At 44.4% G+C, this 71,388-nt stretch overlaps 4 protein-coding genes across 5 annotated transcripts in view; 3 read left to right on the top strand and 1 right to left on the bottom strand.

Annotated features, from left to right (window-relative positions):
* rnf38 (ring finger protein 38) overlaps positions 1–19,135 on the bottom strand; it is a 25,074-nt gene extending 5,939 nt beyond the window's left edge. Inside the window, exons 1-3 of the mRNA XM_015971635.3 lie at positions 18,994–19,135; positions 17,433–18,054; positions 4,647–4,708 (exon numbers count right to left, since the gene is read on the bottom strand). Of these exons, the coding sequence (XP_015827121.3) occupies positions 4,647–4,708; positions 17,433–17,961 (591 nt within the window). The 5' untranslated portion in view covers positions 17,962–18,054; positions 18,994–19,135. The remainder of the gene's footprint in view (positions 1–4,646; positions 4,709–17,432; positions 18,055–18,993) is intronic.
* Positions 19,136–34,302: 15,167 nt separating this feature from the next.
* zgc:195282 (cysteine-rich protein 1) lies at positions 34,303–37,691 on the top strand. The gene is made up of 4 exons (XM_054743939.2): positions 34,303–34,492; positions 36,841–36,935; positions 37,012–37,066; positions 37,149–37,691. Exons 1-4 carry the CDS (start codon positions 34,450–34,452, stop codon positions 37,157–37,159), a joined length of 204 nt encoding a protein of 67 aa, XP_054599914.1. The 5' UTR covers positions 34,303–34,449; the 3' UTR covers positions 37,160–37,691.
* Positions 37,692–40,837: 3,146 nt separating this feature from the next.
* On the top strand, positions 40,838–57,106 carry pi4k2b (phosphatidylinositol 4-kinase type 2 beta). Its single transcript, XM_015971622.3, has 11 exons — positions 40,838–41,358; positions 50,590–50,741; positions 50,825–50,905; positions 51,335–51,454; positions 51,549–51,680; positions 53,789–53,942; positions 54,053–54,117; positions 54,590–54,692; positions 55,946–56,079; positions 56,159–56,218; positions 56,336–57,106. Exons 1-11 carry the CDS (start codon positions 41,010–41,012, stop codon positions 56,507–56,509), a joined length of 1,524 nt encoding a protein of 507 aa, XP_015827108.1. The 5' UTR covers positions 40,838–41,009; the 3' UTR covers positions 56,510–57,106.
* Positions 57,107–61,855: 4,749 nt separating this feature from the next.
* On the top strand, positions 61,856–71,037 carry htra3a (HtrA serine peptidase 3a). Of its 2 annotated transcripts, none has more exons than XM_015971611.3 (11): positions 61,856–62,412; positions 63,311–63,416; positions 63,501–63,723; positions 63,963–64,157; positions 64,255–64,287; positions 64,392–64,506; positions 64,611–64,661; positions 67,115–67,172; positions 67,657–67,752; positions 70,553–70,758; positions 70,874–71,011. In XM_015971611.3, the coding sequence occupies exons 1-10, from the start codon at positions 61,974–61,976 to the stop codon at positions 70,719–70,721; spliced, it is 1,485 nt and encodes a 494-aa protein (XP_015827097.3). In that variant the 5' UTR covers positions 61,856–61,973; the 3' UTR covers positions 70,722–70,758; positions 70,874–71,011. The 2 variants fall into 2 exon arrangements, with proteins under 2 accessions (XP_015827097.3, XP_015827088.3); XM_015971602.3 differs by having other exon boundaries at positions 61,857–62,412; positions 70,877–71,037.
* The last annotated feature ends 351 nt before the right edge of the window (positions 71,038–71,388 follow it).

Here is a 71,388-nt window from a genome sequence, read left to right as displayed (position 1 = left end):
AGTTATTACTCATTCCCTGTTACGAGACGCTTTGCTGTGCTCAGAAAAGCACACACACACACACACACACACACACACACACACACACACACACACACACACACACACACACACACACACACACACACACACACACACACACACACACACACACACACACACACACACACCAGCCTTGAGAGCTGCGGTTAGCGATAGCTCACAGGAAACAGCTGGAAGGCAGACCACTGAAACGCACGCCACGATGGGAACGCCTGCTGCCATGCGCGGATTCACACACCAGCTGCTGCCACCGTTTCTACAGCGGATAAAAACCCGTGTCTCCTACGCAGCCAAACGGGGGAGACGCTAATGGCTCGCTCGTACCGCTGAATGTGACGGGAGCTTGACAACTTTATTGGATAACAACGATTTCCTTTAGTTGGGACCGCAGAGAAATACGTGAGGAGGAGGGAGCAGGAGACGCAAGGAATAGGCGTGATGAGCCAAAGTAATAAGGGAGATAAGGGTTTGATGTGGAGGAAATTCATTTTACAAACAAGCTTTTATGAACAAAGAATCAAGAGTCGTGCCAAAAGCTGCTAAAATAACAAGCTGCAGGTTTTGTTTTCTCCTGCTTCCTTTAAGTTCATTAAAAGTTTTAGGTTTCAGTAAATAAACTCAAATACATGTTCTCATGGCTTTCCATAACAGCATCTCTGTTCGTCGGCACAACAGGCTCCTCCTCTCATCCGACCCAACCTCCTCACCAGCCCCTACCCCCTTGGGACATGTACTGTGCCCATTTTCATATCTAAGCCAGACTCTTCCACCACCACACACCCTCCCCACCCATCCCCCCCCCTTCTCCCTCCATCAGATAAGCTGAACCCAGCTCTAACCCCCCCACAGGCTCCCGCTCCCTTTCCCCTCGTCCCTCCTGACCTGTCCGAGACCCCGGCTTTAAGTCCGGAGGAGAAGAGCAGTGGAGAAGGACGGACGCGTACACTTGGTCTTCACACATGCAGACTATCAGCCATTAGTATGAAAGTTTGATGGGCCTGTCGGTCTGTGTTAGTGGTGGTGGGGGTGGGGTGGGGGGGCTTTAGACAAAGGAGTGTCTTTATGCACTGAGCTATAGTGTTTCCTATGTTCGCTGACAGTTGTGCACAAACTGAACATGTTTTTAAACGAGTCGAATACAGAAAAACACCAGCTTGTTCCAATGGAACAAAGCAGAGCTTTATACTTAAATGCATTTTTATTTTATTTTTGATTTTGGCCTTTGTAGGAATAAACGTGGGTCTTCACCACCTCGGACTCAAAAAAAAAAAACATCCAGTTTAATAGGTTTCCCAAGCCTGTAGGCGGCAGTAGTTCCCCAAAAACCTCCCTCGGAACCGTCTTTAAAGGTGCAGTATGTAAGAATAATATAGTGAGAAAATCCCATAAGAGTCTAACGTTTCAGTCGTTTTAGAAGGAAGTTTCTACTGAAGCATGTTTCACATCCAGCTGTGGGGACTGTCGTTTTACTCCTTCCAAAACAAAGGAAGGAGGGATGTAACGACCATTTACCATCAGTCGTTGTGAGGGCGCCGTGTCTCCTGCGAGCTAACGCTACAGCACCGATAATTGTAATTTGACGACAGCCGGCAAAAAGCTCCAGATTTGTTTAAAGTGGTTGTAGTAACCAAATGTTACCACAGGATGTCGTTTATACTTCTTTTCTACATAATGCACCTTTAACATCGTCCTTCGCCTGTGGTCTCACACATGACTGAGCTTGTAGAAACGAGTGTCAGACCAGGAACAACAAACCTTAATCGCTGTGTGTACAACAAGAACTAAGTCCAGGTCTCAAGTGTGATGTCAGAGCTTTTTTTTTTTAATCATGGGCAGTGACGTTGCAAAACCTAAAGCCCGTTTATTTACGTCTACAAGCAAATCTCAGAGTTTTTGGTGCCGTTTATCTTCAATTTCATGTGAATGACCGGTCGAACCGTGAAAAAAATCTTTGTTTAGCGGGATACTCAGCTTCGTTCGTACATGGTTGTAATCTTTAGCAAGTATACGAACAGATGTGGTCCACATGGGTTCTAGTAGGGCTGGACGATACAGCCTCAAACCAACATCACGATATATCGAGTAGGTCACCTGAACAACGATAACTATCCGTACAGCGACGTTTAGAGGGGGTGGTGGCAGACTTGGTCATGGAGGAGCTCAGGGTTGCCCCCAGAAAATGACCTAAGCCTGGCGGCTTCGGCTGTCGGGAGGGGTCGCGTGATCCGTCACGCAGCGCTCCTCTGTGAGAGCGCGGGGGGGTTGCACACGTTCCACTGCTGTTTCTCACCAGTCTCAGCTGATGGAGGGCTCTAGTTTTTTTTGGGGGGGGGGGGCGCTTAGCCTGGCGGGCCACCAGGCTTATAAAGCGCTGGGGGGGAACCCTGCGAGCTTGTTCCCATAAAAATCCTTCAACAACCACTTGGTAAAATTTAGAATTCGGTTTCTGGCCCCGCCCTCTGCTTCAACATCTCAACCATCTTCCATTTTCTCACCATCTTTCACCTCTTCTAAGAGACCAGATGGGGTGGTCATGTGACACCACCCTACCCAGTTTGTAGCACAGCATCTTTAAGCATCACAACATCAGTAACCTACACGCATCTTTTTCCCCAAATACCAAACTAGCATGGGCAAACTGATCTCTTCTTTGGGTTTAAGCCCAGAAACATCAGAACTTGGCCACCTGCTGCTGTTAGGATTCACATCCTCACAAAACTCTCCTACATAAACTTTGCTTTCTGGACTGAACTACATAAATGTGAAGTTAGAAGGTTGTAAAACTTTAGCTCTTTATTTATTTTCCTGGAAATTTTTTATCTGAAGAAAAATAAACAGTAAAGAAACTGAATAATCGTGATTTCGGCGTAAACCGGTGATTATTTTCCAGCACCGAGCAGATCTGTCCCGTGATGACAACATTTTTGCACCTCTTGACTCCGTTCCCTGAACACACCAGGCCGGTCCGATTTCCTGACACACCCTTCCCACGTTCCATTTCACAGCGTCTACGGTTGGCGTGCACGCATCTGCTGCCAGACACAGCGACTCCAGCCAGTAGCTGCTGGTTTCAGTCGCTGCTCAGAACCAAAATAAAGCAGCTTGCAGACACCAACTGAGCCCAGTTTTCTCCTTTTCAACGCTTTCTCCTTCACGCACACACTGAGCTAATCGGTGACTTGCTGTTTGAGATTCATTAATATTTACCGACATGCTCCTACCGACACAAACACCTCTCCCTCCCTCTCTGTTTTCTTTCCATCAACATGGTTTCAAAGCTCGTTTTGGCTCCTCGGCCGCCGTTCCTCCCTTCCTTCCCTCCTTTTTACTTTCACTCCACACAAGTTCCACAGCTGGAGGTTGAAATCATTAGCGGTACCCCCTCCCCATTTCTGGCCTTGCCTCCCTCCCCTTTTGCAGCCTCCCTTCGAGCTCTCAGCAACACTTCAGCATCCGGCCCCTCCCGCTCAACTGTTCTTCATTTAATCGGTTTGCTTTTACAAAGATGTGTGATCGTGTTTTTTTTACAAACTTTGCAGTTTCTTTGCTCTGCTTTTGACATCTTACACAAACAGCCGGGGAGGGCTTTGGTCTTACAGGTAAGGATCACTCGTTTAATCAGTACATCTGCAGCGGTCTCCAGTGGGAAGGAATGCCTTTAAGCTGTACTTTGAGAAACAAAAGCTCCAACGCGCCTGCTTCTGGAAGTAGAAGTGAGCAGGATCAGAGTTAAAGTTAAAGCCCCATTAGTTGTCACACACACTGAAGTGTGTGCAAACTTTGTTCTCCGCATTTGACCCATCCCCTGGGGGAGCGGTGAGCTGCAGACACAGCCGCGCTCGGGAACCATTTGGTGGTTGAACCTCCCAATCCAACCTCTTAATGCTGAGTGTCAAGCAGGGAGGCATTGGGTCCCATTTTTTCCAAAGTCATTGGTATGACCCGACCAGGAATCGAACCCTGATCTTCCAGATTCAGGGCGGACACTCCACCACCGGGTCACTGAGCTGGTTGAGCTTCAGGCGACAGGATTTGGAGTCTTACTTCCTGATATTTGGACATCTCGCCTCTGATTGGCTAACAGCAACAGGACTCTACCACTGACTCTGTTTGCTCCGTTTTCTCTCCACAAATAACAGAAGCCTGGAGTTCTGCTGTGTGGTGGAGCTGCTGATGCTAACAGTTAGCTTCTACTAGCAGAGATGTTCTCCGCTGTTTCCTGGACGCTAAACCAACAACAGCTTTACCGTCGTGAGTCCAGATGGGTGAGTCCATGAATGTTAGTGACAGCGTGACGTAGATCTGTCGGGATTTTCTAATCCTAGAGTTTCACCGTCTGTTTTCTATCAGAAGCTACTGCAAGAGACAGGCGTAGGAGACTATTTTCATGTTCAGACAAACGCTATCCGAATCAGAATGTTTTTTCAATGAACCACACCGTTAAAAAAAGCACCGCACACAATCTCCACTTCCAGTTTTACAATGACTGTAGTCAACCCACATAATAATCATTACAATGACATAAAAACTGAGACGATACAATTTTTCATGTCACTGTAAAATTCCCACAAATTGCCCCTTTAAATAAAAAGTGTGTGACTGACCTTATCGCGCTCCTCTCCATACAAGTGGTCAGGGTGGCAGGGGTAGGCTCCACCGGAGGCTCCTACAGGACACAGAAACCGGTACAGGTCAGAAAACATGTTCAGTTCCCATCATTTAAGCCCAAAAGAAAAAGGTTTGTAGGACAGCCGAAGAAACCAGGAGCTGCGATCTGAGCATCAGGGCAACAAAGGTTGTAAAAGCGTAAATAATGTTTAATGTTTACCTCTAAACAGTCAGTTTAATCCCATTGTTATTCCTCCTAACGCAACCTGGATTTAGTACACAAGAGCAGAAAAACTACAACAACATGTTTGTGAGCGAGGCGGCTGACTGCGCAGACGGCATGAACACACACACACACACACACACACACACACACAAACACACGGACAGACGGACGGACACACACACACACACACACACAGTAATCCTGGATTAGGGGAGCTTTCCTCTTGCATCACAGCTAAGACTTTTACTCTTGTTTATCCACAATCCTTTCATCTTTTTATTGTCTTTTTTTCCTGGTTTGTTGTTCCTCTTTGTCGTGGGCAAGTCTTTAGCCGGGGACGTCCTCATCACAGATGGTGGCACCGGTAAACACTCCAAGGGTAAGCACTCCCAAGGGTGCTCCAAACAAGACAACCTTTACAATGGAGATGACAAAAGGTAACCTAGAAGGGAAAAGATGCAAGGCAGCCTTTTTTCTCCCATCAGCTGTTTGTTTGTGGGATTTTTTCCCTGCTCCCAGCTCGCGTCTTTGAGGAAAAGCTGACAGACGACAAAGTGGAGAAGTTGAGAATAGGCCCGTGTAGAGAGGGTTTTTGAAAACCAACTCCTCAGTCCAAAAAAGGGTTTCCTCACAAGCTCTAATCCCTAGAGCCGGTAACAGAAATGAGCTGAAAGGTTGGGGTGAGCGGACGTTAAAGTATTGTTGTGAAAACCAACTAAAAAGGTCATTTTCACTCAGGCGGTTTGGTACGGAGTGTCGGTGAAGCCTTTGTGCGACACACTAGATGCAAAGCACTCCTCTGTACACCACCCGTTCACCCATCACAATAGATAAAAACCAGCTTTTCCCTGAAAACGGACCCACTCTCAACACCAGCATCCTGTACACGAGCCCTTCAGCTAGACTCACTCCAAAGAGGACAACACAGAAGAGATGGAGCTCCTTTCAGTGGCATCACGTCATTGTTCTGCAGTTTGGGTCTCGGGCAAAGTGAGTAATGAATTATTATAATCTGATCTTAAAGATTTTAATTATTGAAAGATTTAAGAGTAGGGTTGTCACGGTATGAAAATTTAACCTCACGGTTATTGTGACCAAAATTATCACGGTTTTCGGTATTATCGCGGTATTTTGTAAACGGTGTTGCATATGTTCAGAAAGCATTGATAGTCCTGTTCTACACAAACTGAAATAGTTCTGAAAAGGTTTAACAGTGTTTATTAAACCTAAAATAACACAAAGCCTTAGCAAAAGTGCAACTTTTCACAAGTAAAGGAACAAATAGCTTATGTTTCTGGAACTTGTTACAGTAGTCAGTGCAGGTTTAAATGATACAAATCCAAACATTCAAAACATAAACAATATGTAAACAAAGAAACACCACTTGTTTTCTCATATACTTGTTTTCTTCATTATCAAAATGAAAATCTAAAACTCCAGTCCACACTTGACTTGAGCACTGTACAAGTCAACCTTAAAAAATATGTATTTAAAATAAATAGCCACTTTAAACAAATTACTAAAATAACTACTACACTATGTAATCAAATCCAAATGTTCAAGTATAAATGGCATTGAATAAGTAAACAAATCAATGACAAGGAACTAATTGTATATTTCTCTTCATCATCAACAAATAAGATGCTTCATCCAGCAACAGGGTGTCCGTGACACGGTTTAAATGCTGGCAGAGGACGCTGCGGCTGCAGTATATAGTGACTCGTTGCATTCTCCCTCAGCCAAAAGTCCTCACGTTTAAGCTAAAATGCTAATGTTAACTTACCTTGCACTGGCTGTGGAGACGTGGGTGATCGTCACGCAGATGTGCCATGAGATTTGAAGTGTTGCTGCCTTTTGCAGACACTTGCTTCCTGCACGTTCTGCAAACGGGATAGCCGTCTTCTATTAACTGTCCCTCAGCATTTTTCAGAAATCCCAAATATGCCCATACTTCCGATTTAGTCTTCTTTGAGGGCTGATGGATGTCCTGGGCGCTGCCGTCTCCTCCTTCGGCCATTATTTCAGCTTCAAAGTTTTGGTGCCGTTGCAAATTAAAAAGTGCGTGTGCGCGCAGCGGGAACTTCAGCTGAAGCGACGGTGGCTGGTAAGGGTCATCGCGCCGAAACCGCGGCCACGGTAAACCCACCGAGATAATATAGTTTTTTAAAAACTGGACGGTTATTTTTATTGTCAACTTTTTTACCGGGGTTTACCGCTATACCGGTTACCGTGACAACCCTATTTAAGAGTCCATGAATTAAACAGATTAGGGTCCTTGAGAAGCCAGAAAGCCAACAGCCCCAGGCCCGTTATCACAACCGTCTTTTGGATGATACTCGTAACCTTTACACACCTGATTCATTAGGTCAACAGCAGTGTTGGAAAGATGTATAGAAATGAAGACAGAAACAGCTAATGAGAATACCAGTAATGAGTACCCATTTGGTCATTTTAGTTGTACAAAAGCTTATTCCTGTTGTTGTACGCCCAAAATACTTAAACTTCAACCAGAAAACCCTCATTTATGTGTTTCACTATTCATGACCAAGTTACCCCGACATGGATTTGACCCATAAAAATCCAACCATCCATCCCCTTCGTGTTTCAGGTACCTAAGAAAACAGAGTTCCAGAAAAATACTTAATAAAAGATGGCGTCCTGCAGCTTCATCTTAAAGGTCTCATTCACGCTTTTATTTTAACAAATGTGCTGTGAGACAGGATTTCATTAAAATGTGTGATATGCAAATGTCTACTCTGATTGGCTAAAAGCAACAAAACTGTTCTACTACCGTTGTTCGCTCTTCTTTCTTGGCTAAAAAACGCAACAGCGATATTTTTTCTCCAACGCAGGCCTGAACGTGTTCCGTTATGGCGTTGATAATGCTAACGGTTAGCTTATACTACCAGAAATGTGCTCTGCTCTCCACTAGCTGCTTAATCAACACAGCCTTCTGCGGTCACGAGCCAAGGCTGACTTGACAGTTTTTCACATCACATCTGTGGCTAATGCAGGTGACGGGAGTTGAACATTTTCACGTTCAGCCTGCACGTGAAATTCAAAGTGACAGATCGCATTTCAAAAAGAACATTCCACGGTTTTACACTGAACAAGAGCTTTAATAGTAAACAGAGCATATCTGAACATTTGGGAAGTATCAATGCACCGTTCCAGACCTCAATAGGGCCTTCTGGGCCATTCCCATCTGTACCGGGTCGGCCCGGGCCGGGTAGCCCCAGCCGGCCCGGTTGATTCCACACATCCTTGCCTTAAGCCCATGTGGGCTGATTCTACCCACCAATTAGAGGCTTGCTCTAATGGAAGGTGTGAATTTGCCGTCAGCAGTGGGTGTGTTGGCCCTGGTCGGCCTGAAGCAGACCCCCTCGAGAAGAGGGCTGTGAATGAGCCTTGGTTGGCCCGGAAAAATACCAGGCCACCCAGATATGTAAACAACCTACGCTACCCGGCCCGGGCCGACCCGGTACAGGTGGGAATGGGGCTTTCGTTACTCGGGCCTCCGGGTTTTCCAGAGTGCTCAAGTCCAAATGCTGCCCAGTGGGTCAAAAATGTACTTCTGTGCATTTATTTTTAACGTTGAACAGAGTGAATAAATCATGAAAGCAAACAAAAAAGTCCAAGTAAACGTTTAAGAAAAAGCACAAGTGAATGAACAAGTAGCTGTTATAACTTAAGTACTAAAAAGCTAAGTTTTGAACGCAAACACTGTCACAGAACACTCACCCCTCCCCTTGGGTATCTTAAGCTTCTGCCGGAACCGGAATCCACGGTGCCAGGGCTAACGAGCTAGCGCTAAACACCAGTCGTCGTTTTCTAGGTCCAACTGTCTTGTTGTCTGTGACTTCAACTGGTGTTTTTCTTTTTGGGACTCTGGTAGATTATCCCAAAGCTGAAGCGGTAGCAGCTGGCCGTTTCTCCTTCTCTGATATTATTGAGCGGAGAACCTCTCACACCAGTGGTGTTCTGCTGACAAATATGCGAGTGTGTGATGTGGAGGACCCAGGGAAGTGTGGCGGTTCGGCGAGACCGACAACCAGATGGTCCGATGGTTGCTTTTGGTCCGAGCAGTGTTATTGGTGGAGGATTTTAGACAAATGCAATCATTTGTTTTATCTTCACAATATATTTCCAGCTGTACTATGCAAGAATGTTAAGAGGCAGGATACTTTTTTTTTTGTTTTCCAAATTTTTCATCAGCTTCAACACAAGGAAGAAAGACATCTCACAGGAGCAACTGTTGCTGCCCAACAATGTGGGAAAAGGTTAAAGGTCATTTTCAAACTGAGAAAATTTCTCCTCAAGTGGAAAACATTTAGGACAGCTGCCAATCTTCACAGGGGTGGACGTCACAGCAAATTCACCTAGAGGTTGGAGGTCAATGCTTAGAGAATTGATGAAAACACTGAGAGCTTCTTCTCAGATTTTATGTGCCTCAAGTCACAGGCTAAAGGTTAAAGTTCATGAAAGGACAGTTAGAAACAGACCATCTTCTCTCTAAAAACCGATTAAGCAGCAAAGCCGAGTGGAGGACCCAGGGAAGTGTGGCGGTTCGGTGAGACCAACGCATTACTGGTGGAGGTTTTTAGACCAGTGAGAGAATCACTTTATTAAGGTTCTCTTTAATCACCAAAATATATATTTATTGCTATACTTGGTTAGAATGTTAAGAGGCAAGGGAAAAAATGTTTAGGCCAATTTGTTTTCCAAATCTGCCGTTTTAGTTTTAATCTTTTATTGTTAAAACCATTTTTATCTTAAACACAGAACCCATTTAACTCATTCGCTGCCGGCATTTCTCACAGTTTTTACTGTTTTTTTTAAGAGTGACAGAATATTGCGCGCTAGCATGATGTCGACCCCAAAACAACCAAAACAAAGCGGAGACTCGCCTCTTACATCAGGAAGAATCTGCACGTTTCGAGCGTTATCCGTTCTTTCATAATCCGTTGTTGAATTGTGATCGGCAGAAGCTTTTCCGGTTCACGACTCACTTTTTTCAGAGCAGCGGCCCAAAACGATCTCCTAACACATGGATGTTCTGCTTCCTGATCACGTGACGTGTGACGTACGCGGAAGAAGATCGGCTTCAGAGCTGAGATGTTTGTTCTCACGGTGCGGGGGCTCGTCCGACGCCCACACAGTAAAAAAATGCAAATGACGACTTTAGTCATCGTTGGCAGTGAATGAGTTAAAAGGTGTCCCACAGAGAGGACAGTTAGAGGTTTGGGAAACAACCACACCGACGGGAAGAACACACACTTTCATTTTTCAAGCTAAACTAACCAAAACTAAAATTAGGTGTATTGAGATTTTTTTTCTTTTCCATCCATCACTCAGTGAGAAGCCCCTGAAAATAATCCGGTCTCAGCTTTGTACGTCAGAACATCACTTGACCAAACGAATATCTCAGATACTTGTATTCTGTCAAAAAATGAACACAGACTTTATAGTTTTAATTTGGAAAACCAACAAAGTATGAAGAGCAACAGCAGAAAAATCGAGTGTGGGTGACGGCGAGAGGGCGACGCGGCGCTGGAGAAGACGAGAACGGGGATGGAAATGTGAGGGCACTGAGGAGGAAAGTGAGACAGCAAAAGGACATGAAGTGAAGGAAGAGAACATACGGAGAAGGAGTGAAGGAAGAGAGCAGTGGAGGGTGAGGGAACAGCCGAGAGAGCAGGGTGGGGGTTGTGGCTTCTGCTCTTGACTGCTATTGATTTTCTGTACGCCTCAGAGTGCATCAGCTATTTCTATCCATTTCCTTCACCTCTCCTTCCCTTTCTCATCCCTCCCCCTTGGACACACTCCTCCTCCTCCTCACACTCTCCATCACTTCTTCAACTCTCTCACCACTGCTCCGTTTCCCCGTCTGCTGGCCTGTCTCTCTCCCATATATTCCTGCTCCTTTATAACACAACATCCACATTTCCTGTCGTTGTCCTTTCGCACCATCTCCGTCACCCCCTCCCAGCTCTTGACACCAAACACAGGTGAGAGTGGGTGAGGAGAGAGAGGCAGGCTGGATGGTTGAAATGAGAAACAGATTTGCTTGACAAGTCAGCAGCTGAACAGACATCACACACACACACACACACACACACACTGCTGCAAGCATGCAAAAAAAGTAAGATTAGTAAATTGAACATATGTGTGACAAACCCACACACACATTAAACACCCACGCCTAACATCACCTCGCCTCCTAAACACGTCACAGCACACTTCACGCCCAGCACACAGCCGCCACGTAGCAAGCGGGAAAGTTAAGCCCAGCTTTTACCGGGTAAATGTGCTCGTGATAAAAATGATTTCTTACACCTCAGTTATATTCTTCCTCCTGTTAGGCAGCTCCTTCGTGTCCTTCAAGGTAGAAATGATCCTTCCTCAAAATGAGTATGTGAGTGCAGATGTGCTAAATCAGTTCTGTGTGCAGCGGTTTTAAATGAGAACCCAACTAAACACTAAAAGGAAAATTAGAAAAGCATTAGGGCTGCACGGTATTAGGAAAACCTGCGATATTCGGTAACAGTGATTAATATTGCGATGACGATATTGCTTGTGATAAATAAAAACTTAACTCAGGAACAAAAATAATCAAAAATAAAAATATCATAAAAATGAGAAATGCAAAAGATGTGAGGAAATGGAAAAAGAAAATGATCAAAGGTGATCAGTGGATCCCGGGAAAGGCAGAATCCGCAGAAAGGGCAGAACTAAGCTAACTCAGGTGTATGCTAACCATTAAGTGTCGTCCGCCTCGGGGGCGGGTATCTAACCTATGAGAACCCACCTGATTGGCCAAAGAGGTGAAGAGCTCTATTTGATTTGTTAAAAAAAAAACATTCTTCTGTTTGATTGACAGAACGCGTTATGTGAAGCAAACATTTGAGCTGACCATTCATTGCGATATTTATCTGTTTTTTGCGATACGCATATTGCTCACGCTGATATCGCGATAACGATATATTTACGATATATTGTGCAGCCCTAAAAAGCATCAACGGCGTTTGGTGCTGCCCACAAACTCCTTCAGAGCCTACCTGCAGCACAGTTTATTCTAAACCGAAGGAACATAAAGACAAATGCCCTCTAAAGCCTCAAATTACAAAACAACGTTCACCAAAAGTCTCAAAAGATCTAGAAGCTCCTTGTTTGAGTCGGAAAACGTGAGTTTTCTAGAACATGGGCGCGTTGAATCTGCTTATTCTTTTTATTCTTATTCTATTCATTTATTCACAACAGCACTCCCACCAAGAAGACCGTACGATGGCTTATTTCCTGAACAGATGTGCCGCCAGGACACGTTGTTAAAGTAGCATCACACAGTCTGTATGTCTGACGGTCTCATTTCTCCCCCAGGCAGCAAGTCGACAGGGACAGCGCTGAGTAAACGTCGGTGGGAAGCTCAGATGCAACCACTCCAAGCAGCTGAGAGAGTTTCTGGAAGAAAGTGGAGCTAATGAGCAGAAAGGGAGAGGGGCAGATGACAGTTTTCAACATGAACCTAGACAACACTGCCCTAAAGCCAACTCTCCGCTCACTGTTAAAGGGACGTTTGAGACAGAAGCATGTCTTTATGAGCGCCAAGATCAGCGTCACTTGTGTAAATGTAATCTTTCTCATTTAAATTCAGTTTGGGCTCGTTTTTCAGAGACGATGTTTCAGATCCTGCACTCCTAGCCTGTTTTAGCACTTGCACAACATTTCTACACAGTGACAAATACCAGAGTGACAACGCACGATGCGCACTGTACATCACGTCCCGCACAAGCAGGATATAAAAACAAGTCGGGGCTGATGTCGTAATGCAGAGTCACTTTATTCGTCACCTGATATGAACAGTTTAGAACAGCACATGGACGCTTCTAAAACAAAACGTTAACAGAGTTTAGGGTGGACCCCGACAACCAAACAAGGTTTCAGCCTCTGCATCTTTTTAAATAAAACAGCAGAGAACAAACAGAAACATCAGAAATGTGTCAGCCGATAGCGTACGGCTGCTGTGCTGCAGCAGATTGTGCCGTACGCACAACGTGCTCTCAACCCTCGTTTAGCCAAAACACAACCAGTCCTCGATGGACGTAAACAAAGTGATGCTTTATTAGGAATAAAGAAAACACAGGTTTACGCTGCAGGGGTCGCTTAGAAAGAAAAGGTTTTATACAAGATATTCAGAACAAAGTGCAAATCAAACATCTGACTGCTGGAGACTTAAAAAGAAAAGTTGTAAAAGAAAAAAAAAGAACGCCTGAAACCAACTTAAGCCTGGCTGATTGTGACCTGCAGCCTGTGAATGGACACATTCACTACAACTGGTGAACAACTGGACATGCCCAGTTAAACCAACAGACAGCCGACATGCAAACAGCCGGGACAAACAGTCCCGCCCCCGCAATCCCACTCATGGGCTGCTTCCTCTCCGTTTTGCTTACAGCCGTGCCCGTGACCTGTCCTGCTGTCAGCTCCAGTCCGGGAGATTTGCTCACATCCTCCCTTTGCTAATACTCAGTCTAATCATCTCTCCCTTTCCATCCTCACCCACTCGCTGCACCTGACCTTCCTACAAACATGCGTCGCACTTCCTCACTGCACTCCTGAAACTGCCAAATCCCACAGACAACTTCTTTTCAGACCAACTCTCTTTCCTCCTCCCTTTGTACCGACGTTTCTTAAGGCATCCACTGACCTTCGGCATCATTGCCCTCTCTCCAGCCTAGAAGTGCTTTCTTCAAACCACATCAAAGCCCCTTCTCTTAGATTTTGAGCCAAATATAAGGTCACCCTCCACCATACCGGAAATATTTTCTCACGGACCAACGGGACTTATTTTTTGTTTATTTGGAGTAAAGGGCAGCAGAGAACCCCTGTGATCGGGTCAATCCAAGTGAAGGTCTGTTGCCAGGATGGCGAGACAAAGGAAAGTTGAAAAAAGAAAGAGAGAGCATGTTTTCATTTCTGCTACAGACAGAGGGATGGAGAGGATAGAAGTGGAGGGGTAGATGTAGAGTGGCTAGAGTGGCTGCCTCTCTGCTGCTTTGGGCAATCTATTAAAACGATCCCTCCATTAGACAAATGTGGGGGAGGAGGCCAAATAAAATGGATCCGACGGGTACAGAAAGGGTTGACTGATCCAGAGGGGAGGGAGAAGTGAGCAGCTGAAAGAGGACAGGCTGTGACAGAGGTGGGACCAAACCGGGATAGGACATCAGCTACAGAGGACAGTTTTGTCCACTTGGACCATCGCTTTTAAACATCTTGTGAACACTTTTGCCTCAACAGACATTATGATTCTCAAACCAGGTGGGCACGGCCATGAGAAGAGTAAACGAGACAGACTAAAGGACAGAGAGCGCCGCAACGAACAAATGAGCTGCAGATAAAGGAACCAAAAGAAACACCACTACTACAAAGACGGGGGGGGGGGGGGGGGGGGGGGGGGGCATGGACTGAAGAGTTACAGGACAGCATTATCTTTCATGTCCAACGCAGGTGACTAGCATGAGAAGAGCAGCTTAAGTATCTCTTCTCTTTCACTCCCGGCCAACAGGGAAGGTCCATTCTGGGCATGGTTAGGTTTAATTAGAGGTGTTGTGCTGGGGAGGGTCCAGAAAGCCAGCTGCTTCACTCCGAGGAGAGAACACTCAAGTCTCCGCCGCTTCTACGCAGAAACGACTCAAACAGCTCAACAGTGTCACAGAAAAGAAAAGCGACTAAAGCTGCTAAATAAAATCACAAACACGTTCATGTTTAGTCTTTTTGATGCCTCAGCAAAGCTCAGCTTGAGTGAGATGAACAGACGGTTCGATCCAGAACTTTTCTGCAGCTCCTGCTCGTGCGCTGCGATGTATAATTTTAGCCGGAGATGTGAACTCACAGCAGGAAATATCAAGAAAGAGCTGCAGGGGAGCGTCTGTCCGCAGCGACCAGGAGGAAGTGCACGACGCACGTTCTGGGTTTTTCCTTCAAACATGTGAAATAGAGCTCCTTGTGTTTGATATCACCAGCATGAAGGGGGTTACACAAGCATCATAGCGAGGTTTAAGCAAAGTTTGGAGTGATTGGGATCATTAAGAGCTGTCAACCTGAACTCTGGGGTTTTCCTCGATCAGGCTTCTCATTTTTCTGCCATTTATCCATTTGAAACAGTTCAGCCATATTTGTTTTCCTCTTATGGTTGCGTTTTGATTACATCTTTTTTCATTTTTACTTTTATCTCCGTAACCAACTTCCCTTTGATGATTACCAAGTTACCCCTGAATACGAGCATTTCTAACGTCGTGTGCATCTACTAGAACAAAAACAGAGTAAATGAAGACAAAAGATAAGACTGGAACCTGAACTTATACAGCATGCATCATGCTGCTGTCATGTTTACACACACACACACCTCAGCTCATTTTAATACAGAAGTGTGTGAAAATGCCCTGACTTGTCCTCACAAATACAGCAGAGAGAGAATAAAAGACAACAACGAAACTGCGGACACACACTGAACATCCATCTGTGTTCTTTCTGATTTATCATCTTTGGTGTGGGATGGGTTTCAGAGCTGGTTCCAATTAGACCAGATAGTCACTGAATGTCTGGAATTTCTAGGCAATTCGTTTCATCCGAAGCAAATTCAGTCCCAGTAAAAACATCTATTGATCTGCTGGTTTAAAACGTCCTTCACATCATAAATAAGCTCATCTGACAGTAAAAATTAAAGGTCACAGAAGACTTATGAACTCAGATGATGACTGGTTTTTGGTGATGCTCTGTGATGTGGAAAACTCAACTCCATCTTTAAATCATCGATTCCACCCCCCACCCGCTTTACAACAATACATGAAAACACAAACAGCTCCGTGACAATAACAGAACAAGCTACAGCCGGGACAGCCAACAGGCTTCAGAGGCTTTAGTTTGTGTTCAGGTGTCTCTGCAGGACAGGTATTTCCAGTCTGGTTTACATCACTCTCCTTTCAGTTGGCCATTTCCTTATTAAGGCTGCATTTGGTTTTTAATTTAGAGCAAGTCACCCCCTACCAGATTCTTACTCCACTCCCACTTCCTGTTTGAAAAATGCAACAAATGCTGTTGCCTAGCAGACCGAGAGGGCGGAGCTGCTAACAAATACACGCACAGGCTCACAACGACATTGTGACATCATATGGTACCAGCTAACGTTCTAGGGTACCTCTTAGCCAATAGCGATGGCAGATTTTAATTCAAATGCAGTGCAGAGTTTTTACCTGACAACGGCACAACACTGACAGTTTAGGCAGAAAATTAAAATTTAACTAAAATGCACTAAAGTGCAAAATTACTGACGACACGTGTCTGCAGCACGATTAGACACGCATTTATGTAGTTTATCAGAAAAAAAGAGTTGATTTGGGGGTGACTTGCTCTTTAAAAAAACCTGACCTCTTAATGAGATCTCTGGATCATGCAACAGTGTAGTGAAATTACAGACTGAGCCAACATTTTCACAATATATACTGCAACACACCGGTTACTTGGGGGGGGACTAAACTGTTGACATGATGAAAAAATGTCAAATCACAAAAGGTTTTATTTCAGGAATGTGCTAGCTTGATTTTTCCTACTATTGGTGATGGATCTTTATTTTTTATTTGGTTTTCAAAAACATTTCCATCTTAACTTTGTTTTGTCATCATCTAATTCAGAAGCTTCAACTCCCTCAAGGTGCAGCCACCAAACCATGTCCCACCCTCACGAGCTTTTTCAGCTTTACGTGAAATAATCTCTCCCACAGCCTGAGAAGGTGAAACTCTAGCTGTGATGTTTCTTATGTTATATGGTTCACTGCGCTTCTGTCGCTGTGTGAGACTGCCCTCACATGTATGACACCCAACACCAGTCCACACATATGCTAAACCAGTTCCTTTTGCATAAGAACACATCAAACCATAGTTTGCTCAGGTAGCCGAGTATAGAGGCTCGAAACTGGATACTCCAACAGAAACTGCATCCTTTTGCTCATATCTTCAGTTGGGTACCACCACTAAAGTATATATTTTTGCTACTTGAAGGTAGAAATGTCACCTGTGCTGTTCAAAACTTTTCATTTTACCGTAGAAGTGTACGAGACTCTAAAAAGAACTGCTTAGAAAACATTTAGCCTGCACTCCTTGAGCAGCTTGTTACCTAGCTACATCAATATTTGTATAATTGACTAAAGGTAGACATGCCACAGCGCCTTAAGAAACGGTGTGTGGCTTACTACCTATTCTCAGCAGCTCCCAGCTCACACCACAGACTGCTGCTGTTCATTTAACTCGAGTATGAATCCTAAATCTGCACCACAAGACACCTCACAGGCAAGCACGCGCGCGCGCGCGCACACACACACTCTACAGTCATGCCAAGCCCAGGACAGTCCCCTCCCTCTCTCAGTGCATTACTAAAAACACCCCCACTCCCATCCCTTCCAAGTCAGGGTGACTGAAAACACAAGTCTAATAAGATGTGTGACTCATCTCTTTACTGACCTACAGCACACTGTCACGGACGGTGTCAAGGGAGCACGTACCTGCCACCGGGATGTGGTGCACTCCTGGAACCGAGGGGAGCCTCTGTATCCCGGGGGAGGCGTTGCTTCCTGGTGGTCGCTGCTGGTGCTCCGGATTGCTGTGAGCTCCGAGCGGCGCGCACCCGGCACCGTGCTGAGGCTGTAGCTGCTGCTGGTGGTGGTGGTGGTTTGATACTCCGCTGCTCCCAACACCGTACTGTTGGTAGTATCCAGACCGGGAACGCGATCGAGTCCTTGGGGGTTCCATGGACATTTGGTGGGGATGAGGGAGAAAATAAGAGGAGGACGCGACCGGGGACTGCGGAAGAGAGATGGAGGTCGATCCGGGCTGCATAAAGCTTCTCGAGCCGCTTTGGTTGAAACCGAAGCCCCCGAGTCCTCTGCCCACCTCCGTACGCTCCGGCGATTCCGCTGCCCCCGCCTCGTCGAATAAATCAGCCCCTTTGGGGACGGGCTCCGGGGTGGAGGGCAGCCGGGGGCAAACTCTGGGCGCCTGAGTTGTTGGCTGTCCAGCGGCTGCGATTGGCATTTCCTTTCGGGGGATTTCCTCTGTTTATTTATTTTTTTTTATTTTTTTTACACTTTTCCCTCTTCTGCTTTCTCACAAGAGCAGCTTTTGCAGCTGTAATAAAATAGAAAATATGACAGAAGCGAAAGAAGTTAAAGCCAGCTGTTCAAACTACACACAGATAATCACAACACCGCTGCTTATTTTAATAAACGAGTTGTTTTAAGTTGAAACCGGCGCCTTGCCCGAATTTGGTCAGAATCGCTACAAAAACAACGCGAAAGCCCCAAACTGGTTCAACAACTAACGTCGAACTGCGCTGTTATCAGGACAACGCAAAATACGTCGTTAGGGCTAAACCCACAAACACGGAGATGTTTCAATTAAACGAATTGTTTTAAATGGCCAACAAAGGTCAACTCGGTGCTCACCGGGAACGTTTCCTTCCTGTCAGCCGAGCAGCTCGCGGCTCGCTAACTCATGAGATGCTAACGGTAGTGCGCATTGTACCCGGTGACAAAACACGACAATAAGCCTTTTAAAACCGGAACAACAATCACGTGAAGACACAGATTCGCTTAAACATAACCGCGTTTACCACCAAACGGAGTTTCAGATTACTTTGTCCACTTTAACCGGCATTTAAACTTATTAAGCCAGTCTGCGTAACGTCGCTTGCTAGCTTGGCGAGCCTTACCAACCCCTCCTCCAGCGACCGATCCAGAGAAAAATCCCCTAGCTAACCACCCACGCCTCAAATCCCTTTAAAGCGATCGGTTATTGGGAACAAAACGGCGACTTCAAAATTAAAACAAGTTGTTCGGGGTGTATTCGTGGCGTTAGGGTGAGCTCCAGTTGAAATGTCTCAGCTGCGAAGACGCCAACAGTTGAAGCGCAGAGAGAAAGATAAAAAGTGATCAATCTAAATTTACAAAGAAAGAACCAGGGCTAAAATTAACACGGGTTTAAGGGATGACCCCGCCTCGGAGTCTACAACTGAAACCCGGTCTATTCTCCTTTCCCCGAGTTGTAATTTTGGTCAGAAAAACGTACCTCCGGCGCGCTCTTCTCCGCTGTGCCCTATCTGTCGATGCTATTGTGCGCCCTGTGTGAGCGTATGTGGATGTGAGCTGATGAGCACAGCGTTCGCCTGGTGTCAGCGTGAAATGTGACAGACCGTCAACGCTGAAGTCGGATTTTACCAGACTCGACTAATCAAAAGCAGAAACAATAATTGATCTTCCCTTCACCGCACGCCGACTTAACTCAATCTTTGATATGATAATAGCTCGGCAAAATACTTGACCGGATAACATTTTGTACACGTTAATTTCTTATTTTCAAAACCGTGATTCTATTCTGAAACCAAAGAGCTGAAGCTCGATAATCGACTTGTATGTCCTGTAAAATCAAAAGCCGTGGTTAGCAGAGAGGCAGGCTAAAAGGGGCTTTAAATTATTTATTTACAAATACCGAGCCTACCCTGTGCAGCTGTTTCCCCCAGAGTAGAAACTTCCCCTTAAAATAAGTGGCTGCTGTGTTTGCAAAAGTTACGTGTAAACTACTTATGACTGGAAAGAAAAGACAAGAGAGACAGCTGAAAAACGGCAAGGAACATAAAGAGAATCTGTTTTACATTGCCCGTCCAAAAAGTGTCCACCTCGATGTAAATAAACAGTTAGGAGCCTAACCCTATTGGATAATTACTGCATGGATGTTTATCTTTAACTAAGCAAATAGGTACGAGCCTCCTATTGGACAATTGGTGATTATTTTTCAGCTGCAATATTTAACCGAGGTTCTTATTTCTTAAACAACCATGTGGGAAGACACATCTGGTGGTCGTGGAAAATATGCTAGTCTGTGTGAGAAGGGTCAGATCATTGGCATCAAGCAGAGGAAACATCTAAGGAGATGCAGAAACGACTAAAACTGGATTGAGAACCGTCCAATGCTTTATTAAAACTGGTCTGATGAGTCCAGAAGGACCCTGTTCCAGAGTGATGGCGCATCAGGGTAAGAAGAGAGGCAGATGAAGTGATGCACCCATCATGCCTAGTGCCTACCGTACAAGCCTGTGGGGGCAGTGCTATGATCTGGGCTTGCTGCAGTTGGTCAGGTCTAGGTTCATCAACAGGATGTGCTCCAAGAATGAGGTCAGGTGACTACCTGAATATCCTGAATGACCAGGTCATTCCATCTGCCCTGATGGCACGGCCAAGATGACAATGCCAGGACTCATCAGGCTCAGATGGTGAGAGAGTGGTTCAGGGAGCACGAGACATCATTTTCACACAGACCTTAACCCCAGTGAGAATCTGTGGGATGTGCTGGAGAAGGCTTTGTGCAGCGGTCAGACTCCACCATCATCAGTGCAACGTCTTGGTGAGACATTAATGCAACATGGATGGAGATAAATCTGGATAAACAGAAGCTCATTGAAACAACGCCACAGCGAATGTGTGTCGTAGTCACGGCTAAAGGCGGTCCAACGAGATATTAGAGTGAGGCCTTTTTTGTTGGCGACTTTATGTTTGTATTTATTTTGTACTTAGCTTTAGTCTGAATGGGATTTTATTTACTTCAACTGAAATAATCAAATTTAATGTGTGACATTGTCAAGTATAGAAAGGGTAAAGTTACATGATTCCTTAGATATGGATCATTTCATTAATAAATGTGTTGCTAAAATTTCAATAATATTTTCTACCAATTTATAAAAGCTATGGGACTCCATTTGAGGGTCAAAGGTCAATGATATATCCTGAGTGAAGCATTTGTAACAAACTGCTATAAGCAATGCGTTGTACTGATGTTTCTGCGTGTGTGAGGCTTAAAAGCATGTGCAGAAAAGGTTTATGATTTATGTCAGTCGCCTCTTTCATGCATGCACACACACATGAACGTGCACAACCATCCCCATCCTAGTGGCCTCAGCGGTCATGTTTTCACACACACTCTACCCCAGCCTATCAGTATTAGTCCCAACACACACACACACACACACACACACACACACACACACACACACACACACACACACACACACACACACACACACACACACACACACACACACACACGCACACACACACACACACACACTCTACCCCAGCCTATCAGTATTAGTCCCAACACACGCACACACACACACACACACACACACACACACACACACACACACACGCACACACACACACACACACACTCTACCCCAGCCTATCAGTATTAGTCCCAACACACACACACACACACACACACACACACACACACACACACACACACACACACACACACACACACACGCACACACACGCACACACGCACACACACACACACACACACACACACACACACACACACACACACACACACACACACACACACACACATTCTCTCCTCATTACACTCTCTTCCCTTACTTTGATGATATGCAAATATCCCTCCCACCCTTCTTTCTCACTCATCCCTTTCCCTATCTCACAGGCAGCAGCAAGTCCACACACACACACACACACACACACACACACACACACACACACACACACACACACACACACACACACACACACACACACACACACACACACACACACACACACACACACACACACACACACACACACAGAGAAATGTCATGCGCAGGCTAACGTGCTGTGGCAGCGTCCACAGACAGGCAGGGAGGATCAATTTTTCACCCAGTGTGCTACCGATTTTCATAAGATAAGGCCACAGAGGACGGAGGAGAAGGATGGGGTGGGGGGGTGGAGTGGGGGAGGATGAAACAGCAGAGATGGGGATAAGGAAATAATAAGTGGGTGTAATGAAGAAGAAAGGGTGTCTAAGATGAAGGGCTGGGGCGATGAAGAGTGAGAGGAATGGAGTAGAGGAGTGGGGCGTAGATAGTTCCTAGTGAGGGTGAGTGCAGGGTGAGAAAGTAGAGAGGTTGGGGAATTGTCTGGGTGAGTGGGAGGGTGGAGGCAGGATGAGTAAGTGGGTTAGGGGTGGTAGGAAAAGGGGGATGGGTGTGTTGAGGGCTCTGGGGGATGGGACTGGGAATGTCAGTAAGGGTGGTAAGGGAAAGCGAGGGAGGGTGTGTGTCTGACTGTGAGTGTGTGTGTGTGTGTGGTGGTGGGGGGGTTGTTGGCCTGCTCTCTTATTGGCTTGTTCAAACGCTGGGGGAGGGGCAGCCACACACCATACTCTCACCAGCTGTAGGGAAGAGCTGAGAAACAAAGAGAGGAAGGAGGGGGCCTGATATGAGTTTTAATGTTGATATTCTGCTTTAATCAGATTTCCGTCTGAGTGGCAGAATGAGCGCTGGTGATCGTACTGCATATCAGTGCAAGAGGACGGGAGACGAGCGCCGTCTGGGTTGGAGAATCCTGTTTCTACCAACATGAGGAGCTCCTGATCCATCCAGGCACAGAAAAACATTGTTGGAATATATATTTTACATACTGCCTAATTATGCAAACGAGGTTTTATTCCACAAGCCTTCGAATCAAGTCGTAAGTTTTTTAAAAGTGCTGTTTTCGTACAGAGCTAATAGAAATGAGCTGGGGCGGGGTTAGGCCAGGCCACTTGGGCTCAAGCCCCGAATGTTTAATGAAAAGCCCCGGATCTAAAACGTGGAAGTAACATGCAGTACCAAAGTCCAACAGAGAGGGAGCAGCTGGCAGTAGTTTGTACACAGCCTGCCTGAGCCTCCACCACTGAAGAAGAAGCTCTTCAGCAGCCGGCTTCTTCTACAGTCTCTGCCTGAAACCATCGACATATACATATTTGGACAATGGGTTTCCATAGGCTCCAATAACACGTTTTTGAGGAGAAATGGGAGGTGGCCACCACCGCCATTTTGACCGTGTCACAGGTTCCGTCAAGCCCGGACAATTCCACAAAAGGGAAGAGAGGTGGAGCTGAGGGTGGGGCTGTAAGGCTGGGATCAAATGACGATACCCGGTCGAACTAGCTACAAGCTAACCTGAAGCTAACCCAAAGCTAACGCGGAGGTGGGAGCTAAGCTAACGAAGGCAGCAACCTAGCTACATCCGGAGTTAACTGTGCACCACACCAGAGCTTCTGAGTCAGAGATACGCCGGGGTGACCGCTGGGTAATACGGGGTGGAAAGGTTTCCATCCCAGAGCTCCACAAGCCGGCAGCCCGCGCAGCAGACAGAAGCCGCGATCAGACAGAGATGTGCCGAGCTGCGGGCAGGGGAGAACGGGTGGAAAACATCAGTCTCCCAAGAGCTCCACAAGGCGATAGTGGGAACCCAGCTCCACCAACATGTTATATTTCAACCCATTTTCTAAAGTGCAGCATTATGTTAAATGCACTGGGTTTTACCCTATTACATTTAAATTTCATGGTTAAACAGTACATGTTAAAATCTAAGCTCAGCTCGGCAGTGACCTAAAATACATAAATATAATTTGGGGCAGCAGTAGCTCAGGTGGTAGAACGGGTTGCCTCATGATCGGACGGTCATGGGTTTGATTCCAGCTCCCGCCAGAGGTATCCTGCTGTTGTGTCCTTGGGCAAGACACTTCACCCAACTTGCCTGTGTTAGTGGGGGTCAGAGGGGCCGATGGCGCCAAATGGCAGCCTCGCCTCTGTCAGACCTCCCCAGGGCAGCTGTGGTTACAAGTAGCTTACCATCACTAGCAGTGTGTGAATGTGAGTGTGTGAAAGCGTCTTTAGGTGTCTTGAAAAGCGCTATATAAGTTCACTGCATTATTATTATTATTATTATTATTATTTTACTTACCAAAAAAAATCAAGTGGAGACCCCTTGGACGCTCTATTAGTGCAATTAATGCCACAGCAAGTCATTTTGTCCAACAATTGCACAAATAATATCCAAAAAGAACGCACAAACGCTACAACTACTGGTCTAAGTTGAGAGACTGAAACTGACCGAACAGTTTTCAGGCTGAGGCCTTTCCCTGCGGTCACGTGGGTCTGATGCTCATTAATTATTCAGAATTTTAGGCTTTTAATACACTTAAACAGAAGAGTGAGAAAAAAATTCATCCCCCTCAGAGTTGTCGTGAGTGTAAACTAGATCTATTAAACCTAAAACATGTTTTGGAACCAGGCTCATTTATTTCTGCTGTGAAATTGGTATTTTTAACATGGGAGTCTATGAGGATTTGATCGCTTCTGACACCAGCCCCTAGTGGATGAGGGTGGAACTGCAATTTATTTCACTTCCGCATTGGCCTCAATTTCTGTCCCGCATTGGGGAGGCTTGCCTGAAACACATGTATGAAGTTACTTTTTGTCTAAAAACATACTTATGATAAGGGTGTTTTTTAGACCAAAAGTACCGCGACAGAACCCCAGCTTTGATGAGACTGGTGTTGCCTCAGGTTTGTGAGTCTTATGTGAAAATATTTGCTGTGCTGCTGGTTTGCCTAAAGTTAGCTTACTATCAGGTAAAGTTGTTGGAGAAAGAAAGGGAATATTTACTATCATCTCACACTAACAGGAACTATACTCTGCCCTGAATATGCTTAATATGTAGCTTCAGATTAAAAATTATGTGCGTGTGCTAAGCCCCGGATCTTCTTCAGTCCTAAATCCGCCCCTGAAAATGAGACTGTTTACGGAAAGCTTCAACAAAATATAATGCAGGACTCCATTCCAGCACACAGAGGAAGGCAGCTTGAGAGCCATGTGTTTGTGGAGCCCAGCTGAACTCCGCCTGCTAAACCAGTCCGCTGGCTGTGACAGGCTGTCAGGCCGGGAAACAGAGACGGTGTGTGTGTGAGTGTGTGTGTGTGTGTGTGTGTGTGCGTGCGTGTGTGTGTGTGTGTGTGTGTGTGTGTGTGTGTGTGTGTGTGTGTGTGTGTGTGTGTGTGTGTGTGTGTGTGTGTGTGTGTGTGTGTGTGTGTGAAAACAAGAAAGGCATGAGAAAATGAGACAAAAGAAGCTGAGTGACGAGCGAGGGAAGAAACACATATAACAAACTGGAGCAGAAACACACACACACACACACACACACACACACACACACACACACACACACACACTTAAGAGAATCACATAACTGATAGAGAGAAGGTGGCACGCTGCAGTCAGACATGAAAAATGAGAGGAAGGGAGAGGAGGAGGCCAAGCTTTCTGCGGCTTAGCCAGACTGGAGCGGTGGGACTTGGCTGCGTGTGGACCCTTGGCTCCTGCACTAAAGCAAAGGAGGAAAAAAAATCACAGTCAAAAAATGAAAAGGGCAACAAGCTATGCCAAGAATGCACAGACAAGAAGAAACACATAGGGTTCGTTCCTTCTGCCTGCCTTTCTGTTTCCCAAGCAAACCAGAACAATAGGTGGAACCAACCTTGAGAACGGAGCTTTTAAAAGTCAGAACCCCACCGAGCCACTCGGACCGACTCTGTGTAATGAGCAGATCATCCTAATAAACTCCACGGCTCCTTTTATTCTCCCTCACACGGACTTTAAGAAATGAGCTCGTTCGACTCGGCTGTTTGTGGATCATTTGAAAGAGAGTTGGATGTCTCCTGGATCGTTTTTAGACACTTTGGTTCACAAGTGTTTCTAAAAATAAACCTGGAACATGATGATGTTCATCCTTTGAAAGGACTTTCTTAGACGGCGTGCGAAAAACGTTCACAGCAAAACAAAATTCAGTGAAAGTAATAATGTTGGTCAATGGCCTGTATTTGATACAACACCTTCTAGAGTCCTGGAACCCCCCAAGGCGCTTCACAACACAATCAGTCATTCATCCATTCACACCCTGGTGGGGATGAGCTACAATGTAGCCACAGCAGGCGAGGCGGGTTAACTGTCTTGCCCAAGGACTCCTTCAGATAACGGGCCGAGCACTTGACTCCTGTGTCACCATCGCCCTTATGATCTTCATCTAATGATGATGATGATGATCATAATGAAATGACAACTTGAAAAAGGGAATTTCTTACAGACTAGAGGAGAAATGGGTAAAATAGAAATTTCTCTGAATAGAACTTGAATCTATGCATCAAAATCTACCTGATTATAAACGCCACTAACCGCTGAACGTTACTCAATCACGTTGGTGTCACGTGCCGGGGTGAGTGCTCCTCTCATTGTTTCCATCTTTGAGCTGCTGTGTTTCAGGAGAGGGAGGCTCCGGCTGCAGCTCATCAGCGGGTCCAGCCATAAGAGGAGGAGGAGGACACAACTCAACGCCGGATGATTAACTACAACTTGGTAGTTCCAGCCCTTTGTGGCTCCTGGTTAAACTCTAGTGATTTTTGGAATTCTTGAGTCTCTGGATTTACCCTGCTTACCTGTTCCTCGGATTTTTGGATCGTTGTGGACCTTACCATGACTCCTCAGGATACTCCTTGGACTTCTGAAGCTCCTCTGGTTCTCCTGTGGCTCCCCAGTTACCTTTCCACAGTCCTGCTGGATAACTCACCTGTGCTTCATAAATCTTCTGGACGCAGCACTCACCGTTCTCCTCTCCTCCCTGCCGGCCCGCTCTCCTGATCTCCTCGCGCTCCCTCTCCTGGACACCCCCTTTCTGGATTCACCCCGGCACTCCACCTACCCTCCCAACTCCTCAGCTCCCAGCTCTCCATAAGTCTTTACTCTGCACCTTCTGACTTACCTCCCTGTACTCACCTGCTCCTCTGCTCTCCCCTCCTCAGACGCTGCGGTTCCGTTGCAGTCCACTGGGCCTTATCCAGTGCGTCCTCAGTTCCCGATTATTTTAAAGGGACTTTACGGACTTTTGAATTTTTATGCTCACGATTGCCCCCTCAGGCCAAGAGCGTAACGGCAGCTTCAATAGTAGGCTTGTGCACGAGGTGCGCATGCTGTACGTGCACAATCAACGAAAATAACAGCTGAGAGTCCTGTGTGTGTGTGTGTGTGTGTGTGTGTGTGTGTGTGTGTGTGTGTGTGTGTGTGTGTGTGTGTGTGTGTGTGTGTGGCCCGGAGGACAGAGGACAGGAGAACGCGCAGCTAATTAATTAAATAATTTGGTTCTGTACCTTTCTCTTCAGCACAGCTGACAAAGGTTTATGATGGGTCAGTCCTCCTGCATGCTCAGATCATTCCCTTCCCTTGCTTGAAAAATTGTTCCAAAATGAAAGTTGAACCCACATCTTTTTTATCTGTGAATTCAATGCCGTTCGGCGAGTCTCAAATAAAAATTTGGGCGTCTTACTGTAAAAAAAATATACCATTAATGTAAAAAAGAAACTCTAAATAAACTATGTTCACACCCAGAATCAAACCCAGGTCTTCTGCATGGGAGTCAGACATCTTACAAGGTGAGCTACACTCTAGTAACATTCATAGCATCTGTAACTTTTATATCCTTGATGACAGCTGAAACAACGTTCAAAGAACGGTTCGGAGCGAAAATGGCTATTTTGTTGCTAATTTGCAGGAAATATCTAGAAGAAAGTTCTACAGAAAGTAGCTAAGGGTCCTCAGAAATGTAGCTAGCGTTGTCACTAGGCGTCAGGAACAGCGACAAAGTGGCACTGCCTCTCTCTCTGCTGCTAAAGCTACGGATAGCAAATGCTACGGGCGATGCCTGAGCGTGAACGCGCATGAAGCAGCCTGCTCGACCCGAGCATCTCTCTTTTTCTGTGATTTTACAGAAAAACAGGCAATCACAGTAAAAATGCCAGGGCTCATTCTACAGGACCAGGGCATTGCAGGAGAATGTATGAAGAAGACATTTATTATTTCTATACATGTTTTGGCTGTCAAACTTCCTTATAGTCGCTTTAATAAATACATTTTATTTTTCCCTGTTTGGTGCGCGAGTGGTGACTCTGCATGTCTTTGGTTAAACTCGTCCCCAAAACCATGACAGTTGATTTACGTGATTTATTGAATTTAAGTCGGGTTGTTTTGAATGATGTTGATCTAACAAGGAAATACGTGAAAATATTCGTGCAAAGGCCGTTTCCTCAGAACGGCTCAACAACTCAGAAGTTTTCTCTTTGCTCAGAGGCAGTTTATTATCTCTTTATGTCGGCGTTCGCCCTGCCGTTCCAGTCCAGACATCTTTATTATGAAACTTGTTTCACTTTCATCTTCATTCCCACTTTTTCAGTTTTTTACTCTTTTAGATGTTTTGAAGTTAAAATGACACGTCAGGGTTAGAATGAATACAAATTTAGGTCTAAATTGTTGCAAAATACAAGGTTACTGTAAGAAACATAAATAATTAGAGGTTATAAATTTGACCATTGGTGGGTCTCAGATCCTGTCATGTGACTTGGATGTTGTCCAAGACTAAAAATAGGAATAACCGAAGTATCCGAGCTACAATCAGAGAGGTAAAACCCGTTTGGACTCATTTATTCAACAGCATTCAAACACGTAAGAATGAAATGTGTTTTTTAGGACAACCCACACAAATAAAAAAATCTGAAGTCACCTTACATCATTTCTTTAGGTGTGAAGGGTCAAAGTTCACGAGCTTTGCGGCCTTGGGGAAGACGCTGCTCCTCAGGCTCGTTGTTTGGGCTTTGAGACCTTCTGCCTGAGGGACAGAGGGTGTGTAGGTAGATGCATGGATGTAATTTTGGGGGGGACAGGGGGGACATGTCCCCCCCACTTTTTCCAAAGTCAAGTTTTGTCCCCTGCGCTTTTTACCATCCAAAAACAATATTACTTTATATTAAATTGACACTGGTTGAGCTTTAGGACCAAGCAGAAAACAACCGTTTGTGTTGAAGCCTGTTTCCCATTAGAGCATACTGTAAAGATACACCCCACCCCCACCCCCATGTCCCCCCCACTTCTAAAGTGAAAATTACGTCCATTGGTAGATGCATGGACATGACTACATAGGCACGCCATTAGGCGCTGGAGAGCGTGAAAGCGTCACCGCCATATTAGATGGGTGCAAAATGCTGCTGATTGTTTTTAATCGGAACTCGTAAACATGAGCTCATAAACCCGGTTTTAGCCTCGCTCCACTGGTTGTCCGCGTCTTTTAGGACTGATTTTAAAATTATTTTATTTGTTTTTAAAGCCCTTCATAGCCTTGCCCCGTCCTGCCTCTCTGAGCTGCTACTGCCCTGTGCGCCCTCTCGTTCCCTCAGGTCAGCTGACGCAACGTAAGGACTCGGCGTAAGCTAGCAGCTCCTACGCTGTGGAATAACCTGCCTGCAGGCATCAGACAGGCCTCATCTGTAGCACAGACACTTTCAAACACTCATCTCTGTGCTTTGGTTTTCAGCGCCATGTAAAGATGTTGGTTTTATTTGTTTTGATATTTTTTTCTTTAGTTATTTTATCTGGTTTCATATATTCTATGAAAGGGCAGTTTTAATGTTCTGTGTGTCGTGTTTTTATCCTCATTTATGGGATTTGTGTGTTTCCGTTTACCCTGTTTACTGTGTAGCACTTTGGACCTGTGCTGGTTGATTGAAAGTGCTTTATAAATAAAGTTGGATGGGGTTACAACGCAGGGTGTGCAACTATGCCTGCTTTTGGTGCAGCCTGCAGTTCCAACATCCGGCGTACTGCTAGAAGCAGATTATGTGGGATTACTACTGACTTTTCTAGCCTACCTGTTGGGATTTGATATTTTAATTTATGTTAATTATATTTATATTTTGATTATCATGCCATACCACTTGTCTGATTTAGTTAAAAACTTATAATATAAAGTGTTTTCTAGTTGGATGAGCACCTTCAGCAGAAATAAAATCACAGGGGGTGAATGGAGACCCATCCAAGATGGCGGCTCACAACCACCCAATCTCCAATCGGCAACCCCAGTCCACGTTGCACATGTGTATATGATGCCTGTGGGTGGCTGGGGTCTGTTTTTATGTTTCCGTCTGAAGTTCATCATCCTTTTTTCATCGTGTTTATTAGTCGGGTACGTCTTCCACCTCTCTACTTCGACCCATTGCAGGCGAACAAATCAACATCAGCAAACTTTACAATAAATGACGAGATAAAAATACTATAACAAAATAAATATTTACAACTCTAACCCCCCAAAGCCAACCCAAATCTGTAGTTTCATGTAAAAATGTCCTCAAACAACAGCAACGCGAACAACCAGCCATCTAAATCAAAACAACAGAAAATCCCATCATGCAGTCTGATTGACCCAGCTACTCTTAACTCCTAACCGCCACACAGAGGACTTACTGGCTTTGCCAGATTAATTGTGACAAACAAGGAATTATTTCCCAACCTTTCCATTCACCGACACCCTAAAGAGGATTATGTCATTTAGATTGTCTGGCTCCAAAATGGCCGTCACGGCGAGGGACATTTGTGAGTAACAGAAAAACTAGCGTCAGAAAGGCTTGTAGTAGTAAAGGGTGAGAGATGTGAGATAAGAGTAAGACTTTTTTATCACCAGCAGTCTGTGGTTCACCAAGTAAAGCTGAAAAGTCGTACTTTTACCACCAGTGTTGGGAGTAACGCGGTACAAAAGTAATTAAGTACTGTAATGCATTGCTTTTTGCTGTAATGTGGTAATGTAAGGCATTACAGGGAAAGAAAATGGTAATATTTACTCGGTACAATTGTCAGTAACGCAGTGATTACAGCGCATTTTTAAACCCAGAATCAAGCTGTGGGTTTCCTAAAAACTCAAATTGCGGGAAGCCTGAAAAAAGATCCAGTATCCACATATATGACGTCATTTATGGACTCAGCTTTGCGGGCATTCTATGAGCAGAGAGAACGCAGCGGTGACGGCTCAAATACTTCAGCTGCGTCCTGCGCGCGGCCGCTGTTATATTCACAAAACCGCTCCACCAAAACAAAGTCATTCGTTTGCTATCGTTTATATCAGCCCTTTGGCTGATTAGTTAGAAAGTAGGAAGTCTAGGAAACTTTTTCTGGAAGATGGAGAAAACATGCAGCATGCAGGAAGGTTAGAGAGAGGAAGGGCCGGAAATTATTCACATAAAATCAAGAAAACAAAACAAAGTGCTTGAAAAGAAAAAAGTAGGTAGATTTATCCCCAATACACATTTTTACCAGTGAAAAGCAATAATATATAAGCAATTAATATTTATACATGTGATAGAAGCAGATCACCCCAGAAGTCAGTCCCACATCCAGGGCCGTATCAAGGCATTTGGGGACCAAGGCAAATATAGGCTTGGAGCCCCCACCACCTCACTCCCTGCTCAGTTAATATAAGATGGCAGCGTGCTGAGAGTACAGATTGTTGTTGCTTTTATTTAATAAACAATCATTTTAAAGCACTGTTATTATATCTGACTGTTTTTAACAGCAATCCTAGCTCAGACACCACGTCACCTTCCACATATATGTCATGAGTTCACTGAGCGTCACATGACCAGATTCATATTGAAGTTGTTTTGGTGAAAGTTACTTCAAGTAATGCAAAAGTAGTGTAATGCCTTACATTTTAAAACCAGTAATATTGTAATGTAATTAATTACTTTAAAATGAGGGTAACAAGTAATAAATAATGCATTACAGTTTTGAAGTAACTTGCCCAACACTGTTTACCACAGAGGAGCAACTTTAAACGTCTTCTCTGCGGCTCACTCAGACACCAGGAACCAAATCTCCATGTGGCGCTTTGGTTATCTTCCCATCAAATGTTTGATGTGCAGCTTGATTTTCTCACCGTATGTTTGGCTCTGCGAAGCCAACGGGGAGCGTGTCGCCGGGCTGCAGCCCCAAAGAAGCTGTGTCACGCTCTGGGATTTGAGGCGTGAGGAGGATGCCAGGAGCGGAAGCGTGTGAGAAGAGGGATGCTCGTTTCTGCTGTGTGTGGAGCACCTTCACATGTGACCACGAGTGCTTTTTACTGTACGCGTGGGAAGGAGGAATCCTTCCAGCCCTTTTCTTTCCCCAGCCTCTTCCTGTGTTCCAACCCCTCACCTCCTCCCAGCCCACTAACAGCGCTCAGAGCTGGCGCGGCACCAGAGGACGCAGAGGAGGAGAGCCAGGGTTTCTCTCCTCCTCCTCATGATTCGTGTTTCTTCTCACAAACTATTAAATGTTTCTAGAAATCCTTAAAAGACATCTTCTCTGTTGCCATATCTCTGCATGCAGTGGTGTTTCTCATGTGCCTGTAAGTGCGTACTGCACCAGTGCAGCAATCTAAGAGTTTGGGCAGTTTTCTCGACAAGGCCTTACCCAGAGATCCACTGGGAAAAGTGGTTTGAACCCCCCCCCCCCCCAACTCTTTCCTCTTGTTTCCGTTCTCTCTCCATTTCACGACTACATTGCCTCTTTTTTTTCTTTCACTTTTTAATTTTCTTCTTTAATTCTGTTCTATTTCCCTCCAAACCAACCAAAGGAAATCCTCCGTCGGTTCCTTCTCTAACAACGGCAGCCTCTGCTTTTTTTTTGTCCGAGTGCATATTCAATAGCTGCTCCCTATTTAGATTCCAACATCACAATTTGCATCAAAAATCACTGTGAGCTGTGCACGCATACATGCTTGTGATTCAGGATGTGGCTCTCCGAGTGGTGTCCACACACAAAGAATGCTGATGGAAAGACATGATAGGTGGTCCTGGAGGAGAGGCTGGTCAGACGCAAAAGCTGCTTGGTATTCCGTCCCTCTGCAAAGCATGACACGCACAGGAGAGGGATGCTGGCAAATATGCAAATGGGGAAATACTTTCTATAGTTCACGGCTCTCTAAAGTTCATTAGCTTCTGAAATGATGTGCAGATGTGTGTGGGATGTGAGGGGAATGGAAAACTGTGCTCCAAAACATCACACATGGAAAAATGCCTGAATGGATTCCATTTGTAATCATGGAGGTTGGGAGAGGGGCTTACGGTGCGATACATTTCTCTGCCTCTAGAGGGTGCCCTCTGAAAAACAAAATTCAGATGTTTGCTCTACAGGTGTGGAACGCTGAAAACTTCTTTTTAATGATTATTTCTGATTCTAATGAGTGTTTCATGCAGGCTGAACATGTAAATAGTCTCCTACACCTGTCTCCAGCATTAGCTTCTGATAGAAAACAGACGGTGAAACTCTAGGATTAGAAAATCCTGACAGATCTACGTCACCCTGTCCCTTAACATTCATGGACTCAACCATCTTGACTCGCAACGGGGGAGTCTGTTGTTGGTTTACCGTCCAGGAAACAACAAAGGAAGTCTCAGCTAAAAGAAGCTAACCCTTAGCATTAGCAACTCCACCACACAGCAGAACTCCTCCAGGCTTGTGTTATTTGTGGAGATGAAACATCAGTGCTGCAAAGCACACAGAGTAAGTGGCAGAGATGTCAGGACATCAGGAAATAAGACTCCAAAATGTGTCGTCTGAAGCTATTTTCTCTTCCAGCTGACGCGGGCCTGCTCCCAATACTCACACTTCCACCCTCGTGCCCTTTAATTGTGCCTTCCCAGCCAGGGGTGCAAGTGTGTAGTGTGGCCCGATTCTCAAGTGCGGAAGTTGACCACGCCCCTTTCGCATCCTTGGTCCGCACGTCGCCCAAGTCTGCATCGACGCAGACTTCGGACAAGGGTATTACCCACAATCCTTTGCTGCATGGGACTTTTAAGAAGAAGGCGGAGCAACGACTTTTCTGTAATTTCACAGTTTTAAAGTTTCTTTCCTCCTGGCCGTGTGTGGATTAGGATTGGAGTTAGTGTGATATTTTGTTAGTGATTTTTTATGGATCTCATCATCACGCGAGTTCATCTTCTGAAAACTTCCACCCCTACAACCTTCTCCAGGCGGCTTTTTCAGACATTTTGATGTTCTGTGAAGTTCATGACGGTTCATCATCGCTGTACCTGCTGAGCTGAGTCTGGCTACTGTTAGCCCCCCCCCCCCCCCCCCAGGTCTGCTCCCATCACATATCCCGGGGGAGTACCCGCCTCCACCACCCACTCCCATCTGTCCCTCCACCAATCTGGCCTCTCTCTCTTTCTGCCTCTTTTTGTGATGTCATTGAGAAGAAGTGGGGCCTTATTGTGTGTGTGTGTGTGTGTGTGTGTGTGTGTGTGTGTGTGTGTGTGTGTGTGTGGGAGAGAGAGAGAGAGAGAGAGAGAGAGAGAGGAAAAGAAAAAGTGTTGGGTTTCCCGTTTCAGTTTGGCGGCCTAGCTCCTCGTGTTTAATCTAGAAAAGTGGGTGAAAGAAGCAGGAAAGGGGAGAGGAAGGCTGGGAATTTTAGCTGCTGACAGCTGGTTTTTGTCTCTTTTCTCCTCACCTCCTTTTTTCCTGCCTTTTAAAACATCCACGCCGACTTCACTCTCAAATATCAAGACTTTAAAATACCGGCTGTTAAAAAACCTATTCTTAATGATCAGAACACGCGACCTCAGTAACGTCCTCGCTCGTTTCATTTTCTTCAGATCAAAGCTTTCACGTCAAATCTGAATTTCCACTCGCTTCCTGTGACGTCTCACTCTCACCACATCCTGGTTTGGCCTCAGAAGATGCTGACATACGTAGAGTTTAACGCTTCTGTCAGTTTTCACTTTGCACACGACTCAGAGTTTCTGACACCCTGAGGTGCGCTCACACACACCCGCTGTGAGAGAAACCTCTGCACCATGGTAGGCTACTGCCCAATCTGTGGAAAGCCCGTCTACTTTGGTGAGTCTCTAACGTTTTACTCTTCTCTCTGCTGTTTCTGCCTCTTTCACCTTTCTTCTGTTAAACTTGACTCAGTTAGACTGGAATAAACATTCACTGCACACGTTGACATTACAGATTGATAACAGTTGACCTTTCATGTTTGTACCGTTATCTGCGACTTGTTTTGACGAACCGGTGTCGGTACAAGATCTGCTCGGGTGCAAGATCGGCTCGGGTCCGTGGGCTGCCGATGACGTCTAAGTAGTTGATTGGCTGAACATGAACCTTACGGAATTACGTAATCACGTAACGTTGTTATCACGTGACGTTGTTATCACGTTACGTTGTTATCACATTACGTTATCACGTGACGTTGGTCCAGGCAAATTTTTTCTATTGGAAAGATGGACAACTTTTACAAAGAAATCCATCATTACCTCTTTGAAAATACACTTTTAGCATAGAGCTGCATGCATATTAGGGCTGAACGATTAACTGCATGTGCAATTAAATTGCGATGTGACAAAAGGAGATTTTCTAATGGCAAAGGCTGCAATTTGGCAGCGAGTGGTTAGCGCAATGCTAATATACATGGAAAAACCCATAGGAATGCTAATGCTAATATCGCCGATTACATTATTACAAATTATGAATTAGAAACGTGCCAAATGATTACATTTGGAGTCTAATAGAAAGTAAAACTACCATCAATCAAATAAGTACAGACAGGTATTTTAGTAAAGCCAGAAAACTTTTAACTCCAGAGTTTTGGCTAGCAGCTATGAGCGTAACTGAACTACGCATGGACAAGACTTCAAAAACTCTAAACACAAAATACTTCAATAAACAGTACACACTTCTTTCCTGCAAATACAATTTCACAGGTGTTGCTAATACCTATGATCCTTCAAGGGATGTGCTCAAAGAGGAGTTCAACATTATGAATAAAATAGTGTTTTATTTTACAAATACCATTATAAACACAAACTTACGTCTTAAGAAACATTATTTTAATAACGAAACTGCTAAATTCTTTCCAACAGTATAGATGTGTAGTGTATTTTGTCCGAGTGGGTTTGCCGTACTTTGACGCCATCGGCAGTCGAAGGACCCCGAGCCGATCTTGCACCCGAGCAGATCCTGTACCGACACCGGCATCACTAAGATTCAATTCAATTCAAAAATACTTTATTAATCCCAGAGGGAAATTGATTGCTGTAGTAGCTCAGAATAATAATAATAATCAAGTCATCAAAGAGTTGTTGTATATTACAATGGCTGTTAGCAGGAAGGATCTCCAGTAGCGGTCAGTGTTGCAGCCAAACTGAAGAAGCCTCTGACTGAAGACACTCTTCCGTTGTCGGACAGTCTTGTGAAGAGAATGCTCAGGGTTGTCCATCATTTTCTTGATTCTCTGGAGAATCCTTCTTTGCATTATCTCCTCCAGGGGTTCCACAGTCGTCCCCAGAACAGAACCAGCCTTTTTTATTAGGCTGTTGAGCCTTTTCAGGTCCCTGCTTCTGATGCTGCTACCCCAACAGACGATGGCTGAAGAGATTACACTCTCAACAACAGACTTGTAGAAGATCTGCAGCATCTTGCTACAGACATTGAAGGACCTAAGCGTCCTCAAGAAGTGCAGTCTGCTGTGTCCCTTCTTGTAAACGGCTTCGCTGTTCTTTCTCCAGTCCAGTCTGTTGTCCAGGTGAACTCCAAGGTATTTGTATTCTTCAACCACCTCCACCTCTTCTCCCATGATGGAAACAGTGTTTGACTCCACCCATGGATGGATATTTTTGCACACAAACTCCTAAATGGACCACCACCACCAGCGTCACACGCTGCACTTTTTCTTCTGCAAATTCACAAAGACTGGAAGAAAAACACAAGTTTGTAGTTTAAAATTTATACCTTTATCTAAATTAAGAAGAGGCTCTCGCCCTTTCTGTCCCTCTGATTTTGCACTCACTTTCCAAACACGCTCGCTCACGAATGCACAGACTTCTGTCCACGGCGACAACAGGATGTGGGCCCGAGCCAGACGAGCGTGCACGCCGCTCTGTGGGTTTCCTCCTCACCTTCTGTCTCTTCTAAATAAACCTCCCTGTGAGCTGCACGACAACGGCTTCACGTCCTCTCACTCGTCCGTCTCAACGCCCAGAAAAGTTCAGATACTCCAATGTGACCTGGCCTCCTTACCCCCCCCCCCCCCCAACATCACAGTGTCTGGCCTATTTGTGCTGATTAGGGCAACAGCCTGCACTGCCTGAGCCATACAATTGAATTTATTTCATATTGAATCTCTATTTTACTTTAAAAAAAGGAAGTGAAGCCACTAAAACGACTCTGCTTTGGTTTTGCTGCAGCTGAAAGGAAGCGGTCCTTAGGGAGGGACTACCATCCTCTCTGTCTGAAGTGTCAGAGGTGCAAGATGCATCTGAACGCTGGTCAACATGCTGAGGTAAATAAGGAAAAGAAATAAGAGTGAAATGCCGAAGACCCTCATGAATAATTAGGACGACGTGCTGCTGTTTCAGTATGATGAGAGGCCGTTCTGCAGAAACTGCTATCTGAAGCTGTTCGGCCCCAGAGGTGAAACACAAATCCCCCTAACCCTCTCAGGTGCGTATCAGACACATGTTCTAAATGCCTTTGCTCTACTTGTTCTTGACAGGTAACAGGTGACGGATGCGGCCTCAGAATCAGAGCCTTCCTCACGGAAAGCAAAATGATCAGGAATAGATAAAAGTTTACAGTAATATGTGTTAAAAACACGAAACCTTCCTTTGTGTTCCCTTCATTAAAGAGCAAATCACCCCCAAAACAATATTTTTTTCTGATAAACTATATAAATGTGTGTCTAATCGTGCTGCAGACACGTGTAGTCAGTAGCTTTGCACTTTAGTGCATTTCAGTTAAAATTCAAATTTTCTGCCTAAAACTGTCAGTGTTGTCAGGTAAAAACTCTGCACTGCATTTGAATTTAAATCTGCCATCGCTATTGGCTAAGAGGTACCCTAGAACGTTAGCTGGTACCATATGATGTCACAATGTCATTGTGAGCCTGTGTGTGTGTATTTTTTAGAGGCTCCGCCCCCTCGATCTGCTAGGCAACAGCATTTGTTGCATTTTTTCGAACAGGAAGTGGGAGTTGAGTAAGAATCTGGTAGGGGGTGACTTACTCTTGAAGCATCGATAAAATAAACATTTCTAAATCTGATGGGTGTGTTTGTTTTCATAATTCACAGTAAATTTAAATTTCACTTCCTGTAAACCGCGCTGCAGCGAATCTCAGATGTTTCGGGGGGGGGGGGGGGGGGGATTTTTGGCTTTGAAATCCTGCTTGCTGGCATACATTTTGGGGCGGTTGCATCCACTCAAACACTAATCACAGATATCACACATGCCGATGAGAAAAGAGCTGAGCCACAAGGCTCTCCCTCATCAGGCAGCCAAGGGGAAGGAGGAGGGAAGAGGCAGGGACGGATGAGGGTGGCTGCTGTTGGCAGGGCGAAGCCCAGCTACTGCCAGCGGATTCCGCTGGAATGGGAGCTGCAGGGAGGCGAGACACGTCTCTCGCGCTCCCATGCACTCATGCTCTGACTGCTGCAGGGGCTCGTCACCGTGGTAGCTGTGGTGCATGGTTTTGACACCATTTCTTTTTTCAAACACATAAAAACAGATATGCCAATGTCCTTTCTTGTGAGATGTCGTGCACTGATGGGTAAGAATTTTCTTTTCACGTTTGAAGAAGAAATTAATTCAAGTTTATCTATAAAACCTCAAATCGCCACCAGAGTCGTCTCAAGGCACTTAACACGGTAAACATTCCAGTACAGGTCAGTTCGTTAAGCCAGTCAGTAAAAAGTTTCCTATATAAGGAACCCAGCAGGTTGCAACGAGTCACTGACTTGTGTCAGAGTCTTCACAGCAATCCTTACTTAAATAAATAATAAATAAATAAATAAGTGTTTAAGAAGAAAGAAACTGCAGAAAGGAAATGGAAAAAGGAACAAAATGACGGGATTAGTCTAAAAAAAAAGCTGTTTCTGCTTTTCAACTTGTCCATTTTCCTTCTCATCTGCTTGCCCTTACATCCCTCCTGCCCCCTCGTCTCCTCACCTCTAACTGCCTTACCTGGATCACATGACTGCTGTGATCCGGCTGGCTCATCTGCGTTAGTTCCAGTGAGTCTGGCAGGTTAAAGAGACCGGGATGGTGGAAAGACCGAGGCAAAGTCCTCAGCCAACCCCGTGCTTCTCTTCATCCAAGGTGCCATTTTTCTTGTCATCATTTAAAGTGCTCTTGAGCAAGAGTTCCCCTGACTTTTGAAATGTTGTTTTTACGCAAGCACTTTCTTTCTTTATTTTTTTAAACTTATTTTCAGGGTAATCTTTATATCTCACTGTTTTGTTCTTTGTTAAACTACCTGAAACACACCTCACCACACATACAGAGTTACATGTGTACATTTAGACAACTTTTTTGTTGTTTTTACCTATAAAATGAAAATTTAATAGGGTTACGATCTTATTTTAGCATCCGCCAGGGTGACTAGACCTGAAAATGTTCTTTGTGTTCTTAAAGAGCAAGTCACCCCCAAATCAATAATTTTTTTCTGATAAACTATATAAATGTGTGTCTAATCGTGCTGCAGACACGTGTAGTCAGTATTTTTGCACTTTAGTGCATGTTAGTTAAAATTTTAATTTTCTGCCTGAAACTGTCAGAGTTGTGCCGTTGTCAGGTAAAAACTCTTCACTGCATTTGAATTTAAATCTGCCACCGCTATTGGCTAAGAGGTATGCTGTGATGAAAACTGGTACATTATGATGTCACAATGTCGTGAGTGTGTGTATTTGTTAGTGGCTCCACCCTCTCGGCCTGCTAGGCAACAGCATTTGTTGCATTTTTCAAACATGAATTGGGAATGATATGCTTCTTGTAAGGGGTGACTTGCTCTTTAAAGAGCAAGTCACCCCCTTCCAGAGTCTTACTCCACTCCATCTTCCTATTTGAAAAATGCAAGAAATGCTGTTGCCTTGCAGACCGAGAGGGTGGAGCTGCTAACAAACACACACACACAGGTTCACAATGACATTGTGACATCATAATGTACCAGCCAACATCATATTGTACCTCTTAGCCAATAGCGATGGCAGATTTAAATTCGAATGCAGCGCAGAGTTTTTACCTGACAACGGCACAACACTGACAGTTTTAGGCAGAAACATTTTATTTTAACTAAAATGCTCTAAAGTGCTAAACTATTGACTAAACGTGTCTGCAGCATGATTAGACACACATTTATATAGTTTATCAGCCAAAAATGTTGATTTGGAGCGTGACTTGCTCTTTAAAGTTTTGAGTAAAATGCAAAGAACAAGGCCCATAAACAATTTCTGAAGTTTGCATCTGCTTTAAGATTGCATGATTGCATGAACAGAGCTAACAGAGAACATGTTCTAAAATCAGGCCTATTTCATATCAGAAACCATAACTAACTACGGTATGCTAAGCACAGGTGGGTTAATAAGGGCTGCATTCCATTTCTGCAGCTAGAAATACTTGTTTTGCAGAGCATGCAGAAGAGTTGAACTTTCTCTGAGCTGAATCTAGGTCTTGCCTACACACCTGTCCTTTCTCTCTACTCTTTCAAGCCTAAAGTGTATCTTGTGGATCCACATGAAAGATAAACAAAAAAAAAAGCAAAATAAACATCATGGGTTGTTAAATATAGTTTATATTATTTAGCTCCTGATCCAAAGTCGAAAACAGATGCTTAAAACGTTTACACTGTTTTAAAAACATAAAAATAAAGCGCGTGGACTCGTTGTTTCAGTTAGTGTGTCACTATCGCCGTCTGCTGGCAATATGAGTTACTTACATACTTTTCCGGTGTTACATCTTGACAGTGAAGGCATCAATAAACCTGTGAATTTACTTAAACATATTTGTTCACTTCTAAATGTTCATGCCAACAAATTGAGTGGACCTAAGCAATCATTTTACGTTACATAATTAAAAAATAAGATTTGACTATATTCATTCATTTGAGTGTTCATTTTTTGGCAGGGTCTAAAACATTGGGTTCAAAAATATGGAGAAAATAGAGATTTGAATGTGGATTGTGATATGTTCGACACTTATGATTTATGGGGGTGTTAAAATAAAAAGAGACCTGGAAAAACGTAACACGTAAATTTAACGCTAAACCGGATGTACTGAAAGATTGCTTACGTGGTGAAATCGCAGGAGATCGGATTTTCAGAGATGCACCTGAAGGCAACTCCAGCCAAACGCAATGTTCAGTGTGGCGCATGCGCACAGTGCTGACAGGAAGCAGCAGTTACGGGTCTGGCGGATTATGTGGACAGATAGATAACCACCGAGAAGCAGCTGCTTTGGAACAATCAAATTAGGGGTTATATCCTCCCGTACAGATGGAAGTCATTATAAAATGAAAACCCGACCTTTCACTGGAAAACTGGTGTGAACAGATTTAATAGTTTATCATATAAAAGAAGCTGACAACATGATGTCAGAATGCGAACTAACAGAGACAGAGAGCAGCCTTCCCGTGCTGCTGGACACCGGAGCGACAGCGGTGCCTGAGCCGGAGTCTGATTTTCGCCCCACGGGCCCCTCAAATGTACCATTTGATAAAAACCGACTGGGACTGGGGCTTGTGGTGAACCCGGGCGTGGCCGTTCGCATTTCGGACTCTCGTGAAAGCGTCTTGACCGAGCTAGAGACCGACGGCTCCGGCGAAGACGCGCTGCTGTTGCCGTGCTTAACAGGAAGCTCGGCGTCTCCGAGAGGAGCCCGAGACAAGCGGAGCAGGCGGAACAGGCACAGCTCATCGGACACGCTGGCGTCCCCAGGTAAGTGCTCTGGGTCAAGACCGGTGATTTATACTCGACTGGTAAAAGAACAGTCGTCATTTGTAACATGGTTGTTTTGTGACGCATATGATCGTGAGAGTCAACAGTGAACGCAGCGTGGTGTGTTATGCAACAGAGCAACGTTTTCGTCGTGCACTCAGAGGGTTTAAAGGGGCCTTAGAAAACTTTTTGAGTTTATGTCGTATTGCAGGCCGCGGGTTCTCACACTTCACATTCAAAAGGTTCCGTTCTGATTTGAAGTGAAGCCGATCCACAGGGACGCACTGATGTAAACATCTGGGCCAATATCGAGTTCTGATTTTTAGGGAGGACCCGGACATGTGAAAAGAAATCGGGAGTTATGATTTTCTAATTATCAGTTAGAAGTAGTCTAATATGGGTTCTTCAACAAAAATAGTCCACGTATCCAGCTGTTGGATTTTGATTTTGAGCTCGGCTTGGTATTGAATTTAAACTTTTAATTAAAGAGCAAGTCACCCCCTACCAGATTCTTACTCAAGTCCCACGTCCTGTTTGAAAAACGCAACAAATGCTGTTGCCTAGCAGACCGAGAGGGCGGAGCCGCTAACAAATACACACACTCACGACATTGTGACATCATAATGTACCATCTAACATCATAGTGTACCTCTTAGCCAATAGCAATGGTAGATTTAAATTCAAATGCAGTTCTGAGTTTTTACCTGACGACGGTGCATCACTGAGTTTTAAGCAGAATGTTTAGATTTTAACTAAGATGCACTAAAGTGCCGAATTACTGACTACATTTGTCTACAGCACGATCAGACACTCATTTATATAGTTTATCAGAAAAAAAATGTTTATTTGGAATGACTTACTCTTTAAAACCATCAATAGGGTTTGGCATCACGCATTGCATTCTGGGATGTGGCAGACATCTTGATGGCCTCACGAGTGCAATCAAACCATGAAAACAAACAGTACACCACAGAGAAGAAGCAGATTCAGGAGATAGAAAGTGTTAAAAATCCCGAAAAGGATGCGGACCAGTATATGGGCAAAATCAGCAATATAAACGGTTTGGATCCATAATGAATAAAAAGGGTCAATTTCCACCATCAAATTGACACAGCATAACCTTTCATGCACGCCGGAACTGCTGGGTCAAGGTTGCACCAACTGGAGGATCCAGATGCACAAATCATCATTTTCTCACTCATTGTTCTTCAACGCAGATGTAAAAAAACTGTCAAGGTCTCACCATGAAAGACCCGAGACTGGAGCACCAACAATGTTAGGTTATGCATATATCCACTGTTCTCTGAAGGAGAGGAATGAGGTACAACAAAGGTACTATGGGACATCACGCCCTTCTGTGGCCTGGCTGAAGACGCATTTAATCACGCCAGGACACGTTGGAAGAAGTTCACACGCCGGTCGAGCGTGGGACTGGGGGATATGAGCAAGTCACGATTGAAGGAAAGAAATTATGTATTAAAAAAAACATACCTATACCTATAACCTATAACTTGCCCAACGTAAAATGCAGAGAACACACTCTCATTGAGGCTGGGATACTCCCAAAGGTGATGTTAGGTCACCTTACAGCTGAGATCCACACGGACGGACTGTTTTCCACCTTTATTCCTCTGGCGATCACGTGTTGCGTTGGTCGAGTAATGACCGATAAAACTGTGTTAAGCCTGGCGGATTCAGCCGTCAGTGGGGGGTGGGGTTGTTGCGCGCTCCGTTCCGCAGCGCTCCTCTGTGAGAGCGGCGGTGGGGGTGGGTGAGGGGGTTGCACACGTTCCGCTGCTGTTTCTCACCAGTATCAGCTGATGGAGGGCTCTGGTTTCGTTGCGCCGTTCGTGTCAGCGGACACGTTCGGGGAGGGGGGCGGGGCATGACGCTTAGCCTGGCGGGCCGCCAGGCTTATAAAGCGCTGGGGGAAACCCTGCTATCAACCGTATACCGGTTATACCTTGCATTACTAATCAGCTATCTCTGTTTAGTTCTAGTTTAAAATAAAACACCCTGCTCAATACTCCCAGTTTACTGCAGCAACTCGGACAGAACATGGAGCGAGATGGCACTCAAAGATACATAAAAAATCAACAAGACATTCCCTACAGTTAGCATGAAGGCTATAAAGGCCACAGCAAAGGGCAGCTTTGTCACGCTGGTCTGTGGTTGTAACTGTTGGCTTTAGCGGTCTCCTGGAGCCTCGGTATGAGTTTTGTTGTTGTCTCCACTTTACACGTGGCCGCACTCGTGTTTTACTGAAAACAGCATGTCTGCCTTGTTTGGAGAATGTGCGTCGCTCAATGCATCCACTTAAGGGGGAAATAAACATTTTGAAGTTCGAGCTACTTTTAACTCATTCACTGCAAATGGCGACTAAAGTCGTCATTTGCATTTTTTTACTGTGTGGGCGTCGGACGAGCCCCCGCACCGTGAGAACAAACATGTAAGCTCTAAAGCCAATCTTCCATCTGCATATGTCACACGTCACGTGATCAGGAAGCAGAACGTCCATGTGTTAGGAGGTCGTTTTGGGCCGCTGCTGTACAAAAAGTGAGGCGCGAACCGGAAAAGCTTCTGCCGATCACAATTCAACAACGGATTATGAAGGAACGGATAATGCTCAAAACGCGCTGTTTCTTCCTGATGTAAAAGGTGAGTCTCCGCTTTGTTTTGGTTGTTTTGGCGTCAACATCATCCTAGCGCGCAACGTTCTGTGACTCTAAAAACAGTAAAAATGGTGAGAAACGCTGGCAGTGAAGGGCTTTACCGATCAGGAAACGGCTGGCAGTGAATGAGTTAAATATACTCATAATATTATACTTTACATAGTTTTTCTATCTGGAATCTGTATCGGCCCTCCAAACTGGAATCGGTGCATCTCAAACATGCAGATGTTCCTGTGTGCATGTTTAAACCTCTGCAAAATCGGCTGAACTTTGCTTCTGTGGTTTCTGTTGCATACAGGAGGTAAAAAGGTGATTCAGTCACCATGGCAACAGCACAGTATACTTCTCAGATGTAACTGCCCATCCCCTTTTCTCTGCACTATGTGTGAGCATTTATATTCATTCAAAATCTCTTGTTGGACCTTTTTCATCACGTTTAAACTAATCCAGGCCACAGGTATGAGCCTTAAATGGTAGCGGTTGCTGTCCCAATTCCCTCCTTTCAGCACAGACTACGTGTGGGGCAAACATTACAGAATTGCTCCAATAGTTATTAGTCAGTTGGAGGTTTTGCATTTGTTTCTCTAAATTTTAAATGTACAGCAGCTTTCTCTAGTTGCAGTCACCCATTTCTTTCACCAACAGCCTAAAACATCAAGTAGTATTTGTGTATTACTTATTTAAGACTGCAAAAATCCTTTCTACAGTGCGGTGCTGTAGCGTGGTACCCACTCCAGAAACCATTTCCTCTAGAGCTTTAAGTGTGCCACGTACTTTCTGGGTCCTTTTAACTCACATGGCCGTCTTAGAGGGAAATATTAAATATGCATCAGTGCAAGCAGACTCCCTAACTCTCAGTAGTTCAGCACGGCGCTTGATGGATGACGGAGTGGGAATATGGAGGAGAGGAAGTTTTTGGAGTGTTTCCCTTCACTCAGTTGGTTTAAAGCAGAACTTTTCAGACAAATGTGGACATTTTAAAAGCCGTGGAAACTAAATTCTTGCTCGGCCAACGACCGTCCACAACCAAGATATGTTACCAAAACGTCAATCCTGTGAATCCTAGGGGGTCATAACAAAAACCGGATTAGGGTCTCAATTTCTCCCATATCTGCAAAATTTTACTGTTTCCACTGATTCCCCAAATAAGAAAATTTTAACCTTTTTGAGCAATAAATACTCATTAGAAATTGAATAATAATAAAAATAGGGATGGGACTTTAACACGTTAATTATGATTAATTAATTAGAAAAAAATGACTCGTTAAAAAAATTTACGCATTTAATCACAGCTTGCATTTCGAGAAAGGCAGAACGTTTGTTGTTGCACGACTTCCTCGTAGACCGAATATCACTGACACGCACAACAATGCACAGTGCTAATGGCTACTAAAACGGAATAAAAACAGAAAGAAGTTGCCTTGCTTGGACTGATGCAGGATTTAGGAAACACGTCCGCCTCTTTTCTTAACTTGGAAAAAAGAAAAACTTCCAGAGAACAACGGAGTCCGTATCACGGACATTTTTCAGAGATCGATACTTTTGCAGCTGCCCGGTGGCATCGGAAACTTTACAAAAGTTGCGGTAAGCTATATTTTTAACATTTACGTAACATCTGTGCAGCGCTGAAAGCACCAGGCAGAATAATTCTGTGCCCTAACAGTAGTTTATGAAAGTAGTCAGACAAACGAGAGGCACCTGGCTGCCGCTGGGAGAACGCTCCGTGTTCTCACTACTCTGTAAACAATCACAAACAACGCGTCTTAAAGTTGAAAACAGAAGTTTAAGTTAAAACAGAAACACTCTAAAAATGTGATTAATTTAGATTGATTAATTGCAAAGCCTCTAATTAATTAGATAAAAAAATTAATCGAGTCACGGCCCTAAATACAAATAATTATTAGATCTTTAGATTTTGTCTAATGGTAAAATTAGGCTCTTTGTTATTATTCCATTTATTCAGAGAGCGATCCAGCCACCGTCACTAAAGGACTTTACAATCTTTATTTTTTTTGGCGATGCTGTCTCTAGAAGGACAATAATAACTGACAGTCGAGTCTAGTGGAAAAAGTATTCAGATCCCCGAGGACCACCATCCTGCATGTTTTAGTCGTTTTCCTGCTCCTAAAAGCCTGATGTGGTGAATTAACTCCTCAGAAATATTCACAAGCTCTACAGAAGCCCAAAAATCATCATCGACCCAAATCAGGTGTTTCTCAGCACGATGGTGGCTCCTGAGGATCACATGTGGTGCAGCTCAACGTTCCTGTTAGTTCCTCTATTTTAGACAATGACGTCAGAGCTTCAGAATAGATTTTCTGTGATAAGAGAATGCTATCTATGAGTACGTAATATCAGTATTAGTTAATAATTTAGTGACAAATGGAAGGTAAAATCTGCATTAAGTCATCAGATGTGTGGTATTTTATTATGTCTTCCATCTCCTTGAAGTAACTAGTGATGAAATAAGAAATATTATCAATAAATGCATCAATAAAAGAAGTACTGACTGTGATGGTTTAGACATGACATTAATAAAAAATATAATGAAAAGTATTATTCATCCATTGACTTACATATGTAATTTATCTTTTGGAACAGGGGCATTTCCTAACAGGATGAAAATTGCAAAAGTCATACCACTTCATAAAAGTGGAGACAAACATATCTTTTCCAACTACAGACCAATATCTTTATTGTCACAATTCTCAAAAATATTAGAAAAATTATATATTGCTAGGTTGGACCGATTCCTGATCAAAGAGATATTAAATGACTATCAGTATGGGTTTAGAACAAATCATTCAACATCCATGGCATTAATGAAATTAACAGAAGAAATATCAGAAGCCATTGACAAAAAAACTCATCTCATAAGTATCTTTATTAATTTAAAAAAAGCATTCGATACAGTGGATCATAAAATTCTTATTAAAAAAACTTAGTAAATATGGCATCACAGGGATGGCCCTAAAATGGTTATCTAACTGATAGGCAGCAATATGTTCAAATAAACAACACAAAATCACATATAAATAACATTACTTGTGGTGTACCACAAGGGTCGGTATTGGGCCCTAAACCATTTGTCATTTATATAAATGACATTGTTGAGGTATCCAATATATTAAAATGCACCTTATTTGCAGATGATACAACTTTTTACTATTCAGGAGATAATGTTGAGCAGATGATAGAAGTGATGCAGAGATGAAAAAATTAAACTATGATTTGATGGGAACAAACTGTCATTAAACAGTGATAAATCATGTTTAGTAATACATATTCAAATGATGACATTTTATTAAATATAGATGAGATTTATATTTAAAAGCGTTAAAGAAGTCAAGTATCTGGGAGTCATCATTGATGTAAAAATGTCTTGGAAACTGCATATAAACAGTGTCAAAACTAAAATATCTAAAACTATTACACTGTTACATAGAGCAAAATGGTTACTTGATAATTCCCTATATTTGTTATATAACTCACAGATCATACCATACCTGAACTACTGTATTGAAATCTGGGGAACAACATATAAAACTTACACGAATTCCATTGACATCTTACAGAAAAAAGCGATAAGAATAATCACAAGGAGCAACTACAGAAATCCGTCCAATCCATTATTTATAGAATTAAAAACACTAAAATTCTATGATCTGGTGGACTACAATATTTTAAAATTTATATATATTCTAAACAAAAGGCACGCACCTGCAGGTTTAATCAAAAGATTTACAAAAAGACATAGAAAATATGATTTAAAAGGACATGAATTATTTAATATACCTAGACATAGGATTATGATACTCATAAAAGAACATTGTGTGTCCATATATGGAGTTAAAATGTGGACTCGATTAAATATTGAAATCAAGAATGCAAAAACAATATTGCCTTTCAAAAGAGATTAAAAAAATGACATGATTAACTTATATAGATCTGTTACATAAATGTGTGAGGGGAGGGGGTTGGGGGGTGAAAGAAAAATAAAGGAACAAGTCTGTATGCATATGTGTATTTATGTATGTATGTATATAACTTTATGCTTCTTTCTGTGTAAGTTGTTTTCTCTTTTTTCAATTCATGGGTTGAGGTTGTGTCGGCCAACCAGTCCAGAAACTATATTGTTCGAATATTTTAAGAATCATATGATTGTTTTATTTGTATTAATGTTATTTTAGTTAAAAGGGGCAGATAACATAAGTTTTTTCCTCTTTCTGTCCCCTTTTTCATTTTAGCAATTTAGTTTTGTATTTTTATATAATGTCAATAAATGAAAATAAAGTTGGGGAAAAAAAGTGAATTTACGCCAAAGCCGTCGGCGTCTCCGCATTCCTTTGACAAACACGGAGTTTGCTGCTCTCCCTTTGTTTGTCCTCCATCTGTCTTTCCACTGTTAAGTTCCTCCCTGAAACTAATCTGACGTCGAGCGTATGGAGGCTCTCTGTCAGCTGATGAAGTGTTCTGCCAGGTGGGGACGTTGCAACGCGTCGTGAGAAGTTTTATCAGAGGAATAATTAGCAGCTGGCATCAGCAGAGTCACATCCTGAGTTATTACAGATCTGATGAATGAGCCCATTTACTGCAAAAGGAAACTATAATTGATGATTAAAAGGGCTCTACTTTTACTTTGACCTTGATTTTTAAGCTTTTGATCGGCGTCTTACCTGAAGCAACAGGTGAGGGGTTACCCTCTCTGTTCTCGTGTGTAATTTTTTTGTTGACTGATGCTTCAACTAGTCCAGGAAGTTAATTTAAAAAAAGATTTCTCTTAGGAGGGGTTGGATTTTGTGATAAAACTCAACCCATCGGGTTCGGCTGCCTAAAACTAGGGATGCACAGATACCAGTTTTTTCTAGGGATGGACAATATATCTGCATCAATATCGGTATCGGCCGATGTTCGTCATTTTTTTAACACATTGGTATCTGTTCGATAAATAAAACTGTGCCGATTTTAACAAACGCTATTTTTTCCATCTCGTCTCTATTTGTTTGCCTGTTTCAGAGGGTGGGGGTGGGTGATGTGTAATTGTTAAGTCATGTGAACAGTGAATGAAATCATCTCAGAACCATAAATGTGTGTGTTGTGTGTACATAACGTAAATTCAGCTTTAATGATTTAATTCTATACAAAGTCTGCTATTAGAAGCATTAATGTCAGTGTATCGGTATCGGCAAATATCGGTTGTCGGCCATAAGAGTGATCTTAATATCAGTATCGGCCCAAAAATTTCATATCGGTGCATCACTACTTTTTTTCAAACCGATACGATACAGATACTTGGATCTGATTACTCACCGATACCGATACTTCTACCACACAAAAAATGCAATGAATTGGAATGCAGATTTTTGTCTTCTACACAGAAAAAGACAGTGAGGTAGATAAAAAATAAAATGTATTAAAATAAATTATCACTAAACTAAAATATTAGGTGAACCAAAATGATAAGTTAAAGGGAAGCCACTTTCAGGCAACTGCACTGATATCGGTTAACTTTTACCGATACTGGTATCTGTGTCGCCCGATCCTGATACCAGTATCGGTATCGGTGCATCCCTACCTCAAACAAAAACAACGTTCTGATATCATCAAATCTCACTTAAAAGCACCAGGAAACATTAAAGAGACAATGTGTAGTTTTTTCTGTTGATCTCTGGAAACATCCCTCAAAATGAAATGATGCCCAGTTGTTGCTTACATGCTAACATATAACCAGGGTTTCCCCCAGAAAATGAGTTAAGCCTGGTGGCTTCGGGGGTGGGGTGTGTGTGTGTGTGGGGGGGGTGCATGCTCCGTCCCGCAGCGCGGGCCGCCAGGCTTATAAAGCGCTGGGGGAAACCCTGTGTAACTATAAAATTGGGTCTAAAATACACGGGAGCGAGTTTACCTCTCCGGGTGATGCCATATTGGACTCTGTGTTTCCTTCTACGGAAGCCCCTGAGGACAAAATGCATTTACTGATTTGTAACAATTGGTTGCAAAACATTCATCTTTCATAAAAGTTTTTACACATTTACTTCACTTGCTTGTTGCCAGTGGTGAAAGTAGGGCTGGGCAATAAATCAAAAATGTATCGTCATGGAAATTTCTGACTCTTATCGAGAAAAAATTTCCCGTGTCAATAAATTTGAAAATAAAAAAATGTAAAGATGTGTGTAAGTTGGCAACGTTCATGTCCCTTTAAGAAGCTGTACCCTCTTGAGTCACTTAAAAATGTGACTCAACACAGTACATGTGACAGCCCCACCTAGTGGACAACGTTTGTTTCTGCATACCTGTAGTTATCGTCCATTTATCGTTATCGAGGTGAAATCCTCAATATGTCGTGATATTGATTTTAGGCCGTATCGCCCAGCCCTAGGTGAAAGGGAGTCTGGTTGTTTTGCTGGAGGTTGTGCTCTCAGGGATTTTTGACCCTAAAGGGCATCCGTTGGTAAGGTCTTACGCACTGTCACTTTAAAGATCGACAAAAAGGGTTAGGGTTGTGAAACTAAAACATTATTTTGTCTAAGAAAAAAAGCACTGTTGGTGATCGTATTTCCAGGTGCACACGGTGGCGACTTCAACCATTTTCCCGAAGATCCCGAGTTTGCAGACTTTATCCAAAGGGCGGAACAGGCCATCGAGTGTGGCGTTTTTCCTGAGAGGATTTCTCAGGGATCCAGCGGGAGCTACTTTGTCAAAGACCCAAAAGGGGTGAGCTCCGAGACTCCTCCTTCCAAACACAAGAAAACCTACACTCCTTCTTGTCCGACTGTGTTTCTGTTTTCTCTCCACAGAAAATCATCGGTGTTTTCAAACCAAAGTCAGAAGAACCCTACGGTCACTTAAACCCAAAATGGACCAAATACTTTCACAAGGTACACCAGTTTATAACCCTAATCTCATCTTCAAGAGCAAATAGATCAAATGTAATTAGCTTTTTAACCCTCCCACTGTCCTAATGGGTGTTACCCCGCGAGGAAAGTTGACCATTGAACAGGATTGATGGTTTATCCCTTGAGGTCCTCAATCCCTTGGTGCCATCAATCCTGCTCAATGGTCAGCTGTCCTCGCGGGGTCACCCATGAAGACAGTGGGAGGGTTAATAGAAACCCTAGAATGCTTTTAAAGGTGCTTTAACTTTTATTAAACTCGCTGAGTCAGATTTGTGTTCCAACAACAAAACGTTCACGACTCGGTGGTTGCTGATGTTACAGGAACGTCATCAGACCTTCAGCACAAGTGCTGACAGATAGGAAGGAACGCTAACACCTGCTAAGCTGCTGATGTCCTTATTTTCTCCTTAGCTGTGCTGTCCGTGTTGCTTTGGTCGAGGTTGCTTGTTGCCCAATCAGGGTTACCTCTCGGAGGCGGCAGCATCACTGGTCGATACTAAGCTGGGCCTCGGAGTGGTGCCGAAAACCAAGGTTCCTATCATGCATGCATTTTTTTCCTCCTTGTAGATATAGAGTAACGGTGATCAACAACTCCACGGCTGTTAAATGATTTATTTTTTATCAGGTGGTGTATTTGGCAAGTGAGACATTCCACTACAATGCTATCGACAGAGCAAAGTCCAGAGGGAAGAAGTATGCCTTAGAGAAAGTCCCAAAGGTGGGGCGGCGTTTCCACAGAGTGGGCCTGCCTCCGAAGGTAACACCACCTGCCTCACACCCAGTTGTTAAATATTAGGGGGTTTAACTCTTTCACTTGTGTGTTGATGACTGTGTTTCCTAGGAAACACTCGTAGCTACGGTCGTATTTTATTTTTGCTTTTTAGTCACGCCTAAAGGTCTCAGATCAGCAAGCAACGTTTAATCTGAGATAAATGAGTGAGTTCAGGAGGGTTTCACATTTTAGAGGAAACCAGCTAAACTTACGGTGTGAAACAGCAGGTGCTCCATCTGGCTAATACTGGAACTGGGATTAACCAGATTACTTGGGCGGCTGACTTTGGTTCCAGTTGCCAAACCAAAACCTTTAGTATTAAAGAGCAAGTTCACTGAGAAAGCGTCTTTTACTCGTTATTTTGTAAACGGGATTGGTCACTGGAGTTGCACGCTAAATGTGGAACCATGTTTCCTGCATTAGCCACTGACGGGGAAACGCTCGGATTAGAAAACTTGTCAATTCTACGCCACATTAAAATTTTTATTCACAAACTCAACCATTTTGGCTCACGACGGCGAAGGCTCTTGTTGGTTTAGCATCCAGGAGAGGGCAGAGCACGTCTTGGCTAGTAAAAGCTAACCATTAGCTCGGCCTGGGCCGGGCTGGGACAGCCTTTCAGCCTCCCCACGTGGCCTTCTTAGGAACGCAGATGTCCCAAAGCACATGGGCGAGGCTAAAGAAGTGCGGAGAGGTCTGTGGTGTCCTGCTTAAGCGCCACAACTTGGAAAACAACCAGCATTTATAAAAGTTACTGTTAAAGCAGAACGGAATGGGGGAAAGCTGCATTTCTTGACCAAATTACCGTTTCAAAACGCCCCCACGTCGTTGGTTACGCCGCTTGTTGGTTTCCTGCAGAGCTGCGTGGTCTTTAAGCACCGCCATTTACATAACACAGCTGCTTTCACCCTGAAGGGATTAAATTACATTGTAGTTTGACAGAATAAAACTTTTAATGATATTAATTAAAGACCGATATGTCGGGTAGGTGGAGTGTACGCCCTGGGAGGTCGGGGTTCAAGTCCCGGTCGGGTCATACCAAAGATTTTAACTCATTCGCTGCCAGCGTTTCTCACCATTTTTACTGTTTTTTTTTAAGAGTCACAGAATGTTGTGCGCTAGGATGATGTCGACGCCAAAACAACCAAAACAAAGCGGAGACTCACCTCTTACATCAGGAAGAATCCGCGCGTTTCGAGCGTTATCCGTTCTTTCATAATCCGTTGTTGAATTCCGGTTCGTGCCTCACTTTTTTTACAGAAGCGTCCCAAAACGATCTAACACATGGACGTTCTGCTTCCTGATCACGTGATGTATGCAGATGAAGATCGTCTTTAGAGCTGAGATGTTTGTCCTCACGGTGCGGGGGCTCGTCCGACGCCCACACAGTAAAAAAATGCAAATGGCGACTTTAGTCGTCAATGGCAGTGAATGAGTTAAAGGGTTGGATTGGGGGGGGTTAAACCAGGGACACAGCTGCAGCTCACCTCTCCCCACGGTCATTCACGCAGGTCAACCCTTCAGTGTGGGTCACGGGTTACGACTCTTTTCCACGCAGGACCAGGCTGGTTTGGAGAAACCCGAGTTATTTTTTCTCAGGTTATCCTTGTCTGGTGTTTAGATTTGTTTGGAGATGTGAAGCGTGTATTTGTGTCGGGCCAAAGCTTGAACACCAAGTTTCGTATAAAATACGTTGATTTTCCTCCACATTCACTCGCGGTCGTATTTGTGCGATGCGGCACGAGTGTCGCGAGCCCAGGGCTCGGATCAGGCTCCGCTGCGGCCTGAGGAGGACGCTAAAGTAAATATTTCACAAAGCTTCACTTGTGTTGCTCTTTTAAACAGATTCACTCAAAGATAAAAGTCTAGAGCTCCTGTTTTTCGTTTCTGCCAGCTGTACTCGGATCCGCTTAGCTTTTATTCAGGAACCCCGTTGAGCAGCTGGCTGGTTCTCAGCCGGGTTCTCCTGTTGCTCTTTAACAAGAACAGTTACACGCAGCTGGCCTCGCTTCAGGATAGCTCCTTTGGGATTGTAGTGCGTTTGGGTCTGTTTGGTGCTCTGTGTGAACACGATGCATCCCGTTTGTTTCCAGGTGGGCTCGTTTCAGCTGTTTGTGGAGGGTTACCGCGAGGCCGACCACTGGCTGCGGTGCTTTGAGGCCGAACCTCTGCCAGAGAACATCAGGAAGCAGCTGCAGTCCCAGTTTGAGCGGTTGGTCGTGTTGGATTACGTGATCAGAAACACGGGTGAGTTTCCACACCGCTCTGCTGTGATCCTCACAAGGGTTTAGACAGTTTCCGTGTGAAATTATTTTCATGCTTTTGCTGCGGCGTCATCTCTGCCTCCTCCTCCTCAGATCGAGGAAATGACAACTGGTTGATCAAGTATGAGAAGCCAGGGGAAGGAGACGAAAGGCAGAAGGTGAGTTAAAAATGTTCCACCATACAAATCCACGAGGATTGCCTATGACAGCTGGATTTATTTAGTCACACGCGGACAAATGAGTGGCGTTTGCTTTGTTCTTGAGATGCACCGATTCAGGTTTTTAGGCCGATGCCGATTTCTGTACAGCTCTGATTTGCAGATTACACGTTTTTCTCAAAGAACCACAATGAACAGATTATAATTTTGGATTACTTGAAAATGTAGATTGTTGGAGTGAAAACATCTGTTATTGCTAGCATGAATTATCCGTTAGCAATGGCGAACTCATGGTGCAACATCAAACGCCAGTTTTTTTCTCTTTTGCTGCTTGGCAACGATGCGTTCAGAGCACAACCTTTAAAAGGGAGAACTGAGTTTCAGATTCAGTTTTTTTTCATGTTTTTGTTTTCATTCAGGAATTCCTCAGTTTCAAGTTTTTATTTATTTATTTATTTTATTCCCCCTGCAGGCGGCCGAGTGGTCCGAAAACAGTTCCGACTCGTGCATAAAGATCGCAGCCATCGACAACGGCCTGGCCTTCCCCTTCAAACACCCTGATGAGTGGAGAGCCTGTACGTTAACATTTCTTTCTCCTGAATCTAAGTGGATTAAATATTGTCTTTATTGACACTACAAAGGTTAACAAAGGTCAGACACACTCTTCAGCCTTAGCAGGGCGGTTGGTTAGCGTAGCTTAGCTTAGCTAAGGGCCTGCAGCTGCAGCTGCGGCTCCAGGGCCACATGTGACTCTCTGTGGCTTTGTTAGCCTTTCCTTCCAACGCTACTTCCAGTGAGACGGTGTTTATTTTTAAAATCCTGAGAGGAAATACAAACATTATTACGGAAAAGTTGGTCATTTATTCTGAAAATAAGCTGAATAAATTTTAAGGGCTTTTCTTTGATTAAAAATGTAATAAAATCTGAATGAAACTGCCGTTTCTCCAAGAATAAACTCAGTAAGTGGGTTTTAAGTCTGTTGTTCTGACACGCTCGTGAGTTGTGCCCATTCTTTATTTCCAGTTTATCTCTGGATGAGTCTTATTTAATGGAGTAGGAACAGAAACGCGGTTCTTTAACCATCCAGGTCTTTAAGTTTAGTAAACCTAGTTACTGTAAATAAGAAGTCGTTTACTAACATAACTGACGCCCACTAAGTTTGAGCTGCTTATCGATTGTTTGGTTGCTACAGCTGGGAGAGGGAGTTATCAGCCTTTTTATTACCTTGGCATGATTACAGGAGCAGGAAGGTGCTTTCATTTGGAAAATGTTGCACCATTTATTATACCAACACAGCTGTGATGCTTCTAAAGAAAACGGTGTCGGGTTACCATGGTAACGCAACGCCAAGCTGCCACCAGTGTTGTTGAGTAAGAATAAAAACAAAATGTGTGTGTGTGTGTGTGTGTGTGTGTGTGTGTGTGTGTGTGTGTGTGTGTGTGTGTGTGTGTGTGTGTGTGTGTGTGTGTGTGTCTGCTCTGTCTTCTCGATCCCCAGTGAGTCGTGGAGGATGGCTGCTTATACTGAGCCAGGATTCTCTGGAGGTTTCTTCCTGTTAAAAGGGAGTTTTCCTCTCCACTGTCCCTGCATGCTTGCTTAGTATGAGAATTGCTGTATAGTCACTGACACTAGTCAGTGACTTGATGCAGTTTGCTGGGTTCCTTATATAGGAAACATTATTTCTGATTGGCTTAATGAACTGACCTGAATTGGAATTTTTATTATGTGAAGTGCCTTGAGACGACTCTTGTCGTGATTTGGCGCTATATAAATAAACTTGAATTGAATTGTGTGTGTATGTGTGTGTGCGCGCGCCTTCCTCCATCAGACCCCTTCCACTGGGCGTGGCTCCCTCAGGCTAAGGTGCCGTTCTCCGAGGAGACCAGGGAGCTGGTGCTGTCCCGTCTCTCCGACATGAACTTCGTCCAGGACCTCTGCGAGGACCTCCACGAAATGTTCAAGGTACACATCTGCACCGCTGCTCAGAGCGTCCGGGTTTATTCCAGAGCGGCTGACACCTGTTGTTTGTTTCTGTCCTCAGACGGATAAAGGTTTTGACAAAACCATGTTTGAGAGACAGATGTCTGTAATGAGAGGACAGGTGAGTTTGTGCGTGCAGGTGTTCAAATCTCTGCGGTTGCTTTCTGTTTATTTTTACATCAAATGTTTGGAAAGTGTCGCAGAAGCGAGTCTCTTCAGCCCCCTGACCCGTTTCCAGGTGCTGAACCTGACTCAGGCGCTGAAGGACGGGAAGAGTCCCATCCAGCTGGTCCAGATGCCGCGGGTGGTGGTGGAGCGCAGCCGGTCGGGCGGCCAGGGGCGAGTGGTCACACTGGGGAACGCGTTCACGCAGACCTTCCACTGCAAGAGGCCCTTCTTCACTTCCTGGTAGTCTGATTGGGCCGGAGTGAGGAACGCCAAGCTTCCGGAAAGCTTGTTTTTGTCTGTTTGTTGCAAGAGGCAGTCCTTTAGCATGCAAGGGAAGATAAAACATCACAGCGAAAATGATGCACAGCTGTCTGCAGGGCAACGAGGAGGACGACGTCAAATAGGAGTAAAATTAAGGGAAATGAAGTGGTTTTGTGAGGAAAGTGGAAGCTGCAGAAGCTAGCGTACCGCAGGCTCCACGTAGTAAGGCGCTTGGGCTGTTTCTGGTTACCATGGTGACTTAATTTATTAATCAGCTGTTCCTCACAGCTGGGTTTAGTTTCTTTATCCTCAGAGTTCCCGCTGAAGTTTCATGCGAGCTCCTTTAGCGGTTTATCGCTAAAGCAGCAGCACTGACGACCAGGCATGCAGCATTTCTAAAGGGAGCTGTTCGATATCCGCCGGGATCCGGGATAAAACCCCACAAGGGCTCTCGTTGCCTTGTGGGAATCCTCCCGGACCTCTCCGTGTGCACGTGCACACCTGGAAGTGTTTTTGTTCCACACAACAGTGTCTTCTAGTGTCAGTACTGCCAAACGAGGTCGCTGAAGGAAAAGGACTTCGCTGAAACTTGAACGGGGAGCACGATGCTTGGGAATCTCGCGCTGCTTGAATGTAATCCTGTTTACGGTTTTTACACGAGTTCCTGCTCCGGAACATTTCAACGAGGGAACGCTGTCAGAAACGGACTTCAATAGCGATGAATGTATTTGTTGTTTGATGTATTTAAATGCTGGCAGCCTTCTCTTGAACCGTCTGGCACACAAACTCCTCCTTTTATATCAAACATTCCACGGAGAGGAAAAAACTCAACTTGTGATGATAATTCGCTCTTTGCCCGACGCCGTTGTTTTCTTATATAAGGATCTTGACATTTTTATTCCCGTTCAATGATTGTGTAACAGAAGTTGTATATTTAACACATAAAAATAATAAAATTTGAGAAATTTGAGTCTTTCTTTTTACTGGGCTGGACGTTGCATCTTCTCAGAGGAAGCGTGAACTTCGGCAGAATCGGCTTCCTGATCAGATCAGGAGGAAAAAACAAACTAAACCTAACGTCTTCAAACGGTTTAAAGCAAATCTGTGCAAAATGAAAATGTACTTGGTGCAAAAGAACAGCTGATCAAAACAACAAATGCATTTAAAGACTTTAAAGGGCAAGTCACCCCTACCAGACTATTACTCCACTCCCACTTCTTGTTTGAAATATGCAACAAATGCTGTTGCTTAGCAGACCGAGAGGTCGGAGCCACTAACAAATACACACACTCATGACATTGTGACATCATTATGTACCATCTAACATCATAGTGTACCTCTTAGCCAATAGCGACGGAAGATTTAAATTCTAATGCAGTGCTGAGTTTTTGCCTGAAGACGGTGCGTCGCTGACAGTTTTAGGCAGAATATTTAAATTTTAACTAAGATGCACTAAAGTGCCGAGTTATTGACTACATTTGTCTACAGCACAATCAGACACTCATTTTTATAGTTTATCAGCCAAAAAAATGTTGATTTGGAGTGACTAGCTCTTTAAAGACTTTAAAGAGCTAGTCACCCCCTACTAGCCTAGTGAACTTGACCAAATTCTTGCTTTGCAAAGTTTGGTCTAGGCATGCTCCATTGGAACCTCAGCAGCTCCTACCAGGACTCTGGCTAGCCAATCACAGCTCTCTAGAGGGGTTTCAAACACATAAAGAGCTGTGATTGGTCCATAATGGTGGGCCAGTCATAGTGCTCTATCTGCTTAGTGAACAAATCACAGAGCTTTATCCGCTTTGTGGGCCAATCAGGGCACTCTATATGCCTGGTGGGTGGGATGATGCAACAGAGTGAAACAAGAGTATGTCACATTCATTGTCCAGTAGCATGCGGAGATCATTTGAAAGACAACGGTAGAATCCGCCCCACAACCGAGAGCCGTCAATGGAGCATGGCCAGACTAAATAATACATTTATTTAGTCTGGCTTGCCAGGCTAACCCCCTACCAGAGTATTACTCCACTTCCTGTTTGAAAAATGCAACAAATGCTGTTGCCTAGCAGACCGAGAGGTCGGAGCCGCAAACAAATACACACACAGGCTCACAACGACATTGTGACATCATATGGTACCAGCTAACGTTCTAGGGTACCTCTTAGCCAATAGTGATGGCAGATTTAAATTCAAATGCAGTGCAGAGTTTTTACCCGACAACGGCACAACACTGACAGTTTTAGGCAGAAAATTAAAATTTTAACTAAATTGCACGAAAGTGCAAAGCTACTGACGACACGTGTCTGCAGCACGATTAGACACACATTTATGTAGTTTCAGAAAAACTAGTTCATTTGGGGTTGACTTGCTCTTTAAAAAACATTTTTTAACTTTTTGAAGGACTGGCTTTCATGCAGGCGGAACATGAAAATAGTCTCCTACACCGATCTCCTGCATTAGCTTCTGATAGAAAATAGATAAAACTCTAGGATTAGAAAATCCTGACAGATCTAACCGTTAGCATTAGCAACTCCACCACGCAGCAGAACTCCAGGCTTGTGTTATTTGTGGAGATAAAACATCAACGTTGCAGAGCTAACAGAGTCAGCGGTAGAGCCGTGTTGCTGTTAGCCAATCGGAGGAGAGACATCCACATATCAGGAAGTAAGACTCCAGATCCTGTTGTAGCGTGATGAAGGTTCTCTGATTTGTGCCAAAGGTCACATTTGCCCAGCTGGGTCAAGCTGGGTCAAACAGTACTTTGAATCCACAGATTAAAGCTCAAGGAGCCACCATGTCTGCCAAGATCATAACACCAGTATCTGCTGTTCCGTCAGAAGGACACTTCAAGCCACGATGATAATAATTAAATAATCATTAATAAACTTGTGATTTTATTACTGCTTAAATAATCATTAATACATGATCACTTGGTTCAGATATAAAGATATTTTAATTACATGAAATGAATTATTATGCTTTGGGTATTATAATGATAATTATTATAATAATTAAAGATGTGTTCAGCAAAGAAGACCTTCACCCTGTTCAGCTAACAGAGTTCAGATGACAATAACTGCATCACATGTTTTTTTGATGCATGACCAAGCTTTCTTCCGGAGAGAGGGGGAGTGTTCTGAGAGAGTTTGGTGAAAACTAACCATTACAGATTTCACGTCCAGTTCTTCAACCAACACCACGAGGAAAGGAGTACGGCCGTCTCCTTGACCCTCTCTGCCGACAAGAATGGCTAAAGAACAACGAAACTAACGAAGACTCTCCCAGAGTCATTGATGTCTGAAGTTAATTTGAATACGAGAACGTGCATCTGCCAAACGCTTCGTACAGCCGTGTACCCAGCACATCTCTGGACCGGACGATCGGACACTTGCGTCTACTCTTCCAGCCCAAGTGCCACCTTGGATGAACCCATCCTCCTGACGTCCGGATCCATAAAGGGGGTCCTGTTTTGGGTGAGGTAGAACACGACAGATGACGTTTGATGCTGTTTTCTCTAAAAGTAACTCAGTTATCTGCAAAATATTTCATCCAGAACACCTTCCATTCCCTCTGAACGAAACCTGAGAACTGCATTCACGCATTCAAAACTCATCATTCTCAGTTTTAGCTCCATCCAACACAGGTTTGCTTTTAAACAAGTAATATCAAAGCTGTTAAGGATTGTCATCAAAATTGCCATTTATGAATTGTCATTTTATGATTGTCGCTTCAAATCTTTCAGTTTAAAATTGTTAGTAAATAAATTTCTTCATTTTTAAACTTGCCTCATTATTGAAACGAATCACAGAAAAGGGTTGCATTTCCAGTTTATCGAATGAAAAGAATCTTACTGAATCTTCTGTTTAATAAACTTTGGTAATTAATTTAAGCATCTTAAATTAATTTTCACACCATTACAATGTCGTCTGAGGCCCAATCCCAATACTCGCACGCCTGGCGTTCCCGGCCAGGGGTGCGAGTGCGTAGCGTGTCCCGATTCTCAAGTGCGGAAGTTGGCCACGCCCCCATTGCACCCTTAATCTGCACTTCACCCAAGTCCGCAGCGACGCGGACCTCAGGCAAGAGTATTACCCACAAGTCATTGCTGCAGGAGGAACGGCTCAAGTTCCTTTTCTGAAAAATCTGTATTTTCTAATAAAATTAGTTAATTTTAGGACGATAAGTTGATGCTCTGAATGTTTTTAGACAAAACGGCAATAAAGTAAAATTTATTTCAAAGTTGTTAATAAAGGTTTTTGAAAAGTTTCACAGCGACCAGCATCCCGGCATGCGTTGCGATCGATGACGCAACGCTCCCTGTCTCAATTCTGCAAATTTTTGCACACTTGTGTACTACGCACTCGAACCCTTCTGTGCACTTTCTCCAAGTGCACTTAGCTGAAGTCCGCAGGGCGCAGTGCGAGTTGAGATTGGGCCTGAATACTTGTCCTCTGGCTGGATTCTCAGTGCTGGAACAGGCACGCTGGAGCTTTTTTTCCCCCAGAAAACAACTTTTAAAGCTTGACGCTGCACTATTTTCACATTGTGGTGAAATTCTGGCTTAGAAATGCTGCAGATTTTCTGTTTTTACTGCAAGTGAATTTAAAATTGTTGAAGGTTTACAACCACTATGACATTTTAGAGATTAGGTCACAGCTATAATCTGAGGAGTTCCACAGTTTAATCAATCTGGTTATAGCTGTTTCTCCAAACTGAGGCCATTCAGCAGGTATATATTAACCTTTTGACAGAAACTGATGATTTCAGATTTTATGGTCTGGAATCCTTTTTATTTTTCATTTACTCCGATTCATAAAAAGCCTCAAAATGAAAACAAATATTGTATTTTTCCCTCAGAATGAATAAAAACTGTTTTGTTTTTTGAATCAACTTGATGCCAAATCATCCGCTTAAAAAATAAAAACGGTTTAATCACCAGTTTTAGCTTTTTACACATTTTAATTCAACATCTCGCCTGAAGAAGGGATTATTTTTAATATTGTAAAGATGAAAAACTGTTTTCCACGTAGGCCCACATTTAATTTAATTTAATTTAATTTAATTGATTGGACCCTTTTCTGGATCTTCAGTAAAACATTTCCAGATACTCTCAACTTGCAGCTGCAGCAGGACGCTCTGGCGGCCATGTTTGGGTTTTTAAATGAACCCTGGTCTGGTGCTTCTGGCTTTCCGGGTCGGAAATAGATTTGTTCGGTTTGGGATCTGAAGGTTTGAGCTCAGTGGAGCAGAGCAGCACAACCTGCTGACCCGCGTCACGGTGTGAAATGATGGCTGTTGTGTGTTTTTCTTTCCACTAGAGGGAGTAACTCCGGCCCGTTTCCTCGGTAGTTTGCGTCAAACCTGAAACAGGAGAAGCCGCGGCAGCGTAAACACCCCGAGGAGCTCAGAGACATGACCTGTCTCCTTCACTAAAGATCTGACATGACTTCATGAGACCGAACATGTTTGTGTTCTTGCGCGCTGCTGTGTTTCTCCTCTTTACGCACAGCCTGACCCAAGCCGCGCGCTACGACAAATGCGACTCCAGGTGCGACGTGAGCTCGTGCCCGAGCCCGAGCTGCCCCGGCGGCTACGTACCGGACAGATGCAACTGCTGCCTGGTGTGCGCGCCGCGCGAGGGGGACCCGTGCGGCCGCAAAAACGACCTGCCGTGCGCCGACGGCCTGGTGTGCAAGCTGCGCCCCGCGGGGAGGCTGCGGGGCTCCAAGCGGGCCTGCCGGTGCAAGCTTGACCACGAGTTGTGCGGGAGCGACGGGAAAACGTACGGTAACGTGTGTAAGATGAAAGCGGCCAGTCGGAAAGCTGTGGGCAGAGGGAGAGCCGCGGTGAGCCAAGCGCACAAAGGACCGTGCGCACCTCCAGGCGCAGGTAGGACGCATGGGTCATCCAGAAAGCCGAGAACTGGACTCAGTCTATCCTAAACAAAAAGTGAAGTGGGAACTCGTTCACTAACTCCCAACTTTATTTTTTCTCTTTGAATAGATTTTTGTTGAATTTAATTATTGAACTTTTACAGGAAAAAAATCCTATTTTTGCTCATCTAACGCTACCGTACCCATTAAACGGTTGTTTTATCTGTTTTAACCCTTTCATGCATGAATTATGAAATCTTAAATCATGATTTTTTAAACAACTTTTTTCATTCGTCTTTAGGTGTGAATGAAACAAATTTCAACAAATATGTTTGTAAAATTTTATAATTTACAAATAATTTATTACATGTCCACCTCAGTGGACAGCGTGCATTCTGAGCATGAAATATGTTGGCTTGACTTAATGAAGTCCAAATTGAGGGGCTCAAATGCAATAAAGTCTTCAACAGCTGTGCTTAATAGCAAAAACAAATAACAATTTTGAGTACCTGTCCACTGTAGTGACCACTGACCATTATGCATCAAAGGGTTAATTCTTATTTAATGTTGAGATGCCAGAAACTTCCTCAACCATTTTACATTTCTCCTGATGTTTCTGCAGATCTGATCATTTATGTCCACCTCAGCTTGTCTTTGGGTTTGACTTTCTGAAAGCCACTCAAGCTCATTTCGAATTTCTTTCCTTTCATTTGAACCACATTTCATGTTGTTCCAAGTCTTTGGAGATGTTCTCCTTTGGCTGTAAGATGAAACGTTTCCGTGTGTTCCTTCAAGCTAGACGATTGTCTCATTTCCATCTTTGTTGAGACGAGGTTGTAAATGACACACAGATGTGTGTTTTAAAGCTTCTCTTGTTTATTTTCTTGCGTTACTACCTTGAGTTGTTCTTGTAGGTCACTCCCTGGTCCGTCTCAGCAGCCCTCGATACAAGTTCAACTTTATCGCTGATGTTGTGGAGAAAATCGCGCCTGCTGTCGTCCACATTGAGCTGTTTGTGAGGTGAGGAATGTGTGAGTGTGTGTTGGTCCCACCCCACCCCCAGCCTTTTTTAACTTCTTTTATTTTCTGGTTTTTGCTCTCCAGACATCCTCTGTTTGGTCGCCACGTGCGCGTCTCCAGCGGCTCTGGTTTCATTGTGACGCACACAGGTGTGATTGTGACCAACGCTCATGTGGTCACCACGGCCGGCACGGTTACCGGGAGGCTGCAGCTGCGGGTTCAGCTCCACGACGGCGATGCATACGAAGCCGTGGTCAGAGATGTGGACAAGAAGGCGGACATTGCCACCATCAAGATCAGTTCACAGGTTGGGAACACCAGAGCAGGAGCTGAGTTTTCCCAGCCTTACAGAAACACTTTCCTAAACTCACTCTGAGTCAGCTGCAGCACTGATGTGTGTATTCTCACACCCACATCTAAAATACTCAGACTCTTCCTCCTCCTCCGCTTCCTTCGTTCATCCATTATTTTCTGTCTTCTCAGCCCAGTTTGTCCAACATGTCCACGTTTCCTTCTCTGTTTGTCTCTTTTTCCTGGTGGGAGCAGAAGAAGCTTCATGTTCTGTCTTTGGGTCGCTCAGCTGATCTGAGACCAGGGGAGTTTGTGGTTGCCATCGGCAGCCCGTTTGCTCTACAGAACACCGTCACAACGGGCATCGTCAGCACGACGCAGAGAGACGGAAAGGAGCTGGGCATCAGGGACTCGGACATGGACTACATCCAGACGGACGCCATCATCAATGTGAACACACTGATTAATATGCAACTACACACAATGCTTAAAGAGAATTTATTTGGCTCTTTTGGGATTTATCTAAACGTTTGTGTCTTTCCACAAGTACGGCAATTCTGGAGGACCTCTTGTTAACCTGGTAGGTTATGTCAAACTGAGTGGAGCAAATTTTAGTCCATTTGAATGACTTTAATGTTGTGTGTGTGAGACAGGTTTGAAAGTGTGACATGTGTTTTCTCACAGGATGGTGAGGTCATAGGCATCAACACTCTGAAGGTAACAGCAGGGATCTCCTTCGCTATTCCTGCAGACAGGATCAGCCGCTTCCTCGCAGATTCCCAGGACAAACACAGCAAAGGTGGGAGTCTCAGGTCAACTGGTGCATTTATAACAAAAACATTCCAGAGAGAACTCACCTTTCATTTACCTCTGATTCCATCCTGACTGCTGCTGTTGTGACAGAAAAGGCCAAACTGCAGAGAACACATGCGGAAGATCAACAGTCTGATGCAGGTGAGAGTTGCTGATGTAGAGGTTGTGCTGGAAGTGATAATAACCAACCAACCAACCACCCAACTAGCCACCAAACCCACCACCTACCCAACCAACCAACTAACCAATCAAACCACCAACCAACCACCCAACTAACCACCAAACCCAACACCTACCCAACAACCAACTAACCACCTACCCAACCAACCAACCAACCAACTACTAAACCCACCAACTAACCAACCAGCCACCCAACTAACCACCAAACCCACCCACCAACCAACCAACCACCCACCCACACACATACCCAACCAACCAACTAACCAACCAACCAAACCAACCAACCACCAAACTAACCACCCAACTAACTACCCAACTAACCACCCAACCAACAAACTATCCACCCAACTAACAACTGATCAAACCAACTAACCACCCACCCAACTAACCAACTACCCAACTAACCAACCAACTACGCAACCCACCAACCAACCAACCACCCCCCCACACACAAACACCCAACCAACTAACCAACCAACCAGCCACCAAACTAACCACCCAACTAACCACTGAACCAACCAACTAACCACCCAAACAACCAACTAACTACCCAACCAACCACTCTACTAACCAAACAACCACCCACCCACTACTAACCAACCACTTTACTAACCACCCACCCACCCAACCAACCATTCTACTAACCAACCAACCAACTAACCACCCACCTGACCAACCAACCACTTTACTAACCAACCACCCACTCTACTAATCAACCAACCACCCACCCGCCCAACCAACCACTCTACTAACCATCCAACCAGCCAGCCAGCCAACCAACCAACTAACCACCCACCCAACCAAACAACCACTTTACTAACCAACCACCCACTCTACTAATCAACCAACCACCCACCCGCCCAACCAACCACTCTACTAACCATCCAACCAGCCAGCCAACCAACCAACCAACCACTCACCCAACCAACCACTCTACTAACCATCCAACCAACCACTCTACTAACCATCCAACCAGCCAGCCAACCAACCAACGAACCACCCACTCACCCAACCAACCACTCTACTAACCATCCAACCAACCAACCACTCTACTAACCATCCAACCATCCAGCCAACCACTCTACTAACCAACCAACTAACCACCCGCCTACCCAACCAACCACTTTACTATCCAACCAACCAACCACGCTACTGACTAACCAACCACCCACCCACCCACTCTACTAACCATCCAACCATCCAGCCAGCCAACCAACCAACCAACCACTTTTCAAACCAACCAACCAACCAACCAACTAACCACCCACCCACCCACCCAACCAACCAACCACTCTACTAACCACCCACCCAACCAACCGATCCACCAATCAGACTTTTGACAGACATTTGATAAAAATTGGGAGTGTTTCTGCCACACTTGCTGCAGAGCCCTTACATGTTTTTGCTTGCCACAGACAGAAGACAGTTGCTGTGCCAAAACAATAAGACCTATAAAATGCTGTTGAACATTGAGCTCACTGAGGGTTTAGTGGTCCCTCACGTAAAGTTTCTACAGTATTTCATGGTGGAGGTATTATGAGTTATTTCTTCCATTTTTAAAGAAAAGCAACATCTGACTGATTAATAATAGAAGTCTATTTGAGCTTTTATGTCATTTTTGGGTGATTTGTGATGAAATGTCTCAGAGACGCAAGTCCGACTGGCTGAAAGAAGTGACGTTTTATGTGTCTGTAGGTACTTTTGTGGCAGTAGGAACAGTTTGTTTGAAACTGTTTGTTGTGAATTTCTGACAGAGCTCGCTGTGACACCTGTCATGTGACCTATAGGATAAAGGTCAGGAGATAGCCATACCTAAGTGAACCGAGTCTTCCTACTCCCACACCTTTTACGGAACACACATGAATACGTTACCACATGTAGCTGCGCTTGTCTTCTTTGATCTAGTGTGAATTCAGCCTCTGTTGGACTTACGGTTTCCTCACAAATCCCCCTAAAAGGTGCAGAGTACCCACCAGGTCTACCATCTTCTCCATGATGTTCACCTTCCCCTGGAAAACCCCAATAACGTTACATAAAAGTGTGATTTTACCAACATGGTTCAAGGTAACCTGAAGCTGCTTCAGTACGTTAAAGTCTTGCAATCGGTTTAAAGTTTAAAGTTTCCAGGTCAAAGCATTTTGAGGCCGTGAGCCGTCAAACACATTTCAGCGACGATTGGATGAATTCCTCCTTGTTTTCCTCTGTGGTGTTTTTGGCGTGAATTTTCTAATTTTGACATTACGTTACCATGGTAACTGTTACATCAAACAAGATGACTTGCACATATCCTTCAGACTGAGCTGGTATATGTTGTGTGAGTGAACTCCTGCATTAATGCATAAAAGAAACATGTTTAGAGCCAAGCCTTAAAAATCTGAAAGTCTTTATGAAATCAGGTTCTGCCTTCGTTTCAGAGACGTCACCAGTGAAGAAATACTTTTTAGGTGTCAGGATGATCACAGTCACCAAAGTGTGAGTTAAGGGAGCAGCGCACACACACAAATACACACACACACGCACGCACGCACACACGCACGCACATGCACGCGCACGCACAGGCACGCGCGCACACACACACACACACACGCATGCACACACACGGGCACACACGCATATGCACATGCACGCACGAACACGCACACACACAAATACACGCACGCACCCACACATGCTCGCGCACGTGCACTCACACGCGCACAGGCACGCGCACGCACAGGCACGCACACACACACACACACACACACGCACAGGCACGCACGCACACACACACACGCGCGCACACGCATACGCACATGCACGCACGAACACGCACACACACACACGCACGCACACATACACGTATACACACGCATGCACACACACACACGCACATGCACGCGCGCACGCACACACACACATGCATGCACGCTTTAGATTGTTGTGATGTAACAACCGTCTGCGGATCTTTGTGTCTCAGTTTGATGTCAGAGCTGAAACATCAGAACCCGGACCTTCCTGACATCAGCGGTGGAGTTCTGGTGCAGCAGGTCGTACCCAACACTCCGGCAGAGAGGTATGAACACACACACACACACACACACACACACACACACACACACACACACACACACACACACACACACACACACACACACACACACACACACACACACACACACACACACGTATATCTGCCTAAGTGTTTCATTTTCTGATTCTGCAGTTTATTAAAAATGAAGGAAATTTTCACGATTATTTAAGAAATTTTCCATTTTCCTGTTCATTTTCCACTCAGCTTTGTATTAATAATGTAATTAATGAGCCACTGTTGGTGTGTAACCTGATATTCTTCAGATAGACACAAATGGATTTAAATCACATTAGAATATTTTACACTTATTATTGCATTATTTATATTTAGGATTTATGTGTAAAAGTGTTGTTCATTAGTCATTATTTATAATTTAACCCTTTATTTTAAGCATTAATTTAGCAGAAAATATTCCTGCTAGAGAAGGTAATTATTAATATTATTATCGTCGTCGTCTTCCTCCGCTTATCCGGGTCCGGGTCGCGGGGGCAGCATCCCAACTAGGGAGCTCCAGACCGTCCTCTTCCCAGCCACCTCCACCAGCTCCTCCGGCAGGACCCCAAGGCGTTCCCGGACCAGATTGGAGATGTAACCTCTCCAACGTGTCCTGGGTCGACTCGGGGGCCTCCTGCCGGCAGGACATGCCCGAAACACCTCCCCAGGGAGGCATCCAGGAGGCATCCTGACCAGATGCCCAAACCACCTCAACTGGCTCCTTTCGATCCGGAGGAGCAGCGGTTCTACTCCGAGTCCCTCCGGAATGTCCGAGCTCCTCACCCTATCTCTAAGGCTGAGCCCGGCCACCCTACGGAGGAAAGTCATTTTGGCCGCTTGTATCAGCGATCTCGTTCTTTCGGTCATTACCCAAAGCTCATCACCATAGGTGAGGATTGGGACGTAGATCGACCGGTAAATCGAGAGCCTGGCTTTCTGGCTCAGCTCCCTCTTCCCCACGACAGATCGGCTCAGCGTCCGCATCACTGCAGACGCCGAACCAATCCGCCTGTCGATCTCCCGATCCCTCCTACCCTCACTCGTGAACAAGACCCCGAGATACTTAAACTCCTCCACTTGAGGTAGGACCTCTCTCCCGACCCGGAGGTGGCAAGCCACCCTTTTCCGGTGGAGAACCATGGTCTCAGATTTGGATGTGCTGATCCTCATCCCAGCCGCTTCACACTCAGCCGCGAACCTACCCAGCAAGAGCTGAAGGTCAGAGCTGGATGAAGCTGGGAGGACCACATCATCCGCAAAAAGCAGAGACGAGATTCTCCTGCCCATGGGTGTAATTTGGGGGGGGGGGGCGCATGTACCCCCCAGTTTTTCCAAAGTCAAGTTTTGACCCCTGCACTTTTTACCATCCAAAAACGAAATTACGCTATATTAAATTGACACTGGTTGAGCTCTAGGACCAAGCGGAAAACAACCGTTTGTGTTGAAGCCTGTTTCCCATTAGAGAATACTGTAAAACGGGCCCCAACCCCAGGCCTGGCTCCAGGGTGGGACCCTGGTAACCCTCCGGGCCAGGTACTCCGACTCTTTGTTTTTCAATTCAATTCAATTCAAAAATACTTTATTAATCCCAGAGGGAAATTGATTGCTGTAGTAGCTCAGAATAATAATAATAATCAAGTCATCAAAGAGTTGTTGTATATTACAATGGCTGTTGGCAGGAAGGATCTCCAGTAGCGGTCAGTGTTGCAGCCAAACTGAAGAAGCCTCTGACTGAAGACACTCTTCCGTTGTCGGACAGTCTTGTGAAGAGAATGCTCAGGGTTGTCCATCATTTTCTTGATTCTCTGGAGAATCCTTCTTTCATTATCTCCTCCAGCGGCTCCTAAACTGCCGAAACTCTGGCTGAGTCCTTGAAAGGGCTTGGAGTTCCTCCATCTTGTTGGCCAGTGATCTCACATTGCCCGTTATGATCGATGGAAGAGATGGTTTGAATTTCCTCTTTCTCTGTCTCCGTTTTGCTCCCGCTCTGCATCCACGCTTCTTACGTTTTAGCTCATTTGGGATTTGTGGCTTCAGTTGAGGTATTATTTCAGCCTTTCCAATGTCAATCAGCTGCTCCCGATTGTAAACCAGCTTGTTGCCATGGTTACGCATCATAACAAATGCTCAAAAAGTGAAAAAAGCTAAAACAAATAGCGGTAAAAATCCTTCAAGCTTCACAGCACCAGAAACAGAAAAGTAAAATGTCCAAAAAATACAGTTTTTCTTGAGAAACTAGAAGAAAAAATGCCCAAGAAAAGGCAAAGCTTACATATAGTCAACAGAGCTACTCCAACATGCAGCCACCCAGAGCAGCGCAGTTCCGGGAAAAAAAAAACGCCCATGAAAGATCTTCTGATCTTATTGTTGCAATAATATTAATAAATATATTATTTTTATAACCTTGACTGCCTTAAAAGGAATGCTGAAAAAACGTAATCGTGTTTTTCTTGTTGTGGAAGTGAAAGTGTTAAAGAAAATCTCTGGACTTAATAATAATGCAGCTGTGCAACTTTATTTTATTTATTTGGTCTTTTATGAAAATTAAAATGGTCCCAAATAAACAAACTACACTATCTGTGGTCCACTCGCACCTGCAGTCTTCACATCCACAACCATCTCATGTTATGGATAATCAACCTGATCTCTGATAACAAACATTTGTCCATTATCTGTGACGTCTGTAGTGTTCTCTTTCCTCTGCGAGCTGTGGAGGCCATCTTGATCAGGGTCCTTAAATCCATCCAGTAGCTGTGGAGATGTTTGACCCCATGCTCCTGTTTTTCAGGGGGGGGATAAAAGCAGGAGATGTTATAGTGAAGCTGGACGGACAGCCAGTCCAGACGACTGAAGACATCCAGAACATGCTGCAGAGCGACCGGCCTCTTCTCCTCGAGATTCGCCGAGGGAACGACGACTTGCTGTTCAACGTCCAGCCTCAGCAGAGGATGCTCTGAAGAAGTCGGCAGGTTTTAGATGCACAGTGATGATTTGGTGTGTTTTACTGGTCAGACAAAGAAAACAAAGCATTATCTGCAACTGCAGAATGTTTATTTAATGTTTAATTTATTAACGACTTATTTCTTGTTTATTGTTTGACAAATTAAAGCAGAAATCAAGACGTTTTTCCCAAATGGTGCCATCTAGAGGTGAGAAATATGTTGCAGCTGAAGCCTCTCTCCTTACTTCCGTGATCATGGCTGGAAGCAGCGTCTCGACAAGACTTACTTGTTCGTAAGAAATGTCGCCAACTCACCCTACGAGGGATGTCTGTACGTAGGCGGACGTCTAACGCTATTGGCTAACGCACAACAACGATCGATCCACATAATATGGAGCTCTTCGGGACGGGGGACGAGCTTAGTGGGGAAAAAGTGTTTATTTCCTACGTTATATCACAGCACAGGGTAAGACTCACTTCCATAAGAAATCAGACAAAGTTCCTGAAAGGGGGAAACTCCAGATTGTAGAAAACTCTGCCGAGTTGAGTCCGCTGCAGCGCGAGCTGAAGGCGCTTCAGAATAAAAGCTTCTTAAAGAGGTTTGTGTGTGTTTATCTATCTGGTCTGTTGGACGGTGGCTCCGAGTTCCTCTTCTCTGTTTACGTCTTCTCATTCCTCCTGAT

This window comes from Nothobranchius furzeri, chromosome 6 (genome assembly GCF_043380555.1).
Source record: "Nothobranchius furzeri strain GRZ-AD chromosome 6, NfurGRZ-RIMD1, whole genome shotgun sequence".
Lineage (NCBI taxonomy): Eukaryota > Metazoa > Chordata > Actinopteri > Cyprinodontiformes > Nothobranchiidae > Nothobranchius > Nothobranchius furzeri.
The sequence above is the reverse complement of the archived record's forward strand: the minus strand, read 5'-3'. Positions and strand labels throughout refer to the sequence as shown.

Bases quoted from the DNA above. Each gene is read 5' to 3' on its own strand.
- zgc:195282 (XM_054743939.2), top strand. From the start codon at position 34,450: ATGGTAGGCTACTGCCCAATCTGTGGAAAGCCCGTCTACTTTG. The intron at 34,493-36,840 runs GTGAGTCTCTAA...GTTTTGCTGCAG, and splicing joins TGGAAAGCCCGTCTACTTTG to CTGAAAGGAAGCGGTCCTTA. The intron at 36,936-37,011 runs GTAAATAAGGAA...CTGCTGTTTCAG, and splicing joins ACGCTGGTCAACATGCTGAG to TATGATGAGAGGCCGTTCTG.
- pi4k2b (XM_015971622.3), top strand. From the start codon at position 41,010: ATGATGTCAGAATGCGAACTAACAGAGACAGAGAGCAGCCTTCCCGTG. The intron at 50,742-50,824 runs GTGAGCTCCGAG...TTCTCTCCACAG, and splicing joins TTGTCAAAGACCCAAAAGGG to AAAATCATCGGTGTTTTCAA. The intron at 51,455-51,548 runs GTTCCTATCATG...ATTTTTTATCAG, and splicing joins GAGTGGTGCCGAAAACCAAG to GTGGTGTATTTGGCAAGTGA.
- htra3a (XM_015971602.3), top strand. From the start codon at position 61,974: ATGAGACCGAACATGTTTGTGTTCTTGCGCGCTGCTGTGTTTCTCCTC. The intron at 64,288-64,391 runs GTAGGTTATGTC...GTTTTCTCACAG, and splicing joins GAGGACCTCTTGTTAACCTG to GATGGTGAGGTCATAGGCAT. The intron at 67,753-70,552 runs GTATGAACACAC...CCTGTTTTTCAG, and splicing joins CCCAACACTCCGGCAGAGAG to GGGGGGGATAAAAGCAGGAG.